Consider the following 66,241-nt stretch of genomic DNA (forward strand, 5'->3'; position numbering starts at 1 on the left):
TCTGATCATCCCAAGGAAGTGAAAAGAAGAACCTGTTGTCCAACAGAAGTAGAAGGTTGATCAACCTATGGCCAACACCTTCATAGACTGCAACAAGGTTGGCAGGTCCAAGTATCAAGCAACTTGGAAAATCAAGCATGAAAAAGATATGGAAGCAATGTCTTCCAAGGTTATTTTGATGATGCTAAAGAATCAAGAGTTAAGGAAATTCCAAAGATTTAAGAATCAAGTTCTCAAGAATCAAGATTTAAGATTCAAGAATCAAGTTTCAAGAATCAAGATTCAAGGATAATCAAGATCAAGATTCAAGAATCAAGAGAAGAATCAATCAAAATAAGTATTAAAAACGTTTTTCAAAACATTGAGTAGCACAAGAAGTTTTCACAAAATCATTACCAAAGAGTTTTTCTCTCTGATAATCGATTACCAGAAGATAGTAATCGATTACCAGTGTTTTAAAATGTTAAGATTTCAAATTTCAAGAGTTACAACTTATGTTTAAATAGTTTTAAATCATTTTAAACTCGTGTAATCGATTACACAATACTTGTAATCGATTACCAGAGCTTCTAAAGGTTTTAATTTTAAAAATTCAAAATGAAGAGTCACATCTGTTGATGTGTAATCGATTACACCTTAATGGTAAACAATTACTAGTGACTGATTTCAAAAAATACGTTTCCAAAAGCCACAATTCTTCAAGTGACTTGTTTCTAAAGATTTTTTCAAAAGTCATAACTTTTTAAGTGACTAGTTTTAAAGAAATTGCCAAGAGTCACAAGCTTTGACTTGAGTCATCAAGAGATTATAAATATGTGACCATGTCATGAGTTTCAAGAATCATCAATCATCTTTGAATCATCTATCTTTCAATCTTTTTCAACATCATCTCTCAAACATCTTTCAATCAATCTTTCAATATCTTTCTACAGAATTTTCTGATTCATTTCTCTTCATCTTTCTAAAAGTTTTTGATCAACACTTTCTCTTCCATGAAAAGTTCTTTGTTCAAAAACTTGTGCTATTCATCTTTTTCATTCTCTTCTTCCTTTGCCAAAAGAACAAAGGACTAATCGCCTGAATTCTTTTATGTCTCTCTTCTCCCTTACAAAAGATTCAAAGGACTAACCACCAGAGAATTCTTTTGATTCTTCCCTTCCCCTTAAGCAAAAGATTTCAAAGGACTAACTGCCTGAGATATCTTTTGTTTCTCCTTACAAAGATTCAAAGGACTAACCGCCAGAGAATTCTTTGTCCCAACACATTGGAGGGTACATCCTTTGTGGTACAAGTAGAGGGTACATCTACTTGGGGATTGTTATACTGAGAACAAGAGAGGGTACATCTCTTGTGGATCAGTTCAAGTGAAGGGTACATCCACTTGGTTATTCAAAGAGAACAAGGAAGGGTACATCCCTTGTGGATCTTTGGCTTGTACAGGATTTTACAAGGTTGAAAGAAATCTCAAGAACTGTTGGTTGCTTGGGGACTGGATGTAGGCATAGTTTGTGGCCGAACCAGTATAAATGTTCTGTTTGTCTTCTTCTTCCCTAAACTCTTTAATTTCCACTGTGTACTTTTAATTATCGCTTTTACTTTTAGTTAAGTTTCTATTTCTGTTCTCTACTTTCTTAACTTAGTAGTAAAAGCCTATTTGAATCTAGTAAGATTAAGAAGGATAGATTTTTAATTAGTCAAGACACGTTCATAATTAATTCAACCCCCCCCCCTTCTTAATTATTCCGAGGCCACTTGATCCAACAAAAGAAGCCAAGCACAGAGCTGATATAGAAGCTAGACGTACAGCTGCTATCAAGAGAAAAGCCGAAGTAGAAGCTTAGATAACAAGACCCAGCAAGATGGTTTCCAAACCAACTACTATAACTGTTGAAGCACCCAAAATGGATGAGTCCACTTCAATCAAAGTCACTATGGAACCAAATGCTAAGGCGGATGAGGCTCTCACTGAATCAACCTCACATGAAGCCATATCTAAAGATGCAACTAATGTCATTGTGGAAGCAATGACTTCCAAGATTATTTTGATGATGCCAAAGAATCAAGAGTTAAGCAAGTTCCAAAGAATTAGCAGTCAAAAAGCTTCAAGAATCAAGATTTAAGAATAATCAAGATCAAGATTCAAGAATCAAGAGAAGACTCAATCAAGATAAATACTAAAAAAGTTTTTCAAAACATTGAGTAGCACAAGAATTTTTCACAAAATCTTTTACCAAAGAGTTTTACTCTCTGGTAATCGATTACTGGAAGGTAGTAATTGATTACCAATAGCCAGCATTGTTTTCAAAATTGATTTACAAAGATGTAATCGATTACCATAATCATGTAATCGATTACCAATGTTTTAAAATGTTAGATTTCAAATTTCAAGTGTCACAACTAGGGATAAAACATTTTCAAATCATTTTAAACTTGTGTAATCGATTACACAATACTTGTAATCGATTACCAGTGTTTCTAAATGTTTTGATTTTCAAATTTAAACATGAAGAGTCACATCTTTTGATGTGTAATCGATTACACTATAATGGTAATCGATTACCAGTGACTGATTTTGAAATTTTTTTTTCAAAAGTCTCAATTCTTAAAGTGACTTGTTTCTGAAGAGTTTTTCAAAAGTCACAACTTTTTAAGTGACTAGTTTTCAAAAGAGTCACAATTTTTAAAAGGTGACTAGTTTTAAAGAAATTGCCAAGAGTCACAAACTTTAACTTGAGTCATCAAATGATTATAAATATGTGACCATGGCATGAATTCAAAAACAACTAAGACTGATTTCTTTCATTCAAAAAGACTGATTTCTTTCATTCATTTCTCTTCATCTTTCTAAGAGTTTTTGTTCAATACTTTCTCTTTCAAGAAAAGTTCATTGACCAAAAACTTGTGCTATTCTTTTTCTTCATTCCCTTCTCTCTCTTGTCAAAAGATTCAAAGGACTAACTGCCTGAGAATTCTTTTGTTTCTTCCCTTCTCCCTCTTGACAAAAGATTTCAAAGGACTAATCGCCTGAGATATCATTTGTATCCCCATCACAAAGAATTCAAGGGACTAACCGCCTAAGAATTATTTATCCTAACACATTGGAGGGTACATCCTTTGTGGCACAAGTAGAGGGTACATCTACTTGGGTTGTTATACTGAGAACAAGAGAGGGTATATCTCTTTGTTGGACCTTGTGGCCTCAGATATCTTAAGAAGGGGGGGTTGAATTAAGATAACAAGAACTATTCCCCAATTTAAATCTTGCTCTCTCTCTTTAGATTAACAATGCATCCTTAACATGAATTACTCAAAAGATAATTCAGAATAAACTTCTTTAAAGGCAAAAGATAAATAGCAATAAATAAAAGAAGTTTAAGGGAAGAGAGAAAAGCAAACTTGATTTATACTGGTTCGGTCACTTCTTGTGCCTACGTCCAGTACTCAAGCAACCCACTTGAGATTTTCCACTCTCTTTGTAAAATCCTTTTACAAAGTCTGAATCACACAGGGACAACCCTTCCCTTGTGTTCAGGAATCCTTTACAACAAGAGACCCTCGGTCTCTTAACCCCTTTTCAGAAGTAAAAGAAAAGAAGAAGAAATCTCTCTTGAAAGAGACAGATTGTACAATGAAGATCAATCATAATTCCTTATTTGAATATGCAAGCGTTTGACCAAGGAATCTTTGAGAGGATAAGATATTTCAATTTAGAAAAACTCTCTTAATCTTTTGAGAGGATAAAACTTTTTGGGCAATCAAAAACTCTCTCACTATTCGTGTTTCCAAGTCACATATAAATAGACCTTTGATGGCCATTCATAAAAACATTTGAATAGATGTGACCCTTGAAAGTTATTTTCTGAAAATCTCCTCTGGTAATCGATTACAATAGTTGTGTAATCGATTACAGGCTTTAATATTTGAATTAAAACGTTTATTAACTGCTGGTAATCGATTACCAATATGGTGTAATCGATTACACAGTCTAAAATTTGAATTCAAATATTTAGTAGCTGTTGTAAAGCATTTTTGGCCACTGGTAATCGATTACATCCTCTGGTAATCGATTACCAGAGAGTAAATCTCTTGAAAAACACTTTTTAACATGCATTACTTGGCCAAACCTTTTGCTATATCAATTAGGAATTTCCTTCCTAATGTACTAGTGATCATCTTGATGTTGTGGCTTGTATTCTTGAATCATTTGCATCAATTGCTTTTCTTCATCATGATCATCATCAAAACACCAAAGACATTTGCATCTACAATCTCCCCCTTTTTGATGATGACAATACAATACCTGAGATCAAGATTCAAGCAAGCAACAACCAATTGTGTATAGATAAAATGTGCGTTTACTCCCCCTATATTTCGGAATTTATGATCACTTTTATCACTTGATTTCTAAGCTCTTTGATCATCATCAAAACACCAAAGATCTTCTACAATCTCCCCCTTTTTGATGATGACAATCCCTGAAATCAAGACAAACCATATACAAGATGATAGCATGTTCAAACAGCCCTTACTCCCCCTATCTTTTGGCATGTATGCCTATGCCTAACTTTAATGAGTAGTTTAATTGATTTCTAACCCAAGTTCTCTCCCCCTTTGGCAACATCAAAAAGCCAAAGATCTCGGAAATCATCATAGTTATAACAATGGAGTAGCAAGATATAAGTATCAGAGTATTAAATCCAATAACCCAAACTCACAAACAAGAAATAATCAAACCAGAATCCAAATAACTGAAAATGTCAACAACCACAAAACATCCAAGACTGAAATTTAAAATCCACAAGATAAATAAGCAAAGTACTTAGCATAATAATGTAAATTCTAAGAAACTAAAAGCCAAAATACACGGCTTATAAAAGATAAATAATCAGAATCTAAAGCTAAGAAGACGGAGGAGGTGGTGGAAGATCGAAACTCTGACGAATGTATCCGACATCCTCTTCAAGCTGTGTAAGACGAATGTCCATACCGGCAAAGCGTGAATCTAACGAGTCAAAGCGGTCACCAACATACGAACGAAGACCCCGTAATTCGGAGAGGACTTCATTCATGAGTGCGGAATCTTCACGTTGAGGAGGAGGTGAAGGAGTACGTTCATCTTGAGGAGGGAGTGCATCCTTCTTCAGCCATTGTCCATTCCGATCTTTACGATACCCAAAGGAGGTCACTGCACCAGCACCAATTGCAAAGGAACGCTTGACTTGAACAAAGGGTTCATCATCAAGCGGAATTTGAAAATGACGCAAAAACAGAGTAATCAAGTGTGGATAAGGAAGAGGTGCATTGGCCCGTAATGCCTTATGCATTCGGTACCGAACCAAATGGGCCCAGTCGATCTGACGACCGGTTAGAAAAGCCCACATAAGAATCAAATCCTCCTCAGAGGCTTGTGCTAAATTTGAAGACCGAGGAAGCAAAATCCTAACAATGATATAATGCATGATGCGATTATCAAAAGTTAATGACCCGGCCAACAATCTACCGGTCATGTCAGCTTGATCATTGCAGACCATGCGACGAGCATCATGACTCGAATAATCGAATTTCCAGTCATCAACAATGGTGCCCTCAAAAGGTGCACCTTGACTGGGTAAATGAGTCAAAGAAAAGAAAAGTGACTGATCAATGACCATAGAAGTACCATGCACCTCAGACATAATAATACCATCCTGAATTTTTAAATTGCAGTAGAAGACCTTTACAAGTTCAGGATAATATGGCAATTTAAATGACATGAAATCAACAAGACCAGAGTTTTGAAACACTTGATAGCAATCAAACGTTTCATCATTAAAGAACTCTACGTCTAGGTACTTAGGGTCTAAGATTATTCTAGAAGAAAACTGAGAAAGGTACCGTAGACGTTGATCATCGGATGAAAACAATGTTGATGATCTTGGAGATGACAAAGAAGGAGGAATAGGTGCTGTGGGTGCTCCGGATGGGCCGTGACGGCGATGGGCAGCAGCGGTGGCGGTGGAAGATGATCCCTTTCTCTTCTTTGATGGCTCTGCCATTTGATGAAGTTTTTCTGGATTTTGATCGGTGGAAGTGAAAGAGGAGTGAAAAAGAGGAAGATTAGGCTTTACGGGACGTGATTTGGTGAAGAATCGAGTGAGAATCGAAGGTTTGAAGTTCTAGGTATGGAGGAAAACGTGGAGGAAGCTTTGGCTGCGCACGAGCTCCGATTTCGTGAGTATTTATAGAAGATGACGCATTGTAATCGATTACAGGTATTGGTAATCGATTACAGGCCCAATAAGCCTTCTGGTAATCGATTACAGGATGTTGTAATCGATTACAGGCGGCCTGTTCATGTGTAATCGATTACACTGATTGGTAATCGATTACCAGAGCCTATCCTAGGCTAGTTTCTCTAAAATAACCTATGTTTATGCTAAATACATCTAACACTATCAATCATCATCACTAATATGTATTTAATTCATTCAACCAAGTATTAATCAAACAATTAACACACACCAATCAAATATAATCAAATATTTACAATTAAACACAGTCAAACAAAAGCAATCATCAAAACATAATCAAAGACAACAATCCACATAACTATCAATCAAAAACATTAATGACAATCAAATACTTAAGGAGTAAACAAGCATAAAAAAAAACTCAATCAAAAGTTAACAATTATGGACAAGAATCATCAAAGTAATCAATCAATGACAAGTGACCTCACGTGGCCTTTGTTTGTTGAATAAACTTTGATGTATGCCATTCCCAAGTGATCTATGCTTTCTTTTCTTTCTTTTCTTTGAGATTCCTCTTGTCGGATTTTTCAATTCTTCTTTCAAAGACAAGATAATCGGATCTCATGTGCCAAGGTTGATTACTTTCATAGCATGATGGGGCTAAGGAGGAGTCTTCTTCTTTCTTCTTTGTATTCATGTTTGATTTCCTTTTATTTCTTTTGTTTCTCAGAAATTTATTGAATCTTTTCACAAAGAGTCTGAAATCATCATCATCTTCTTCTGTTTCAGTCAAGTCCTCTTTGTCACTTTCTTCTTGAATAAAAGATGATGAGGTTCTGAGTGTTATTCCTTTTCTCTTTATATCATTCTCTTCATGGTGATGAAGTCTCATAAGTTCCATTTCATGTTGTTGAAGTTTTCCAAAGAGAGTGGCAAGAGACATATTAGTGAGATTTCTTGATTCTGCAATTGCTGTTACTTTTGGTTGCCATTGCCTGCTTAAACATCTCAACACTTTGTTAATCAGATCTTCATTAGGAAATATTTTTCCCAAAGATGCAAGATGATTAACTATACAAGTAAATCTCTTCTGCATATCTTCTATGGTCTCATATTGAAACATTCTGAACATTTCATATTCATGTATAAGAATGTTTATTCTAGATCTCTTGACATCGGTTGTGCCTTCATAGGTTACTTGCAAAGTATCCCACATTTCTTTTGCATTTTTACAATTTGAGACTCTAAAAAATTCATCCATGCCTAATGCAGAAGTGATTATATTTTTGGCCTTTAAATTGTATTGAACCTTTCTTCTTTCATCATCATTCCATTCTTCTCTTGGTTTTTCTATAATTACATTTCCCACTACCTTTGTAGGAATAAAAGGACCAACTTCAATGGCATCCCATATATTTAAATCTATGGCTTCAATAAGAATCTGCATTCGGGTTTTCCAATAGTGATAACCCTCGCCATTGAACATAAGAGGCCTATTAATAAAATTTCCTTCAAGAAATGAAAATTTGGTTGAGGCCATATCTATTCTTGAAGTTTTTAAACTTTATACAAGAATCCTGCTCTGATACCACTTGTTGGACCTTGTGGCCTCAGATATCTTAAGAAGGGGGGGATTGAATTAAGATAACAAGAACTATTCCCCAATTTAAATCTTGCTCTCTCTCTTTAGATTAACAATGCATCCTTAACATGAATTACTCAAAAGATAATTCAGAATAAACTTCTTTAAAGGCAAAAGATAAATAGCAATAAATAAAAGAAGTTTAAGGGAAGAGAGAAAAGCAAACTTGATTTATACTGGTTCGGTCACTTCTTGTGCCTACGTCCAGTACTCAAGCAACCCACTTGAGATTTTCCACTCTCTTTGTGAAATCCTTTTACAAAGTCTGAATCACACAGGGACAACCCTTCCCTTGTGTTCAGGAATCCTTTACAACAAGAGACCCTCGGTCTCTTAACCCCTTTTCAGAAGTAAAAGAAAAGAAGAAGAAATCTCTCTTGAAAGAGACAGATTGTACAATGAAGATCAATCATAATTCCTTATTTGAATATGCAAGCGTTTGACCAAGGAATCTTTGAGAGGATAAGATATTTCAATTTAGAAAAACTCTCTTAATCTTTTGAGAGGATAAAACTTTTTGGGCAATCAAAAACTCTCTCACTATTCGTGTTTCCAAGTCACATATAAATAGACCTTTGATGGCCATTCATAAAAACATTTGAATAGATGTGACCCTTGAAAGTTATTTTCTGAAAATCTCCTCTGGTAATCGATTACAATAGTTGTGTAATCGATTACAGGCTTTAATATTTGAATTAAAACGTTTATTAACTGCTGGTAATCGATTACCAATATGGTGTAATCGATTACACAGTCTAAAATTTGAATTCAAATATTTAGTAGCTGTTGTAAAGCATTTTTGGCCACTGGTAATCGATTACATCCTCTGGTAATCGATTACCAGAGAGTAAATCTCTTGAAAAACACTTTTTAACATGCATTACTTGGCCAAACCTTTTGCTATATCAATTAGGAATTTCCTTCCTAATGTACTAGTGATCATCTTGATGTTGTGGCTTGTATTCTTGAATCATTTGCATCAATTGCTTTTCTTCATCATGATCATCATCAAAACACCAAAGACATTTGCATCTACACTCTTGTGGATCAGTTCAAGTGGAGGGTACATCCACTTGGTTGTTCAAAGAGAACAAGGGAGGGTGCATCCCTTGTGGATCTTTGGCTTGTAAAGGATTTTACAAGGTTGAAAGAAATCTCAATAACTATTGGTTGCCTGGGGACTGAATGTAGGCACGGGTTGTGGTCGAACCAATATAAATCTTATGTTTGTCATCTTCTTCCCTACACTCTTTTATTTCCAATGTGTACTTTTAATTGCCGCTTTTACTTTTGGTTAAGTTATTGTTTCTATTCTTTACTTTCTTAACTTATTAGTAAAAGCCTAGTTGAATCTAGTAACATTAAGAAGGATAATTTTTTAATTAGTCAAGACACATTAATAATTAATTCAACCCCCCCCCCTTCTTAATTATTCCGAGGCCACTTGATCCAATAGTCATCATCCACATTACCAGCTTTGGACCTACTCCAAATAACTTTGCTCTTTCAGAAGTAGTGACCAAAGGTAAAGTCAAGGAGATATTCCACCACCACCAAACCATCCACTACCATCCTAACCACCACCACCCCCACTCAGGGTTCGCAATGATGTCCTTCATCACTTCTTTCACCTTCAAACCCACTGTCTTTTTGCTAATGACAAAAGAGGGAGAATTTTATGAATTTTTTTTTAAGGTGCATTTAAAGATATATCTGTGTTTAATATTGCATCCACTCGTGTACATATATATTAGACTTACAAGGAGATGAAAGCTACCAAACCTAACATCTAATGTATTGTCATTCATACTACAACTATTTTGATGTATACTTGTTATACTCACGATCAAAATTTATATAGTTTGTCATCATCAAAAAGAGAGAGATTGTTAGACATTGGACGACCTTGACATCTCTTACAGTTTTGATGAAAACAAAGATATAAATTTATGTTAACCACTTTATTACATTAGTCAATAGGTTTAATGCCTGGAGACAGCACCAGATAACTAGTATATTGGAAACACGAAGTACTCGTCAAATGCATCTAAACAGAGTGGAATAAGAATTTACTTGAATTATCTATTTATTTCAGTTTATATGATTCTATTTTAAGAGGAACATATCTACGAAACTATCCTTCATTTTCTTTTATATGATTAACAGTCATACTGAGTTATGAATGACAGAAATGGAAAGTCCTAATCCTATTAGGAAGAAACATGCTATATTTGCATAATTCAGGAAACAAGGATCAATCTGGACAACGATCATAACATTCAATTCCGAAGATAATCTCTATAATTACAAGTGTCTCTCCACCTATAAATATGACATCAAAGATTGAAGAAAATTGACAAACATACATAGAAAGACAAAGAGTCGTGAATCAAGAAATGATAGAAAAGAAGAACAACTACTAAGAAACACACTGAGCCTTAGAGATTCCATCCTTTATTGTATACAAAGTATTAGTGAGAGATAAAAACTTTATTGTAAATCCACTCTCTAAGTGTTATAAAAAATTTCTGATTCTATATCAAACCTTTGATTATGAAAGCTAGGTGTTGCTTAAAGACAAAATAATACTTGAGTGTTCTTACATTCAAGGGGAGTCTAAGGGGTGTGCCAAGAGTAGCCTTAAGAATACTTGTAAGCTAGAAGTGGCAGGGAAGAATAATTGTTGTAATCAAAGTTGATTAGTGGAACTCTTTATTGGTTGGTAAATGAGAATAAGACGTAGCTTAGGTTGAGTGAACCAGTATAAAATAAAATATTTTTACTATTCTTCATTAGCTTATTAAAGTATTTCATGGTCCATTACCGTCACACTTTGTACACAAGGTTTTTTTTTCTTCTAATAGACAAGCTTTACATTTCACTGGACAACAATCCATCTTTTGTCACTGGGTGAGAGCTTTATAAACTTGTTTATTATAACATCTTCCATTTTGAAAAGGTTTTATATTTTGATTAACACACTATTCAACCCCTCTTCTAGTGTAATTTATTGTATTTCAATAAACTTCCTCATTATTTTTTATTCCTATGGATAAAAAAAATGATCCCAAACAAGATCTAATTTTTTTTGTTTGATGTTCAAATGGATCCAATCTACCGGGAATTACATTACTTTAAGCATGGGTCCCAACCATTTTTTTCTCCATATGATGTTGAAACTAAATAGGGGAAGAACTGAAAGTAAGGTTGTTTCCATTCCTGCATAACAAACATAGTGTATAAGAGAATTACTTACATTTATTTCATCTTAAAGAGATGAGTGTGAACTTGAATTTACTTCCTGAGATGCGAATTAGGGTGGGAATAGGCTAGGCCGACCTACAGGGGCCTACGACCTGACCTACATAAAACCTGGCTTGGCCTGACCTATTTAATTAAAAGGCTAGACTCAGGATTTTTTAAAAGCCTATTAAATTAAATAGACCAGGCTTATTAAAAAGCCTTATAAGCCTGATAGACCGACCTATATATATATATATATATATATATATATATATATATATATATATATACTTATATTATTTTTTGGATACAATTAATATTATTTTTTAAAAAACTAGCCGATTTCATCCCTATAATTAAATAAAATTTTAATTACAAGGTGTGAGTCATGTGTTCCTTTATATTTCTCATTATTTTTATTAGTTTTCCTATTTCTGTTAACAGTTCCTTTTTCTATTCCTATTAGGTCTCCTTTTTCTTTTATTACGTTCCTGTATTCTAGAGCAAATAAAAATCATATCCTATTACGTTCCTATACAAAAATCATATCCTTTTTCTATTAGGTTTCCTTCTTTTTTTTTTTTAATTTTCTTATTACGTTCCTAACCAAACAAAAATCATATCCTATCATATGCTATTACGTTCCTATACAAAAATCATATCCTATCATATCCTATTAAGTTCCTATACAAAAATCATATCCTTTTTCTATCAGGTTTACTTTTTTTCCTATTATGTTCTTAACCAAACAAAAATCATATCATTTTCACTTCAAGCTTTTTGATAGAGGTAATTAACATTCTATGTTTATCCTATTATAGAAGGTGCGTTATTTTTTTTTTTTTGTAAAAGCAACTAGGAATATTAAAGATTTAATGTGAAGAAAACTTTTAAATAGACTTTTAAATATGCTACTAGGCCAGGCTAGGCTTTTAAAAAGGCCAGATTGAACCAAAATAAAAGTCTTTGATAGGCTATAGGTCAGGCTCAGACCTCAAAAATTAATCGTAGGCTAGACTCAAACCTTTTAAAGCTTGGCCTGGCCTATTCCCACCCTTAGAGGCGAAATCCTACCTTGTTTGTCTCAATTAGTCCTTTGAAGTTTACAATTTGTGGTTTAAATAAATAAAAAATAAATTCAAAAAAGTTTTTTATGAGAAAAAAATGTTTTTAAAGGTTAATTATTTTAGTTTAATACGACTTTGAGATACTCATTAAATTGGGTTTTCTTCGGCTACACAGAAACTACTAGTAAGAAGATATATTTTTAAAGTTGAACCAATTGTGCTAACCCGCCCATCGAGGAAAACAAGAGATATGTTAGGAATATATAGAGCATTAAATTAGGTCAAAATTATATCCCAAAATTATTCGATTGATTTTTCTGTTAGAGAAATTTTTTAATGCCTAAGTAATATTACTTCATCAACAAGTAGTTTTGAAGCATGAAGAAGTTACTAACTTCGCTACTCGATTTTACATCAAATTTAAGGACGGAAATCTCCTGTCCCACCAATGAAAATGTGCCAAGTTATTTAAAATTGACACGTCAGTTTACATTAGGTTTCAAGAAGAAATTAACGTGTTATGTATTTTTGCTTCTTCCTTTTTGATTCACGTTTGATGTTCCCTAGCCTGAGCACCACCATCGGGACAGTGCTTATGAACCTCCATCCCCCTTCTCTGATTCCTCCTCTCCCCCACCCACACCCCTCTCCTCCATCAGCATTCGTTCCTTTATCTCTAACCATCGCGGAGACACACTTAGGCAATGATATGGTGGCACCACTTGGGCACCACAAAGGAAGACGAAGGAGATGTCAAATGCGTAGTGGCACGGCCACAAAGGGTTTCCTACAAGGTGTTCTGACCGACAAATATATGGAGGGAATCATCGGTGCCAGAGGTGGACATTATTGTTGTTGAGTCGGATGGTTAGGTGCATAGGGGATTTTTTGTACGAGAAATTGCAGGGGTTGAAGACAACGGAGAAATGATAGGTGGCTCTTTCTTGATCGGCAAAACATTCTAATCGGAGAAGATCTAATTCTTTGCCCCACTGTGATTTTGTGAGATGAGTGTGCAGAAGACAAAACGAAATAGGTAAAGGAGAATGGAACAAAGATGTATCCCGGCAGAAAAAGAAAAATTGAGCACGACACTGGAACACGAGACGAGACGATTCTGGGGTCAACATTGGTTAGCAGCAAAGGTTTTCTCATGGGATGGGATGTCTCAAAGGTTGTAATGGAGAGGGAGAAAGATCGTGGCTGAGACTTGATTACACTGTTATTTATCTGTGATCAGTGAGTTGTAATCATTAAATGACATGACCAATTTTTATTGGATGAGACAAGAAATGAAGCAGGGAGGTGAGACAGGTGATTTTGATCCAAAATTTAAACTACATAGAAGTTGTGATGTATTATTTGAGTAATTAGCCACATGCTGATCATGGAAAGCTTTGAATTATTTAAGTAATTAGACAAATTAGAGCGTGTAGTTAAAATCATTTTAGGAATATCTTCCTTATTCAAAGATCTTGCACAAATCGGTGCAATTTCTTGCAGGCTTGCTATTAATTGAAAAATAATATATGCAAAATGCATGGGATCTTTTCCTTATTCGTGAAAGATATTTGAATTAATTCAAATTTCTAAACAAATAGTCATGGTCATCAAGTTGGTTATGAGATTTTAGAAACTCTAGCAAAATAATAGATAAGGATCCTAATATATATAATATTGCTGATTAATTATGTTATTTGTATGAAATATTTTTTCATTGATAAAAAAAAATAAAAAATTTGGATGACTCCCTTTAATAGAGTATTTTCTCATAATCATATATTTTTTTTTATCTAAGTGTCGAACCTAGTTCAACTCATATACACCTATTTAAAAATGTAAACATATTTTGCATAACAAATAAACGAGTGATTTAATTATAAAAAGATATACTTGATTACATTCAAGGAATGATATGTTTTTAATAAATCTCAACAAGTAAAATGCATTATAATTTTGATTAAATTTAAATCACTCAAAAAATTACATGCACATAAACATTTATATATAAGGTTAGGCCTTAAAGAAAAAAGATATACACAATATGTATACATACAATTTTTCTGTATACAATTTTATTTGTTAAAAATCATCTTCATTTTCTTTTTCTCTCTATTTCTCTTTTCTATTTCTTGTTCTTTTATTATTATGCTAACTTTTATTTTTAATTTTTTTATAATTTGAGTTATTGTATGTGTCTATTATCTTGTTAAAAAAACAAACACTTTAAGTTATTATAATAGGTTTATTACATATTAATCCCTCACACTTGAAAATTCATTTAAAATGAATTTATGAGTATAACATATTAGAGAAAAAAAACTATTTTTTTGAACTTTTTACTTATATGCCATATTTTAATTTGAATAAAAAAGACATAAAACAAGAAAACAATTTCAAGTTATTTATGAAAATAATGTATAATTTTTTTACCACACAATTATATATATGTATATATACATATATATTATTTTTTGGTTTCCTTTTAGCTATGGGCCGTGGGTGGTCATTTCCCCTTATCCTACACTCTCACAAACGGTGAAGCATGAGAATTTATATTGGTCCCTTTAAAATTGCATTTGGCCCCTACCACCAATGTGTTTTTACCAAAATACCCTTTTGCTCCTTTCCTTCCATATTGGCACCCACCCCATCCTTTCTTCCTTTTTCCTACCTTCTTTTCTCTTTCCCTCTCTTCCTTCCTTTCTTTTTTCCTTCTTTTCTCTCCTTCCCTCATGAATCCCTCCCTTTTCTAGGTATTTTTTTTCGTTTTTGGCAAAACTACCAAATCACAATTTTGTTGTGCAATTGGTACAACAAAATTATGATTCCATTTTTTTTTTGTTTTCTAGCAACCCATCCGTTGTGTTACAAATTCTCCCCGCAATGGAATCATGATGTCGTTAAGTTACAAAATTTGTAACACAATTGAATCATGATTTTATTAAGTTACAGAAATTGTAACACAATGAATTCATGATTTCGTTGTGCATCAAATTGTGAAACAAATATTTTTTTAAATAACCAATATTTTTGTCTTGATTTTGTAGGTCAATGGATTGGAATACTTTTATATCTGATAAGGTTATAAGTCCAACTAGATGGGAAATATGGATGATGCAAGCCAAGGTTTCTTTTACCAACCTGACCTTTTATATGGAGCCAAGTCTAATGATATTGGTTTGGGGAATGATAATGATGAAAATGTGGGTGGTGATGACACTGATTTGCAAGCACAACCTAGTTATCCCGACTTTTCTAGTTATTTCATGACTGATGAGGTATATTTCATGACTTTTATATGTTTGTGTTTTGTGAAGCCTTGTGTTTTGTTATTGAATAATTTTTTTATGCTTTTAGCTTTTTCAAGAGTGTGGTGATTTGTTAAGTTGGCACAACATGTTGGAAATGAGCATGGGTTTGTGGTTGTGATTCAAAGTTAGAAGTAAGTAAAAAAATGTTATATTGGGTTACGAAAGGGGGGAAAGAAGTATAGACATTACAAAGACAAGTTAGTGCGCAAGACCACTAGAACTAGATGAAAAAGGATGATGGAATTCATAAACCAAGAGGGAGGGCGGGGGGGGGGGGGGGGGGGGGGGTGAATTGGTTCTAAATCAAATCAAACAAAAAAGACAGCTTTTTGAAAAACTTTCTTTTCCAAGGATCATATCAAAATTCTTTTTGTTATAACCAGCATTTAATCAGTCAACCTTAACACAAAATCCTTTTGTTATATTTCTTATTCAAAAATATATTTTCTTTAAACTTTAGCAAATTGATCAAGAATACAATGAGAAAGAAAGATAAGATCAAGAGAAGATGTACGCCAATTTTTATACCGATTCACTCTTTATCTCTAGAGAAGCTACTTCAGTTATTTAATCCAAACCAAATTAGATTTTCACTATGCATATAGAATTGTTACAAGCAATCACAATCAATCTCAATTCCTACCCCCAAAAAAAGAGTCTAAGGTACCCAACCCTAGAATCCTTTGTGAATAAAAGCCTAAGAGAAACCTACCTTTAGCCCAAATTAGAAAAATCTATTCTTGCATGCCTTCAGAAATTCATGGATATGCTAACATGTAAAACACACGAAAAACTGAGTCAAAGAGAGACATAACCTGATCGATCACATGCAAGAACCTTTGCTTGAGTGAATGAGTCTCTACTTGATCTCACAAGTAATTCACAACTCACTTTTTACCATGAGAACTTTAGAAAAAATGAACTCTAGAAGTTGAGTGTCACACATATTCTAAGCATTTTTTCTTCTCTTTTCTTCTTTCTTAAAAGTGAGAACACAAGGTGATTATTTATAGAGAAAACAATGATAACCTCCTGTAATCGATTAAATATCCAATGTAATTGATTATTTCAAAGAAGTAATCGATTATATTATCATTTTAATCGATTAAAGTGTTCTTCCCAACATCTAGAAAACTTTCAAGAACAATGTAATCGATTAGATTCTTGATGTAATCAATTAAAGTGTTCTTGATCACTTATGGGAACACCTTTAAGAATGAAGCAATCGATTATGATCACCTGGTAATCGATTAACATAGAGACTCATGAAAAATTAGATGTGGTCTAAACTAAAATATGTAATCAATTACGGTTAACTTATAATCGAATAAACTAAAACTAGAATCTCTTTGCAAGCTACAAATACTTGTGTAACCGATTACGATAATCTTTTAATCGATTAAAATAGAGAGTTTTATGCACTGAAGAAGTTCAAACTTTAGAAACAATCATCCTACCTCTCCATGGTGATCCATGATGTACATATGAAAAGATGGAGACTAAGATGGAATAATCAATACAAATGCCACTCAAAGAGTTAGGCATGTAAAAAGGCAAAACTTCTTCAAGCTCCAAAACTTAGTCTTCATGTTGCTCCCCCTATCTCTAACAATCTCCCCCTCTTTTGCTTTGATGATTCTAAAATTGAATTGCCAATTGAGTGCATTTGGAGAGTCTTTAGAGTAAAAAATTTTCTTAAAAAACCTGAAAGTTTTTTAGCAGTAAGAGAAGTGTCAAAAAGCCACAACTACTCTTAGAGTAAATAGACAAATATATGATGTGAATAGGAAAAAAATCATAGCATTTCATTCATAGAAAAACATCACTACTTAATCATTACAACTATTAAAAGAAAGTATAACTGTTTAATCAAACATCACAAAACAAATGATCAAAGACATAAAAACTGAATTAAACATAATCAGAAAGGAAAATCAAACCACAAAAGCAAGCACTTAAAACACAACTAAGCTTCATCCTCATCAAGGTTAAGGAGGTTGCTAAGGGTCAGCCTAATCTCAATGTTTTCTAGCTGGTTAGCTATATTCTCCAACAAACTATGAACTTCAGCTGAGTGCTCTTGATGGAGGTGAAGCATAGCGTCCATCTTCTGAATCATAAGTGACTCAAAAGGACTCCATTGAAGTGCAGGCTCTTGTGAAGCTTCAACTTCAACATCTTCTTTCAAGTGGTCAAAGTTTCCAACTTTCGGTTCTCTAACCATTATCCATTCATGATTAATAAACCTCATTCCAAGCTTCTTGAGATGCCTTATGGTAATCTGATGATGCTTTGGTAAAGTCCACAATCTAATTAGAGACATCAACATTGAAGTAGTCAATGAATCTTGAGGCAAGCACAACATTAGGAAATTCATAATCCACCAGGCAATGACTCTTCAGCATAATGTCTTCAATCAGCAGTACCCAGTTAATCTTGACCTTAGAGTGAGAATGTAAGTAATGAGGTAAACCAACATTCTATCTTCTAAAGTCAGTCCACCAAGGCCTAAGAGATTCCTCAAGTTCCTAGCTGGATCAAGAAGTATTCCCCTATAGTCTACATCTTGTTGTACCCATCAAGCATTTCATCGAACTTACAGACTCCACCCATGTCCAAACCAGCTAATTCCTTCCATACAGCAACATCAATGACCATATATACTCCATTTATAGTAGAGAAGAGGTTACCTTTAAGGTCAACATGTGCACAGGTGTAGAAAACCTTGACTAGCTCTGGATAAAAATTTCTTTTCATCTACACCAGCTTTGACAATCCTTGTGATTCCAACAAATTCTGAAAGTTGAACTCTTTCTGAGAGAACCATTCCAAGTCCAAATACTTGGGGATCCTCATGTTTTTGACAACATATATCATCTTGTAGTTATTCTTCATGCTTTCATCTATGAACCATGTGACCAAACAGTTGAGAGCAGCCTGTGAGCATTCACCTTACTTCATCTTGAAAGATTTTGCTTTCTTCTCTGCTCTTGAAGAATTGGTCACCATCTTGAAGAGGAGACAGAGGGTCTGAGAGCAGAAGATGTTTGGGTTTAAAGTGGGGTGGTAACAGGAGGTTTTAGAGGAGGTGTTGGTGTGATTTGTGGATAGGCTTGGGTTGGCTTATAAAGAGAGGCTGAGGCGGGAGTAAATGCAGTAATGATGGTGGTTGATGAGGTGAAGACAAAGAAATGGAATAGATTACACACAAAAAACATGCAAGTAATCAATTAAAGTTACATAGTAATCGATTAAGTTGTCCCTTGTTTTCACCCAAAACCAAAAATTGATATAAGTAATCGATTAAAACATAGGTGTAATCGATTAAATATGCTAGAAATACTCCCCCCGAGGCCTTTTTAATCAATTAAAATGTAAGGCAATCAATTAAAACAAAACACAAAGCCAAAAGAAGCCATAAGCCACAACATGCAATCGAGTAAAACAACGTAGTAATCGATTACAACAGAACGCAACGCCAAAAAAAGCTTTAAGCTAAACATGTAATCGATTAAAATGAAGTAGTAGTTGATTACAGTAGAGAACTTTAAATCATAACACCATAAAAGCAAGTAAGGTAATCGATTAAACCATGGGGTAATCGATTAAAATAGAAGGTTTCAAAAACTGATAACCACTCAGCAACACAATGTAATTGATTAACACAAGAGAGTGATAATTTAAAATAGTGAAAAACATGAAATGACAAATCAACATACTAAGATATTGAAGAAAATAACAAATAGAGAGTATATATAACAAGCTACATGTACTAAAGCATAACATCATTCAATACTAGATCCATCTAAGATACTTAGTTCATTCCTAATTTCATTCGGGGACTATCGTTTGTTGATATTTTGATCCTTGCTAGTCGACTTATGGTGTTGAATGCCAGTTATAGTGTGAAACAAATGACCATTTAGTGTTTTGATCAAGAATACGAAAAATACCAAAAAAAGGGGGGCAAAAAGGTCTTTTCCTTGGTTTTCCTGGACCCTAGCTCACCCAGGCTAGCCTTTGACTCGCCTGGGCCACCAAATAACTTCATGGTCAAGAAAACAACTCTCTTGGGTGAGCTCATTGCTTTAGCATTAAGTTTCATCTCGCCTGGGAGAGCTCCAACTCGCCTGAGAGAGCTCCCTTTGCCCCAAGTGCTCATTTTCCTATAAATAGGCATGCTAGGGAGGCTGAGGAAGGGTTCCAAGGTTCAAAAGGTGAGGGAATTAAGAGAAGAGAGAAAGAAGAGGAAACGAAGCCAAGGCTCTGTTGAATTACGACCGCGATCATTCCCTATGTCATTTTCTTGTTTTGTGTTCTTCGTGCAACCGTCGGTTAGTTTTGTTTTTAAGATTTGAATGTCATATGTGTACCTTTTGTTGGATCGAGTGGCCTCGGAGTAATTAAGAAGGGCGGTTGAATTAATTATGAACGTGTCTTGACTAATTAAAAATTTATCCTTCTTAATGTTACTAGATTCAATTAGGCTTTACTACTAAGTTATGAAAAAGTAAAGAACAGAAACAATAACTTAGACAAAAGTAAAGTGGAAATAAAAAGTGCACAGCGGAAAGATAAAGAGTGTAGGGAAGAAGAAGACAAACACAAGATTTATACTGGTTCGGCAACAACCCGTGCCTACATCCAGTCCCCAAACAACCACCGATTCTTGAGATTTCCAATAACCTTGTAAAATCCTTTACAAGCAAAGATCCACAAGGGATGTACCCTCCCTTGCTTTCTTTGAACAACCAACTGGATGTACGCTCCACTTGAATTGATCCACAAGAGATGTACCCTCTATTGTTCTCAGTATCACAACCCAAGTAGATGTATGCTCTACTTGTACCACAAAGGATGTATGCTCCAATGTGTTAAGACAAAAAATTCTTAGGCGGTTAGTCCCTTGAATCTTTGTAAGGGGAAACAAAAGATATCTCAGGCGGTTAGTCCTTTGAAATCTTTTGTTTAAAGGGAAAGAAGATATCTCAGGCGATAGTCCTTTGAAATCTTTTGTAAGAAACAGAAGATATCTCAGGCGATTAGTCCTTTGAAATCTTTTGTCAAGAGGGAGAAGGGAATGAAGAAGAAGAATAGCACAAGTTTTTGGTCAATGAACTTTTCTTGAAAGAGAAAGTATTGAACAAAAACTCTATGAAAGAAATCTGTTATGCATGAAAGGAATCAGTTTTTTTAAATTCATGACATGGTCACATATTTATAATCATTTGATGATTTCTTTAAAACTAGTCACTTTAAAAATTGTGACTCTTTTGAAAAACTCTTCAGAAACAAGTCACTTTAAGAATTGTGACTTTTGGAAATTTATTTTTTGAAATCAGTCACTGGTAATCGATTACCATCATAGTGTAATCGATTACACATCAATAGATGTGACTTTTCATGTTTAAATTTGAAAATCAAAACATTTAGAAACACTGGTAATCAATTACAAGTATTGTGTAATCGATTACACAAGTTTGAAATGATTTGAAAAAGTTTTATCACAAGTTGTGACTCTTGAAATTTCAAATCTAACGTTTTAAAACATTGGTAATCGATTACATGATTATGGTAATTGATTACAACTTTGTAAATCAGTTTTGAAAACAAAGTTGGCTACTGGTAATCGATTACTACCTTCGGGTAATCGATTACCAGAGAGTAAAAATCTTTGGTAAAAGATTTTTCTTTTTGAAAAATTCTTGTACTATTCAATGTTTTGAAAAACTCTTTTAATACTTATCTTGGTTGAGTCTTCTCTTGATTCTTGAATCTTGAGTCTTAATTCTTTACTTGAACCTTGATCTTGATTATTCTTGAATCTTGCTTGACTCTTGATTCTTTGGCATCATCAAAATAATCTTGGAAGACATTGCTTGCACAATGAAGAAGAAGAAGAAGAATCTGATGATGAAGAGGACTTCTCACTCTTTGTGAAGAAGTTTCATAAATTTGTCAAAAATAGAAGAATGGAGAGATGCCATAACTTCGACAATGGGAAGAGATCTCAAGAAGGTTCCTCAACACTTAAATGCTATAAGTGTAATCGACCCGGTCACATAAAGGCACACTTCCCCACAAATGAATGATGACCAGAAAAGAATGAGAAGAAAAGCCATGAAGAAAGAAGATCCAAGAAGGCGTATATTGCTTGGAATGACAATGACTCATCCGATGGTTCGGTGAAGGAGATCAACCTTTTGTCCAAGGACTACGAGAGCGATGAGAAAATCTCTCAAGAAGATTAAGCAAAAAGAAAAAATCTGACTTCCATCTTTAAAGATCTAGGCACTTAAATCATGAAAAAGTTAACATCAAAACCATTCTCTTTTAAATTAAGTTGGTTGAAACTTTCCTTCAATTAACTTGTTATAAGACGACTAACAAAATTTTATTTGTTTGTCTTGGTTAATTGATATTGTGAGTATATGCTTATATGTTTGATTGAGTTATTTTTCCTTTCTCAAAGCACGAAGTTTATTCTTAAAACAAATATTTGATGATGCCTATGATTCTTGCATAATTTTTAATATGATATGTGAATTACTTGCTTAAGGTTCATTCATAAAGTTTTTCAAAAATCCATTATGTTATATATATTTATTTATATATAAGATTTTTCATATATAAAGTATTTTTTGATTTTGAAAAATGTGTCATCAAGCATGAGCATGATAAAGATATTGAGCATATAGGTTTCAAAAAAAATAATGTTTACATGATTGATTGAGTTCTTTGAACTTTCCAAGTTTTTAAATTACCTTTAACAAATCTGAATGTTTGATGATGCCTGTGATCTATATCCTTCAATCCTTGTGTGATTCTTGTTTGAAATGTTTGAATTACTTGATAGATTGCTTCAATCTTCCACCACCATCTTCATAGATTTAGATTATTATATTTTGTTTTTGAAGCCTTTTATTTGGCTATATTTTTTTTATGACATATGAACAATTAGTATTTCTTTTAATATTTGTTTTTAAACTTAATTATTTTTTATGATATATATGTCTAGTTGTATGTACTTACATTTGGTATTGTGTTGAATGTATGTTTTAGAATTATTCATGTATGTTTTTGATATGCCAATATTTTCTCCTATTTCTTAACCCTTTTTGCACCATTTTAAGTACTGATTAATCTTAATTGTCAAATTAATTAGGCAGTTTTATTATTTGGGCCCATTCAGCTAATTTAATGTTTTTAATCTAATTTCAGGAATTAATGAAGCATTGGACTTGAATTCAGAATTGGGCTTGGACTTGAAGAGGGCAGACTATTTTATTCTACAAAATTTTATCTTATCTAGACTTTATCTTATCTAGATATTGTCTAGATTTTATCTAATCTAGATATTATTTCATCTAGATCTTATCTTATCTTAATTAGATTTTATTTCATCTAGATTTTATTTTATCTTATCTTATCTTGTCTAGATTTTATTTTATTTATGGGCTTGGACTTAAAACAGATTTGTAAGCTTTGGGGCTGAAAACTATATAACAACACCAAGGTTATAGTTTAGGCTCTCTTCTCTCTCTACTCTCTCTCCTGTTTTCGTTTTTAGTTTTAGGCTTTTCTTCTTTTAGACACTTTTTCGTTTTGCAATTCTAGTTTTTACTTTTCATTTCAGCAATAAAATTTCATTCTTCAATCTATAATTTCGTTTTCTATTGATTAATGGAAGACTAAGTCTCCAGTGTTGTTTTCTCTTGAGGATCAAGCATAGTTCTCTTTGAGGTTCTATTATTACTATTAAATTTTGTTTAGTTTTTCCTCTTCACTAATTACTCTGAATTTTTTGCTATTAATTCATGCATTCTTAGTGCTTGATTAATTGTCTCTGTGCTTAATTTACGTTCATGCTTAATGATCGTTTATGATTAATTGGTGTATGTGTTGCTTAATCACATAATGAATGTCTTATGTTAAATTTTGCTTAGTAATTTAATTTAGGGTTGGATTAAGTGGTTGAACTGATAAAGGATAAACTCTCATAACCTAGGATAAGAGACTTGCTTGTGAATCAAGGGGAAGCAACGTGTTTTAATTATGATATTTTATAATTCACATCTATTCGCTATTTAATTTACAAAAGCAAACACCCCCCCCCCCCCCGCAATTCGTTAATGTTTTATTACTATCTGTTATGAACGTTTGGTTGATCATTGCTCGTTGGGAGACGACCTAGGATCACTTCCTAGATACTGCATTTTTAATGTTTATTTGATTCGGGTACGGCCTCGATCAAATTTGGCATCGTTGCCGGGGAGTAGTGTCCAAAGGTTCATAATAGCTAGTAATTCTTGTTTTATGTTTAGTTGTTTTATGCTTTCGTATGTTGTGTTAGTGTGTTTAGAGTCTTGTTATTTTCTTTAGTGTGGTGTTTTGTTTTAGTTTTTCTGTTCAGCGCTTCCCCTGTTTCAGTTTTTGTGTTTTGCTGTGAATAGTGATTTGCGACGGATTTAACGACCACTTTTGTTGAACTGGAAAACAGGGTAGTAGTGGAAATCCCTTAGCAACAAATTTTAGAGACCACCCTTGCTGAATTAATTGGGATTTTTTTTGTTTTGGTAGCTATAGTTGTTATTTTTGGCTGAATTTTTTTGTGGTCACTTTTGTTTATCCATATTTTGTGGGAAAAATAGCTGGAACCCTTAGTTTGGTCAGATTTGGAAGTTCCAAAAAAGTAGCAAATTCGATTTTTGTCAAAACTTCAAATGGCCATAACTTTTGCTCCGGTTATCAAAATCGCTATTATTATATATGTATTTGGGGTAGAAAAAAATTTCCCATGTCGTGGCAATCTTATTATCATTTTTAGCTTCTATAGTTAGACTTTGAATTTTTGTTTGAAATTTTTTGTGCTATCTTCTCACCGTTTTATAAGGTTTCTCACAAAATTTCAAGTCATTTGGATATCATTTAATGGTAGCTGTAGTTCAAACCTACATTGTTACTTGCATAAGAAGGCAACTAGTTGTGCATGCTGAATATAGTGTATGACTAGAGGCAATCCATTTGACTTACAAACCTTTGATCCTGAGGTAGATAGAACATTTCATAGATTAGTTAAACATCATTTATTACCTTTTGAGCATCCTGATTATTATGTTATTGGTGATTTTGAGCATTATTGTTTTGAACATTCTGAGAACATGGCACAACCTCCACCCCGTGAGAGGACTCTAAGGGAAATGGCTGCACCTGATTTCACCTAGGAAAGCTTGTCCATCCAATACCCTGATGAGGATGTCCCATATGTTCTTAAAACTGGACTGATCCATTTGCTTCCAAAGTTTCATGGCCTTGCAGGTGAAGACCCGCACAAACATATGAAAGAATTGCATATTGTCTGCTCCACCATGAAACCCCCAGATGTCAAGGAGGATCACATATTTCTGAAGGCTTTTCCTTATTCTTTAGAGGGAGTGGCAAAGGATTGATTATATTACCTTGCTCCAAGGTCCATCATGAGCTGGGATGACCTCAAGAGAGTATTCTTAGATAAAAATTTCCCTGCTTCCAAGACCACGACCATCAAAAAAGATATTTCAGGAATTAGGCAACTCAGTGGAGAGAGCTTATATGAATACTGGGAGAGATTTAAGAAACTATGTGCCAGTTGTCTTCACCACCAGATTTCTGAGCAGCTTCTCCTCCAATATTTTTATGAAGGACTCAGCAACATGGAGAGAAGTATGATAGATGCTGCCAGTGGTGGAGCCCTTGGAGACATTATCCCTGCTGAAGCTAGAAGTTTAATTGAGAAGATGGCTTCAAACTCCCAGCAATTTAGTGCCAGAAGTGATGCTATTGTCATTAGAGAAGTGCATGAAGTAGCCATGAATTCATCTTCATCAGCCGAGACTAAGAAGCTTGAAGGTAAACTAGATTCCTTGGTTAACCTGGTAACCCAACTGGCCATGAATCAAAAATCTGCACCTGTCGCCAGACTCTGTGGTTTATGCTCCTCTGCCGACCACCACACAAACCTTTGCCCTTCTGTACAACAATCTAAAGCAATTGAACAGCCTGAAGCTTATGCTGCAAACATCTACAACAGACATCCTCAACCTCAACAGCAAAATCAGCCACAACAGAACAATTATGACTTCTCCAGCAACAGGTACAACCCCGGGTGGAGGAATCATCCCAACCTTAGATGGTCGAGTCCTTCACAACAACAGCAACAACAATAGCCTTATTTTCAGAATGTTGCTGGCCCAAGCAGACCATACATTCCTCCACCAATCTAGCAGCAACAACAACAACAGCAACAGCCCCAGAAACAGCAAACAGTTGAGGCTCCTCCGCAACCTTCCCTTGAAGAACTTGTGAGGCAAATGACTATGCAAAACATGCAGTTTCAACAAGAGACCAGAGCCTCCATTCAGAGCTTAACTAATCAAATGGGATAATTGGCTACACAGTTAAATCAACAACAGTCCCAGAATTCTAACAGATTACCTTCTCCATCTGTCCAAAATCCCAAAAATGTGAGTGCCATTACATTGAGGTTGGGAAAACAGTGTCAAGGACCTCAACCAGCAACATCTTCCTCATCTGCAAATGAACCTGCCTAACTTCACTCTACTCCAGAAAAAGATGATGACAAAAATTTAAAGAGTAAGTTACCTAACAATTTCTATGCATGTGAATCTAAAGAGAAGCAGCATATCCCTCTTCCATTCCTTCCAAGAGCAATTTCCAACAAAAAATTGGAAGAGGTAGAGAAGGAGATATTGGAAAAATTTAGAAAAGTAGAGGTAAACATACCTCTGCTGGATGCAATAAAGCAAATTCCAAGATATGCTAAATTCTTGAAGGAGCTGTGCATTAATAAGCGGAAGCTTAAAGGAAGTGAAGGAATTAGTATGGGCATAAATGTCTCCGCATTGATTGGTAAATCTGTTCCCCAAATCCCTGAAAAATGTAAAGATCCAGGTACATTTAGCATACCTTGTATTATAGGGAACAATAAGTTTGACAATGCCATGCTAGATTTAGGAGCTTCTGTTAGTGTGATGACTCTGTCTCTTTTTAATTCTCTATCTCTTGGTCCCTTGCAATCAACTGATGTGGTAATTCATTTAGCTAATAGAAGTGTTGCCTATCTTGCTGGTTTCATAGAAGATGTCTTAGTTAGAGTTGGTGAACTGATTTTCCTTGTTGATTTTTATATTTTGAATATGGAGGAGGGATTTTCTAAAGGATCAGTTCCCATCATTCAAGGCAGACCTTTTATGAAAACTGCTAGAACTAAGATAGATGTATATGCAGGCACACTATCTATGGAGTTTGGTGATATAACTGTTCATTTTAATATTCTTGATGCTATGAAACACCCATCTGAAGATCTTTCTGTATTTCGTGTTGAAATAATTGACCATATTGTTGATGAATACATGACTGATCTTCATTCTAATCTACATGCCTGTCACTCTTCATGCATTGAATCTGAATTTGTACTTGATCATATGTCTGAATTTGATGCTGAGAGTGAATCTGAATTTGATATTGATTACATGTCTGATGTTTTACCTCTTGAGATTGATTTTATAAAGTCAGATAGAACTAACCATATTTCAGGAAGTACACATACTTCTGACTTTCTTTATGAGGTACAGGCTGAGAAACCATCTCTTTCTACCACTATCCAGCCGGCCACACCAGAATTGAAGCCTCTGCCATCAAATTTAAAATATGCTTACTTAGATGAGAGCAAAAGTTTTCCAGTAATTATATCTGCCTCCCTTGCTGATGAGCAAGAGGAGAAGCTATTATCAGTTCTCAAGAAGCATAAGAAGGCTATAGGCTGGACCCTGGCGGACATTCCTAGTATTAGCCCATCCAAATGTATGCATCGGATAAATTTAGAGGATGAGGCTAAACCAGTAAGACAGCCACAGAGAAGACTCAACCCGGTAATTCTTGATGTAGTGAAGAAGGAGGTAACCAAGCTTTTGCAAGCTGGAATCATTTGTCCTATCTCCGACAGCCAATGGGTGAGTCCCGTCCAGGTAGTCCCGAAGAAAACCGGCTTCACCGTGATAAAAAATGAGAAGGAGGAGCTGATTCCTACTCGGGTGTAGAACAGTTGGAGAGTCTGCATCGACTATAGGAGGCTAAACCAGGTTACCAAAAAGGACCATTTTCCACTGCCATTCATTGACCAGATGCTTGAACACCTGGCAGGTAAATCCCGCTACTGTTTCCTTGATGGTTTTTCTGGTTATATGCAAATCACTATTGCTCTTGAGGATCAGGAAAAGACCATATTCACCTGCCCCTTCGACACTTTTGCTTATAGGAGGATGCCTTTCGGCCTGTGCAATGCCCTTGGTACCTTCCAACGGTGCATAATTAGTATTTTTAGTCATTTTTTAGAAAATTGCATAGAGGTGTTTATGGATGATTTCACTGTATATAGATCCTTTTTTATGTTTGTTTGGATAGTCTGGAAAAGGTTTTGAATAGATGCACTGAAACTAACCTTGTTCTAAATTTTGAAAAATGTCATTTTATGGTTGAGCGAGGTATAGTTTTAGGCCACATTATTTCCAATAAGGGCATTGAAGTAGATCCTGCAAAAATTTATGTTATTTCACAATTGCCTTACCCCTCTTGTGTGCGAGAGGTGCGATCTTTTCTTGGTCATGCAGGATTCTACAGGCGCTTTATAAGAGATTTTAGCAAAGTAGCCCTTCCACTATCCAACTTGTTACAAAAGGAGGTGGAGTTTGACTTTAATGATAAATGCAAAAAGGCTTTTGATTGCCTCAAAAGAGCACTGACTACCACCCCCATCATCCAGGCACCCGACTGGACAGTCCCTTTTGAGCTTATGTGTGATGGATCCAATTATGCATTGGGGGCTGTCCTTGCTCAGAAAATTGATAAATTGCCTAGGGTGATATATTTTACTTCTAGGACTTTAGATGCTGCCCAAGCGAATTATACTACTACTGAGAAAGAGCTACTAGCCATAGTTTTTGCTCTTGAAAAATTTCGTTCTTATTTGCTTGGTACTCGCATTATTGTTTATACTAACCATGCAGTTTTAAAGTACTTGTTGAAGAAGGCTGATTCAAAGCCTAGGTTGATCTGATGGATGCTCTGGCTCCAAGAATTTGACTTGGAGATCTGTGATAGGAGCGGAGCACAAAATTTGATTGCTGATCATTTGAGTCGGATCGAACATGTGTCTGATGAGGACTCACCAATTCGGGATGATTTCCCGGATCATCATTTATATATACTGTATAGTATTTCTGATTCTCTTTCTACTCCCTGGTTTGCTAACATTGTCAATTATTTAGTTGCTTTTATTTTTCCTCCCTTAGCATCTAAGGCTCAAAAAGATAAAATTAAAAGTGATGCTAAGCATTTTATTTGCGATGACCCCTACTTGTGGAAATTGTGCAGTGATAAAGTCATTAAATGATGCATTCCAGATCATGAGACTGACTCAGTCCTGCGGTTCTGTCATTCTTCCACATCGGGAGGTCATCTGGGTGTTCAAAGGATAGCTCGCAAAGTGCTTGAATGTGGCTTTTATTGGCCCACCATCTTTAAAGATGTGTGGAAGATTTGTAGCACTTGTGAGCAATGTCAGAGAGCAGGAAGTGCACTTACATGGCGACAACCATTGCCTCAGCAACCTATGCTATTTTGTGAGGTGTTTGATGTCTGGGGTATAGATTTCATGGGCCCTTTTCCTGTATCTTTTGGTTATATTTACATTCTCCTTGCAGTTGATTATGTTTCAAAATAGGTGGAAGCCAAGCCCACTAGAACTAATGATGCTAAGGTTGTTGTAGATTTTGTCAGATCTAATTTGTTTTGCAGGTTTGGAGTACCTAAAGCAATTATTAGTGATCAAGGAACCCATTTTTGCAACAAATCAATGCATGTCTTGCTCAAAAAGTACAGGGTTGTACACAGGGTATCCACACCATACCACCCCCAAACCAATGGACAGGCAGAAATTTCTAACAGGGAGATCAAGAGAATCTTAGAGAAGATTGTGCAGCCAAGCAGGAAAAAATGGAGTACCAGGCTTGATGATGCTCTTTGGGCACATAGGACTGCCTACAAAGAACCCATAGGAATGTCTCCTTATCGGGTTGTCTTTCGAAAGGTATGTCATCTTCCAGTTGAGATTGAGCACAAAGCATACTGGGCAGTGAAGACCTGCAACTTCTCTATGGATCAAGCTGGTGAGGAAAGAAAGTTGCAACTGAGTGAGTTAGATGAGATCCGCCTAGAAGCGTATGAGAATGCCAAGTTCTACAAAGAAAAGACCAAGAAGTTCCATGATGGCATGATAATTAAGAAGGACTTCATGGTTGGGCAAAAAGTGTTATTGTATAATTCTAAGCTTGGACTCATGTGTGGTAAGTTGAGGTCTAAGTGGATTGGTCCTTTTGTTGTTACTAATGTTTTTCCTTATGGCATTGTTGAGATCAAAAGCGACTCCACAAACAAGAGCTTCAAGGTCAATGAACACCGACTTAAGCCATTCCTCACGAACCCTTCTTTAGTGGACGTAGTGGTGGAAGAGACTTCCTTACTCCACCCTACTCTTCCTCCACCATGACTTAGGGAGTTCTTCTTTTCCTATCTCCTTCTTTGCTTTTATTACACTTGTCCGATTCTATTTGATGGTTTAATTGCTTTTAATCTTTTAATTGTGGTACATTGAGGACAATGTGTTGTTTAAGTATGGGGGGGGGGGGGGAGTGTTCTTTGGTTTTGGTTTTGCTAGTTTTGTTTGTGTTAAATTTGTTAGTTTTGTTGGGTTTCTAGTTTAATATTTTAGGTCAATTCTGTTTGCATGTACAACTTTGCATATTTTTCTTTGAATTATAGGATATGTTCAAGAAATGGTTAATTGTTCAGAAAATAAAAGTCTCTTGACATTTTGTGATTTGAATTCCTTGTTTTTCCTCTACATGTCATGATAATTTTGAAAGCTCAATTTGAAAGTGATAAGTTTACCTTTGTGAGAATTTGAGCCATCCATCATCATAATCTTTTGGTGTTTTTTGCCCCATTGATTGCTTGCACAATAGCCTTGGCTTGATTCTTGTTGATGCTTCCTAATTCACATGCATATTTGGAAATGATTTAGGCAATTTTGTTCTTATAAGCTTCTAGCCAAATGGACTTACCTTGAATTAATTCCTTTGATAGCCCCTTTGAGCTTATGTTCCCCTTTCTTTGTTTTGAAGTTCATTACAAGCCTTAAGTGAAAAACCATGATATCACTTTATCCTTAAGGAATTTTGGAGCTTTGGAATTGTTTTAGGAATAAGTTGGGAATAAGTGTGGGGGGGTATGTTTCATTGGAAGATATGATTTTTGGCCATGCTTAATGTTTTATTTTGGCCATGCTGGATGTATATATATATATTGACTAGTTCTTGCTTTAATCTTCAAATTCGTACTTTTTAAAAAAAATGAAAAAAAAATTCAATTACTGCAAATTCTGCAAATTCGTACTGTTCAAAAAAAAAAAGTCAAGTTGAATAAATGAGGTCTTGTTATGAGGACTTGATTTGGGAGCCTTGGTTGATTTTTGTTGATATTAGAGGGTTTGGGTTTACTACTTATGCTTAATTTCCACTTGTTCCCTATTGCTCCTCTATTCCTTTGGGATTTAGCTACTTATTCCATATTTTTTCCCCTACCTTGTCCTTGGCCCCATTACAACCTTTAAAGACCTTTTGATCCTCATGTGCATGTGTTTGTCAAGTTTTTTTTGTCAATTTTAGAATTTTGCCAAGTCTATGTGGTGTTTGTTTTCATGGGTGCTTCGAGAGTAAACAGTAGCCTAGACACTTGAGAGATAGAGTGTATATCTTGTGAGGCTTTATCACTTTTCATTCTTGAGCTGATTAACTATTTTACCATGATTGGGTTGCTTGGATGATTTTCACGAATGTCTTGACTCTTTGGATCTCTTCATGTTAGATGTTACCCATTCCTTTCATTCCTTGATGTTCATTGAGAAATATGTAAATGTTTTTGTTTGTCTCTCTTTGATATCCTTGGATTTTGTTGTTTATTTCATTTTGCCCAGGAGAGCAAAAGGCTAAGTATGGGGGATTTTGATGTGCCATTATTTTCTCCTATTTCTTAACCCTTTTTGCACCATTTTAAGTACTAATTAATCTTAATTGTCAAATTAATTAGGCAGTTTTATTATTTGGGCCCATTCAGCTAATTTGATGTTTTTAATCTAATTTCAGAAATTAATGAAGCATTGGACTTGAATCCAGAATTGGGCTTGGACTTGAAGAAGGTAGACTATTTTATTCTACAAAATTTTATCTTATCTAGACTTTATCTTATCTAGATATTATCTAGATTTTATCTAATCTAGATATTATTACATCTAGATCTTATCTTATCTTATTTAAATTTTATTTCATGTAGATTTTATTTTATTTATGTGCTTGGACTTAAAACAGATTTGTAAGCTTTGGGGCTGAAAACTATATAACAGCACCAAGGTTCTAGTTTAGGCTCTCTCCTCTCTCTCTCCTCTCTCTCTTGTTTTCATTTTTAGTTTTAGGCTTTTCTTCTTTTAGACACTTTTTCGTTTTACAATTCCAGTTTTTACTTTTCGTTTCAGCAATAAAATTTCGTTCTTCAATCTATAATTTCGTTCCTTATTGATTAATGGAAAGCTAAGTCTCCAGTGTTGTTTTCTCTTGAGGATCAAGCACAGTTCTCTTTGAGGTTCTATTATTACTATTAAATTCTGTTCAATTTTTCCTCTTCACTAATTACTCTGAATTTGTTGCTATTAATTCATGCATGCTTAGTGCTTGATTAATTGTCTCTGCGCTTAATTTACGTTCATGCTTAATGATCATTTATGATTAATTGGTGTATGTGTTGCTTAATCACATAATGAATTCCTTATGTTAAATTTCGCTTAGTAATTTAATTTAGGGTTGGATTAAGTGGTTGAACTGATAAAGGATAAACTCTCGTAACCTAGGATAAGAGACTTGCTTGTTAATCAAGGGGAAGCAACGTGTTTTAATTCTGATATTTTATGATTCACATCTATTTGGTGTTTAATTTACAAAAGCAAACAACCCCCCCCCCCCCCAATTCGTTACTGTTTTTTTACTATCTGTTATGAACGTTTGGTTGATCATTGCTCGTTGGGAGACGACCTAGGATCACTTCCTAGATACTGCATTTTTAATGTTTATTTGATTTGGGTACGACCTCGATCAGTTTTATTTTACGCACTTTGGCCTTTTTGATGTTGCCAAAAGGGGAGAGAAAAGGGTATTTCAGAAATCAATATATTATATTTTCAAAGCTTTAAAATTAAGCATAAATTCAAAAAGAAAGGGGGAGAAAGAGATGAGTGAATGGTAGAACAAAACTTGTATGTATCCTCTTGATTTCAGGATTGTCATCATCAAAAAGGGGGAGATTGTAGAAGCAATGCCTTCCAAGATTATTTTGATGATGCCAAAGAATCAAGAGTCAAACAAGATTCAAGAATAATCAAGATCAAGATTCAAGATTCAAGATCAAGATTCAATATTCAAGTAAAGAATCAAGACTCAAGATTTAAGAATCAAGAGAAGAATCAACAAAGATAAGTATTAAAAGAGTTTTTCAAAACATTGAATAGCACAAGAATTTTTCAAAAAGAAAAATCTTTTACCAAAGAGTGTTACTCTCTGGTAATCGATTACCTGAAGGTAGTAATCGATTACCAATAGCCAACTTTGCTTCCAAAACTGATTTACAACGTTGTAATCAATTACCAATGTTTTAAAACGTTAGATTTCAAATTTCAAGAGTCACAACTTGTGATAAAAACTTTTTCAAATCATTTCAAACTTGTGTAATCGATTACATAATACTTGTATTCGATTACCAGTGTTTCTAAACGTTTTGATTTTCAAATTTAAACATGAAGAGTCACATCTGTTGATGTATAATCGATTACACTATGATGGTAATCGATTACCAGTGACTGATTTTGAAAAATAAATTTCCAAAAGTCACAATTCTTAAAGCGACTTATTTCTGAAGAGTTTTTCAAAAGAGTCACAACTTTTAAAGTAACTATTTTTCAAAAGAGTCACAATTTTTAAAAAGTGACTAGTTTTAAAGAAATTGCCAAGAGTCATAAACTTTAACTTGAGTCATCAAATGATTATAAATATGTGACCACGACACGAATTTAAAAAGACTGATTTCCTTTCATGCATAACAAATTTCTTTCATAGAGTTTTTGTTCAATACTTTCTATTTTAAGAAAAGTTCATTGTCCAAAAACTTGTTCAATTCTTCTTCTTTATTCCCTTCATTCTCTTGTCAAAAGATTCAAAGGACTAACCGCTTGAGATTGATGTAAGCTCCATTGGAGCTTCTAGGCCTAGGATCTCCTTCATCAATGGATTCCTTTGCTTCTTGGAAGATGAATGGTAGCGGAAGGGAGAAGGAAGCGAGAGAGGAGACGCCGCTTCAAGGAGAACATGAGTCTAGAAGAAGCTCACCACCATAGGAGGCCATGAATAAGAGCTTGGAGGAAGAAGGAGATGAATGAAGGGAGAGGAAGAGAAGAGCATGAAATTTTGTGCTCTAAAAGAGCTATGAAATCTGAAGTTTAATATTCAAATGATCAAAGTTCAAAAAAAAGCACACACATGACCTCTATTTATAGCCTAAGTGTCACACAAAATTAGAGGGAAATTTGAATTTCAATTCAAATTTCACTTGAATTTGAAATTGAATTTGTGGAGCCAAACTTTGGATCCAAAATTTCACTGATTATGATTAGTGAATTTTGGTTATGGTTCAGCCCACTAATCAAGGATCAATTCCAAGATTCTCCACTAAGTGTGCTTAGGTGTCATGAGGCATGTAAAGCATGAAGGACATGCACAAAGTGTGACTATATGATGTAACAATAGGGTGTAGTAAGCAAATGCTCACCTCCCCCTCTAAAATTTAATTGGATTGGACTTCTACCAATTCAATTAAATTTATTTCCAACCACACACATCAAATATTCACTTAGTGTATGTGAAATTACAAAACTACCCCTAATACAAAAACTAGTGTAGGTGCCCTAAAATACAAGGGATGAAAAATCCTATATTTCTAGGGTACCCTACCTACATTATGGAGCCCTAAATTCAAGGACCAAATATAATGACATCCTAGTCTAATATGTACAAAGATAATTGGACCCAATCTTGGCCCATGGGTTCAAAGTTCTACCTTGAGGTTCATGAGAACCCTAGGGCCTTCTTCAACAGCTCTTGCCCAATCCTCTTGGAGCCTCTTGCTCATGGCTATAGTGACTGGTCCCTTCCTAGGGAGGATTGCATCATCCCCTTCCCCTTGAAGAGGATTTGACCTCAAATATGTTAGTTCCTCCTCCTCAATATCAGCTCCACCTGCAAAAGGAATTAAATCAGAAATGTTAAAAGTGGTGCTGACTCCATACTCTTTTGGGAGGTCCAATCTATAGGCATTGTTATTGATCCTCTCCAAAACTTGAAAAGGTCCATCCCCTTTAGGTCTAAGCTTGGATTTCCTTTTAGTAGGGAATCTATCCTTCCTAAGATGGAGCCAAACCCAGTCACACTCATTAAGAATTAGCTCTTTTCTTCCTCTATTGCCTTTAGTTGAATACACCTTTGTTTGGTTCTCTATTTGGTTATTAACCCTCTCATGCAACTTCTTTACAAACTCTAACCTAGATTCCCCTTTTTTATGTATAAAAGAAGTGTCCAGTGGGAGGGGAATATGGTCTAACGGTGTTAGGGGATTGAACCCATAGACAACCTCAAAAGGGGACTACTTGGTGGTTCTATGAACCCCCCTGTTGTAGGCAAATTCTACATGAGGAAGATACTTATCCCAAGACTTATGGTTGCCTTTCAGAAGAGCCCTTAAAAGGGTGGATAAAGACCTATTCACTACCTCTGTTTGCCCATCAGTTTGTGGATGACAAGTGGTAGAGAAAAGAAGTTTAGTTCCTAGCTTAGCCCATAAGGTTTTCCAGAAGTGGATAAGGAACTTAGCATCTCTATCTGACACAATGGTCCTAGGCAAATCATGGAGTCTCACAACTTCCCTAAAAAAGAGTTTTGAGATGTGGGAAGCATCATCCACCTTGTGGTAGGGTATAAAGTGCGCCATGTTGCTAAACCTATCCACGACCACAAAGATAGAGTCTACACCTCTTTAGGTTCTAGGAAGCCCAAGGACAAAGTCGATACTAATGTCTACCCAAGGTGCAGAGGGGATGGGTAAGGGTGTGTATAGCCCATGAGGCATCACCCTAGACTTGGCTTGTAAACAAGCCACACACCTAGTGCAATGCTTATGGACATCTTTCTTCATATGGGTCCAATAAAACTTTTCTTTGAGTAAGACAAGGGTCTTGTCTATCCCAAAGTGGCCCATGAGCCCACCCTCATGGCTCTCTTTTACAAGTAATTTCCTAATGGATCCTTGGGATATGCAAAGCTTTCCCTCGTTGAACAAATACCCCTTAGCCAAATAGAATCCATCTTGGGCCTTTTTCCCACAACTTTCGTAAATGGGAGAGAAATGTTCATCTAAAGCATACAAGTCCCTAATATTATCAAATCCTAAAATTTGAGCTCCTAGGAAGCAAAACAATGTGTGTCTCCTAGAGAGGGCATCAACTACGACATTTGTTTTTCCCTTTTTGTATTTGATAATATATGGAAATTGCTCTAGGTACTCTACCCATTTTGCATGCCTTTTGTTTAACTTGCTTTGCCCTCTAATGTACTTAAGTGATTGATGATCACTCTGAACGGCAAATTCCTTGGAAACAAGGTAATGTTCCCAAGTTTGGAGGGCTCTTATTAAGGCATAAAGCTTTTTATCATAGGTGGGGTAGTTGAGGGTGGCACTATGAATTTTTTCACTAAAATAAGCAATAGGGTGCCCAGCTTGTAACAATACAGCTCCAACTCCCACTCCAGAGGCATCATATTCTAGCTCAAAAGTTTTAGAAAATTCAGGAAGAGCTAGAACAGGTGCCTTAGTAAGCTTTTCTTTGAGCAAAGCAAAGGCTTGCTTTTGTTTTTCACCCCAGGAAAATGCCACATTCTTCTTCACCAGCTCATTGAGAGGTGATGCAATTGTAGAGAAATTAGGAACGAACCTTCTATAGAAGCTTGCTAACCCCTGGAAGCTCCTAATATCTCCCACACTTTTTGGGGTGGGCCATTCTTGGATGGCCTTGATTTTCTTAGCTTCCACTTGGACCCCATTTCTACCAACTACAAAACCTAAGAAGACTATATTATCTACACAAAATGTACATTTCTCTATATTTGCATAGAGGTTGTTTTTCCTAAGGACTGAAAGAACTTGCCTGAGATGTCCTAAGTGATCATCTAGGCTCCTACTGTACACTAAAATATCATCAAAATAAACAACTACAAATCTACCTATGAAATCCCTTAAGACATGATGCATAAGCCTCATAAAGGTGCTTGGTGCATTAGTGAGCCCAAAAGGCATCACTAGCCATTCATACAAACCAAACTTGGTCTTGAAAGCGGTTTTCCACTCATCATCCTTTTTCATCCTGATTTGGTAATAACCACTTTTAAGATCAATTTGAAAAGATATTGGCACCATGCAACTCATCAAGAAAATCATCAAGTCTAGGAATGGGGTGCCTATACTTTACAGTGATGTTGTTGATGGCCCTGCAATCTGTACACATTCTCCATGTACCATCCTTTTTGGGCACCAACAACACTGGCACAACACATGGGCTTAGGCTCTCTTGGACCCAGCCCTTATCCAACAATTCTTTAACCTGAGACTCTATCTCCTTAGTTTCTTGAGGGTTAGTCCTATAGGCTGGCCTATTAGGAAGGCTTGCTCCTGGGACTAAATCTATTTGGTGTTCTATTCCCCTTAAAGGAGGTAGCCCAGGGGGTATCTCTTTGGGAAATATATCACCAAATTCATGTAAGAGTTCTTGGACCTTTGGGGGTAAGGTCTCAAATGTAGGAATTGTGGCAGTGCTAAGGGATATTTCCCTTGATAGGAGAAGGTAGAAAGATTGTTTAAGAAGGAGTGTTATTTTAATATCACCTTTTGTTGCAAAATGATTTTCCTTCTTAACAATCTTCTTGGAGGAATCCTTTCCCTCTTTTTCCTTCTCCTTGGCCTTTGAAGACAAGGCCTTACTATCTTTCTTTTTCTTTTGTTTTTCTACTTTTTCTTCCTCATCCCTCTTATCTTTCATAGTTAGTTGATCTTTGGCCACCTGTGAAGGTGTTTGAGGATGCAACATAAATTTAGTGCCAAGATAGGTGAGGGTAATCTCATTAGTTAGGCCATTATAAATGATCTTCCTATCAAATCGCCATGGCCTTCCTAAAAGAATATGTCCTGCCTCCATGGGAACTATATCACAATTAACTTCATCATTATATGTCCCAATGGAGAAAGGTACCTTCACTTGTTGGTTAACTATCATTTCCCCTTGCTCATTGAGCCATTGAAGTTTATAAGGTTTTGGGTGGGGAATGATAGTGAGGTTCAACTTGGAAACTAATCTTGTGCTACAACAATTGCAACAAGATCCATTATCCATAATGAGAGAACAAGTTTTATCTAAACTTTTTCATCTTGTATGAAAGATGTTCTCTCTTTGGAATTGAGATAGATCACAAGATTGACCTCCAAGGAGCCTTCTAACCATTAAGAGGTCACCTTCTTCGTGGGGGTAGACTTCCTCACTAGACTCTTCACCCCTTACATCATCTTCACTTCCACTAGAGGAAGGGCAAGAAGTAGTCTCCTCTTGACTACTATAAATGTCTTGACCCCTCATGATCATGATTTTCTTTGTGGGGCATTGAGAGGCAATGTGACCTCTCCCAAGACATTTGAAGCATTTAATGTTGCTAGTCCTTTCTAGGGAACTAGTCTTAATGGTGTATTTCTCTATGGTCTTACCCTTATCTTCCTTGGGTTTTGAAGGTGTAGCCCCTAAAATTCCATGGGCTTGGTCCTTCCTTGGATAAGAGTGAGAGCCATAAGATTTTGAAGAAGACTTTCTTTTAAGTTGTTGCTCCACTCTTATACAAAGTTGGACTTGTTCATCTAGGTCCCTATATGGAAGGAGTTCAACCTTGTCCCTCACTTCCATATTAAGCCCACTAAGGAACCTAGCTATGCTTGTTCTTTCCTCCTCCCTAAGTCCAGCTCTTAAAAAGAGTAGTTCCATTTGTTGTCTATATTCTTCAACACTCATACTCCCTTGTCTAAGCCTTTAAAGCTTGTCTATAAGCTCCCTTTCATAGTAAGAGGGAATGTGCCTCTTCCTAAGGGCACTCTTAAGATCATTCCAATACTCTACTAGAGGATCCCCATGAATCCTTCGTTCCCTAACAAGGGAAGTCCACCAATAGAGGGCATACCCCTGATAACTAAGGGTAGCCAATGGAACTTTTCTCTCTTCGCTAATATGATGGCAAGCAAAGAGTTGTTCAACCTTCATTTCCCAATCTATGTAGGCCTCAACATTATCTTTTCCATGGAAATATGGGAGGCTAATGTTAACCTCTTGAGGCCTTATATCCTTTTCTCTTCTTTGGGAGTGATGTTTAGTATGTGAACTATGGCGCCCTCTATAATAGTCGCTAAGTTCTTCACTTAAACTTTTGCAAGAGTCATGACTACTATAGGAGACATGTTTTTCTCTTTTCATTTCTTTCATTATTTTTCTTCTTTCTTCCTCTCTTATTTTCTCTCTTTCATCTTGACTTATTTCTTTCACTCTTTTTTTACCTTTTTCTTTTCTCTCTTGTTTTTCTTTCCACAACTTAAGGGATCTCAACTCATCGAATATCTTATACAAGGAGTCCTTAGGAGTAGAACCCTCACCATTAACACTAGATGAAGAATGAAGACTCATGTTGGTTCCTAAGTTATGGTTCTTTCTTGTTAGGGGTTTGAAAACAAAAGGTAAAAGAAACTATGATTGAAACTAGCCAAAATAAACACTACAAGAGGTGTGAAATATAAGGTAAAAACTAATTGGTAAAAGGCAAGCTACCTAGGCGGTTTGACGATGGAGAGTAAAGGAAATAAGCTATGAAAGTAAGCAAGAAATTAAAGTGCAAGAAATGCAAACTAGGCAGATCCTAAGAGTGTTTGGATGACCTCATTTAAGGTTCCCAACAAAACACTCACTATCCTAAGGGAAAATTGCCTAAAATTATTACATACAAATGGAAGTAGGGTGACCTATTGGAGGCTCCCAACTTACTTCCAATGAAAGGCCTTTTTGTTAAAAAATTTGAAAGAAAAGCAAATTGCCAATTACAAAATTACAAAAAAAAGTCCTTAATTGTGGTGGCTATTCTCTCTTTGGTGTTTCACTCAATTTGGAGTGCTTCTTAGTCCAATAGCTCTTAAGGTGGTTGGCCCCTTGCTTCTTGACTCAAATTCTTCAAGGTGTGGCACCAATCCTCCTTTCCAATTCCCTATATGGCAACTCACAAGCAAGGAAACAAAGAGACAAGCAATAACCAAAGACCAAAAAAAATGAAATGAAAGCTAAACCAATAGAGTTTTAACAAGAAAAATTTTCAAGGATTATTCAACAATTAAAGCAATGAAAAGCACACAAAAGCAGGCTAGGACTCTAAGAGAAACCTAGAATGGCTCTAGAGTAGAGTAGAAAAACTAAAAAGAAAAAAAGACTCAAGAAACCTCTAGTTTTGGCACTTGTTTTCACAATAATTTTCAATTGAAGTTTCAGAATTAGGATTGGTATAAAATAGGCACCAATTATAGAACAAATTTTGAGCCAAAACAACAAGCACACTCCCCTTTCACTTTTTTTTCCTGGACACTGATTTTTCAGCCAACTTGTGTGATTTTTCTTTTTTTTCCTTTAATTCAAATCGCTTGTTTCTTTTTTCTTCATTTTGGTCCAGATGTCTAGAAAATTCAGTAAACATTTCAGCTCAAAACACGTAGTTACCAATTCCCAGTAATTTATACAAGTTCGTATGTTCAAGCTGCCAGCACCAGCAATTTCAACCTAGAAATCAAGAGTAGTGTTTATGTTGTTTAAGGCTTGGATAGTTACAATTTGTGTTTTCTTATGCTCAATTATCTTGAATAAAAAAATTCAAGAGAGCTCAAGACTTATTTTGATTCACAACTCAGCACCACAACTCAACTTCATCATAGGCATCATGTAGGAAACTTAGAAAACAAAAAAAAGAGTTCAACAACAAGACTACTTCTAGGAATTGATTTAGAACATGTTATGAACTAAATAACATGCATGAAAAAATGTATCTAGAATTCAATAAACAAAATGTATCTAAAATTCAATAAACAAAATAAAAATTCAACACAAACTTAGAACATAATGTGACAATTACTATGACTAAACATGACTTTAAGACAACATGGATTAAGTGATTTACACTTAGATTTTTGTGTTTTTTTTAATTAATATTTTGGAACAAAATTTATATCTAAAGGTTCAGCACAAGAATATTATGAATAAAAAATGATAGAACCTAAAATAAACATAAAAACATGATTCAAGAGTAGATCTACAAAATTTGAACCATAGAAATGCAAGAACAAGTGTAGATCTAAGATTTAATCGGTTTATTTATTTTTTGAATCTACTCTAAACAGCACCAAACCACAAGACAATGGAGGAGATACATGGAGAATAAGATGAAGAACAAGGAATTAAAGAGAATTCACCGAACAAAAAGATAGAGGAAGCAAAAGAACATCACCTAGATGAAGATGCTCTTGATACCACATGATGTAAGCTCCATTGGAGGTTGTAGGCCTAGGATCATCTTCATCAATGGATTCCTTTTCTTCTTGGAAGATGAATGGCAGTGGAATGGAGAAGGAAGAGAGAGAGGAGATGCCACTTCAAGGAGAAGATGAGTCTAGAAGAAGCTCACCACCATAGGAGGCCATGGATAAGAGCTTGGAGGAAGAAGGAGATGAATGAAGGGAGAGGAATAGAAGAGCACGGAATTTTGTGGTCTAAAAGAGCTTTGAAATCTGAAGTTTAATATTCAAATGATCAAAGTTGAAAAAAATGCACACACATGACCTCTATTTATAGCCTAAGTGTCACACAAAATTGGAGGAAAATTCAAATTTCACTTGAATTTGAAATTGAATTTGTGGAGCCAAACTTTGGAGCCAAAATTTCACTAATTATGATTAGTGAATTTTAGTTATAGTTGAGCCCACTAATCCAAGATCAATTCCAAGATTCTCCACTAAGTGTGCTTAGGTTTCATGAGGCATGTAAAGCATGAAGCACATGCACAAAGTGTGACTATATGATGTGGCAATGGGGTGTAGTAAGCAAATGCTTACCTCCCCCTCTAAAATTTAATTGGATTAGGCTTCTACCAATTCAATTAAATTTATTTCCCAACACACACATCAAATATTCACTTCATGGTTATGTCATATTTTTTGGCCCGCCCCGCTTAACCCGCGGACTATGCGGGTTTGGCCCACGGGGTCCGCGGGTTGCCCGCAGCCCGCATTATGTTTAATTTGTGTGATCCTGACCCAATTATATCAGGTTTGATTTTCTCTTTTTCACTTTGAACTTTTTTTTTAAAATAACAGATAAAGAAATATATTAGATAAGATAAAGATATAAAGATAAAAATAAAAGATTTAAATTAAAAGATGATAAAGATAAAAAAGGATAAGATAAGAAAAATAAAATATTAAGATAAAAAAGATAAGTGATAACCTATTAAAAATCTTCTTTTTTGATATTTTCTCAATCTTTTTCTCTTTTAATCTATCATTTTCATATCTTAAAGTAATAAATAATAAAAATATAAATTCTTATCATTTAAGCCAAAAATAATTGTTAAATAAATATTTTTAAAGATATTTCAATATATTTTTATTATAAAAAAATAGCTCATATCATATTTAGTAGTTGTAACAGGCTAAGAACATTTTTTTCTCCTCACGTGTGCTTAACAAATATCGAACTAGACTTCTTGTTGACAATATATACTAAAAATTGGTTACTAGTATTTGATATGCAAAGTAAATAATATGTAATAATTATTGTCTTTTAATCACTTAACTTGATTTTATTCTAATATTTATTATTATTTCGAGTTTTAGAAAAAGAAGATGAAGATATGGAGATGAAGAAGACTCAAGCTACATCAAATATGAAATCATTTGTTGTTGGAGATGTTTAAATTTCATATTTTAGATTTATTGCTTGGATTTTCTTTTGTTAAGACATTATTTATTTTATTGATGTAATTGACTAATTATTGATATTTTATTTACATTTGTATTGAACTTAATTTGATTGTATTATATTTTTATTAAAATCAAAATTCTTTTAAAACTAGGTTCGCGGACCAGCCCGTTTGACCCGCGGGATCCGCGGGGCAGGGGCGGACCAATTTATTTGGTCCGTGTAAGAAGCGGGGCGGATTGGACCGATTCGCTACCAATGCGGGCTTATGTGGGCGGGCCTTATACGGGACGGGCCGGCCCGCTTACCCACCCCTATTTAACATCGGTGCTGATGTTAGGAACGATGTAGAAATATGGAGTTTCTAAGACGGTGTTAACGTCAGCACCGTCTTAGAAACTCCATATTTCTACATCGTTCCTGACGTCAGCACCGATATGGAAACAGACATATTCTACATTGTTTACCAAGGGACGACTGACTTAGAAGATGTAATTTCTTCATCGATGGCCTGGATAGCACCGATGTAAAAATGCGACCTTCAACAACATGCGCAAATTTCACAACGATGTAGATTAAACACTTTCTAAGTCATTTTGAATCTATCAACGTCTTCAATAAATACTTTTCAAAGACGATGGTGGGCTTAGGACCGATGTAGAAAACATTGTATTTCTACAACGGTGGATTTTGGAACGATGTTGAAACATAACACTAACAACGACGTCATATTCTACAACGGTTGACCACCGATGTAGAATGTCATTTTTGACCGATGTAAAAAGCGCGCTTTGCAGTAGTGGAGAGTGCGTGACATTTTAATCATGCATTATATTTAATTTAGTTAAACGAACATGAAAGAGAAAAATAACTTTTTTCAACAGATCAAACAAACCATAATTAAAGAGCTCATTGAGTCTGCTTGATCTCTTGACTCGTATTTAAAAGTTGGCTTGCATAATTATATATGAGGAAACATTGACAACAAAATATTTATGAGCCAGGATGACTTGACCTTAGCTTAGCTTAAACCTTTCTTAATCATGATCACATCAAAGGTAGTGAATGATACATTAAATATTAATAAAACAAGAGTGCTTCACCATCTTAATTTTAATAGGTATCAAAAGTTTGTATGGAAAATAAAAAACTCTACTAATGAGTTAATAAACTCAAATATCACATGACCCATCTACAATTGAAAAGGGAAAAAGAAAAATGAAACAAAACACAATTTGCACTATTAATTGCTTTTAAAATATATAATTTGACACCTGAAATTTCGTAGTGCCCCAGATAACTCAAACAAGAACATTGATAATTATCCAAATTAAAAACAAGATCAAAACCTAAAGCTTAAGTGATAAATCAATCTCATCAGAAGAATCAGGACTAGAGCATGCTTCTTGCTTGAGATGATCACCACCCACGGTACTCAATGGGGCTGGGTTTGATTTGGTAGCAACATTTGTAGAAGATTCTCCAAGGAATGGAATGTTGTGTCCAATAGTACCACAATCATCTTTTGTCCTCAAACTAGTGTCACTCCCTAGGATCCTAATTCCACTATTTGCATGCAAACCCTCAATCCTCAATCTATCAAGAGAAGGGTTTAGCATCTCTTGTGATCTTGACCACCCTTGACCAAACCTAAAACCTAGTGATGATGAAGGATATGAAGGCTTGTGAATCATAGACTCCATTCTAACCCCAAGTGCCCTATTATATGTTCCATAAAAGGAGTGTGCGGGGTGATAAGGGTAATAAAGAAAATGAGGGTTTCTAAAAGCACCAACATCAATCCCTTGGCGCCGCTTTGCGAGAGCACGCTCTTGCTTGTGAGCATTTTGGTGCCCTCCCAAGGCTTGTGATGAAGAAAACTCTTTCTTGCAAAAATTGCAAGAAAAAGTCTTAGCCTCTGATGATTTCTCTTCATTGTTGTTCTCATCTCTTCCTTCGGTGTTTTTAACCCTAGAAGAAGGTGAACCCCCCAAGTTCATTGGATTGAAAAAATCCAATTCCACTTTCGACCCTCGAATTGATTCATCTTGGGAGAGCTTAACAAAATCCAACACCATGCGGGAATTGGAATTGGAAGCTTGATATTGTTCAGATTTGACACCCTTCTCCTTCATTTTTGCCACCTCATCATGATTATTCTCTTCTTCAGCACTTGGTTTATGAGAAATGCCTTCCGAGGTGGCAGAGATGCTAGAGGCTTCGGAGGGACAACCTTCCAAAACGTGTGATGATGCCATTGTACAAAGGAGAAATGTTTCACTATTTTGGATTTGTGTGAGAGGGATTGAATAGAGGGCACGACCATGCTTATTTATTTTAAGATTTGAATTAATGCAAATATCTTTATTGAATAAGAAACGTGATATCATGCATTTTGGAGTTATTATTTTGCACTATGCTACCAAAAGTTTGAAGAGGTATGAGCAAGCTGTCACCGATTTGTGCATGATCTTAGCATAAAAAAAGATTCCTAAAATGATTTTAACTACACGATCAGACGTGCCTAATTACTAAGTAGTTCATGTCATTCCATAACCAGCTTGAGGCTAATTACTCAAATAGCTTCTATGTGGTTCAAATTTTATGTCAAACCGAGTAGCCAAAAATTGGTAACCTCGAAATTACTTGTTGAAGTAAAATTACTTGGGCGTTTCTGTTGTAGAAAAATCAATATTTGGAAGTAATTTTGGGATATAATTTTGGCTTCATTAATGCTCTATATTTTTATTAATCTAAAATGATTATAACTACACGGTCTAATTTGTGGAGAATAATTACTCAAATAATTCAAATCTTTCCTGAGCGGGCATGTGACTAATTACTCAAATATATAATACCATCACAACTTCTATGTAGTTCAAATTTGATGTCAACGGTAACTAGGAAATTACTTGTTGAAGTAATTACTTAGGCGTTCAAGAGCTTCTGATGTGGAAAAATCAATGGAAGTAATTTTGTGATATAATTTGGGCTTCATTAATGCTCGATATTGTCCTAACAAATCCCTTGTTTTCCTATTAGGTTCAAAATTTCAAATATCTTTTCACCTGTCGTTTCTGTGAGGAAAAACTTAGTTGATTGAGTACATCTATAAGCCATATTAAACAAAATAACTTATTCTAACAACAAATTTTCTCATAAAAAGCATGCTTTCAATTTAGTTTTATTCAAGCTTGTTTTCAATTTAGTTTTATTCAAACCACAAATCTGTAACACTGTTCTAATGGCTTAGGTTTTGGAATTTTAGTGGCCCTAATTTGAAATTTTTAGTTCCGAGGACTAGCCCACATTACTTTTTTAATTTCAGTAACATTCTTGCCATACTTGAGGATGATCAATTTTCCATGAAGGACTTTAAGATACACAGAACTTCAGAATCCTAGTTTGTAAATTTTAGTTCCGAGGACTCACCCACATTCCTTTTTTTAATTTCAGTAACATTTTTGCCATACTTGTGGAAGTTCATTTTCAATGAAGGATATACGATACGCAGTGGCCCTAATTTGTAAATTTTAGTTACAAGGACTCACACCCACATTCCATTTTTAATTTCAATAACACTCTTGCCATACTTGTGGAACTTCATATTTCATTAAGAACTTACGATACACAAAATTTCAGTGGCCCAAATTTGCAAAATTTAGTTCCAAGGACTCACTCACATTCCTTTTCTAAATTACAGTAACATTCTTGCCGTACTTGAGGAAGTTGATTTTTCATTAAGGACTTACGATGCACAAAAATTTTGTAACACCGAAAAAGAAATTGATACTCTAGAAGTTTGTATAATCTTGAATAATTAATGAAGTTGATCGCATTAGTGAATAATGCTACAACTTGTGGGATGTTTCTATAATATATAGTAAGGTATTAAGGAGTATAATCTTGTTATCCAGTGTCCTTAGGACATCATCAGTTAGTATTTTTAAGGTACTATAAAATGAAAAATTATTTATTGTGAAAATTATAAAAAAATATAAAAATATATTTATAAAAATAAGAGGAAAACGCAAAACAAATAATGATGATATAATTTTATGCATCTTAATTAAAAAATTATTCTTTTTAGTTTTTAATTAATGAGTATTCTTGGGACACCAATTATCATTTGCTTAAAAAATAATAAGATGATTTATGAGAAAATACTTAGGGAGCTCATGTTGGAATTTTAGGGGATCCTTATAAAATACCAATAACCACTAGGAACACATTACGTTAGATTATCAAGAAGAGTTTTAGGAATACCTGGATCCATAATGATTGATCAAACAAACGCAGTGAAATCTGAATCCATAGGTGATTTCTGATTTATGTGCTCTTCTTAGGATCTGTTACATAATGTTGTAGAGACAATGGATAACCGACTAACAGCGTGACCATTTGATGTAGCTCCATGTGGAGCTTGTAGGCCTTGGATCTTCTACATCAATTGAGTCTTTTGCTTCTTGAAGATCAATGGTAGCGGAATGGAGAAGGAGGAAAAGTGATTGGAGACGCCACTTCAAGGAGAAGATGAGTCAAGAATAAGCTCACCACCATAGGAAGCCATGGATAAGAGCTTGAAGGTAGGAGAAGATGAATGAAGGGAGAGGGAGAGAAGGGGCACAAAATTTATGCCTAAAACGAGGTCTGAACTTCGAAGTATAATTTCTCACATGATCAAAGTTGAAAAAATGCACATATAAGGTCTCTATTTATAGCCTAAGTGTCACACAAAATTGGAGGGAAATTTGAATTTCTATTCAAATTTCACTTGAATTTGTATTTGAATTTGTGAAGCCAAAATTTCACTAATTATGATTAATGAATTTCACCTATGGTTCATCCCACTAATCCAAGATCAAGTCCAAGATTCTTCACTAAGTGTACTTAGGTGTCATGAGACATGTAAAGCATGAAGGACATGCACAAAGTGTGACTATATGATGTGGCAATGGTGTGTAGCTAGCAAATGCTCACCTCCCCCTTAGGCAGGACCAAAATTTAATTGGATTGGGCTTCTCCCAATTCAATTAAATTTCTATCCCAACACACACATCAAATAGTGCATTTAATGCATGTGAAATTACAAAACTACCCTTAATACAAAAACTAGTCTAGGTGCCATAAAATACAAAGGCTGAAAAATCCTACATTACTAGGATACCCTCCCTACACTATGGAGCCCTAAATAAAAGGCCCTAAAACAATGAAATCCTAATCTCATATGTACAAAGATAAGTGAGCTCATACTTAGCCCATGGGCCCAAAATCTATCCTAAGGCCCATGAGAACCCTAGGGCCTTCTCCTGCAACTCTGGTCCAATCTTCTTGGAGTCTTCTATCCAATACCCTTGGGGGGGTAGGATTGCATCATCCCCTCCCCCTTGAAAAGGATTTGACCTCAAATCTAGAGGTTCTTGAAACTCTGGGCTTCTTCCCTCAATACTTGTAAAAAGAATAAAAACATTTATATTAGTAGTTTTGGGTATGTTAGAGTAGGGTAAGGTCTGAAAATCCCTTTCCTAGGCATCTTCCCATAAGAGAACATGGTTCCTCACCAACTCAATGAGTGGTGCTACAAGTATAGAAAAATATGGGACAAACCTTTTGTAAAAGTTTGTTAAGTCAAGGAAGCGCCAAATTTCCCTTATACTTGGTGGAGTGGGCCACTTAGGAATGACCTTTATTCTCTTAGGGTCCGTGGGAACCCCTTGATCACTATTTAAAAAATTAAGGAAAGTAATGCAATAAAACATACCTTTTTCTGTATTTTCATGTTGATTACTTCTACCAAAAAGTACGACAAACTAAAGGTGTCCCATATAAGCACCTAGGTTTGAATTGAAACCAAAAATAACAACTAACCTACCTAATGAGTCCCTATGTATGTGAATCATGAAGATGTTGGATGCATGGGTGATTTTACAAAAGAGGGTTGCACCACTCAACACATTCATCATACCACCTAACATGGGGATTCAGTGCCTCATAATACCTATTTTGGGCACCAACAAAGCACAAGGATTTAAGTTCTTACTAACCAAACCCCCATCCAACAACTCCTTTACTTGAGGAATAACCTCAAGCTCAAGAGGTATGACAGTGCTAACAAGTGTTCTTTTACAAAGGAGAAGATGTGGAGGTTGTTTAAGAATGAAAGTTTCTTTAATGTTTGTCTTTATTGTTGTCGCAACCTACCATACGACGGGCGTGCGGGTGAGAAATTATTTATTTATTTTTCCCTTTTTATATTTTTTTATTTTTTGGGGTCGACAAGGGGGCTGCGATGAGGAATTTAGACCTACGTAGTTTTTTAAAGTGAGAAAATTTGTGTGTTGAGTTGGTTTTATGCTTTTGAGAAATTCATTTTTATTATGAACAAGAAGGTCGTTAAGGTGTTGGACCTTGAAACGATCTCAAATGATATTTTATGGAGAGAAGTTTAGTTATGAGTTGGTTTTTATTTTGGTTTTGTTTATTAACTTTCAGTCTCTTTAAAGAAAATTTTAAGGCACTAGTGATCGATTAGGATTAAACTTTACAAATAAAAATGAGATCACCGACGATAAATAGAGAAGATGAATATGCACATAATAATAGAAAGGACCCCTAAGGGTACATAGATTACATTCAACTCTAGGAAAAAACTAATCGATTGTTGCATGAGGGACACAAAACAAGAGAACGATGTGGGGAATGATCATGGTCGTGATTTGGTAGCGCCTCAGCTTCGCTTTCCTTCCTTCTTCCTCTTCTTTCCTTCTTTTTCTTTCTTTTTCCAACTTCTGAAACCTTCAACCCCTCCCTCAGCATGGCTATTTATAGGAAAAAACCATTTTGGGGAAGGCGAAGCTCACCCAGGTAAGCTGGTTGCTTAGGCACGAAGCAATTTCATGGCCCAGGCGAGCCAGATGCTAGCCTGGGCGAGCTAGGGTCAAGAAAATCCAAAAAAGACCCTTTTGCCCCCTTCCTTGGTATCTTTTTGTTTTCTTGATCAAAACCGAGTGGTTTCTTGCTTCGCACTGTAACTGGTGCCAAATATCATAATTTGACTAGTAAGAATCAAAATATCATATCGAACGATATTCCCCGGACGAAATTAGGGTCTGACAATTGCAAAATGACTTTCCTTCTTAGCTAACCTCTTGGAGGAGACACTTACCTCCTTACACTTCTCATCAACCATTAAAGGTTGTTTTTCTTTTCTTTTTCTATTATTTTCCTCATCCCATTTGAGTTTTATTTGTACTTGATCCTTAGCTACCTATTTAGGTGTTTGAGGATGCAACACAAATTTAGTGCCAAGATGGGTGAGGCTAATTTCATTAGTTAGGACATTGTAAATGATCTTCCTATCAAATTGCCATAGCCTTCCTAAGAGAATATGCCCTGCCTCCATGGGAACTATATCACAATTAACTTCATCCTTATATGTCCCAATGGAGAAAGGTACCTTCACTTGTTGGTTAACTATCATTTCCCCTTGCTCATTGAGCCATTGAAGTTTACAAGGTTTTGGGTGGGGAATGATAGTAAGGTTCAACTTGGAAACTAATCTTGTGCTACAACAATTGCAACAAGATCCACTATCCACAATGAGAGAACAAGTTTTATCTAAAATTTTTCATCTTGTATGAAAGATGTTCTCTCTTTGGGATTGAGATAGATCACGAGATTGACCTCCAAGGAGCCTTTTAACCATTAGGAGGTCACCTTCTTCATGGAGGTAGACTTCCTTACAAGACTCTTCACCCCTTACTTGATGAGAATCCTAAAATTACCCTAATACAGGGACCTATGACCAGGAGTAGGACCAAACATTTAGTGGATACTCTCCAACAAACGGTATCAGACATACTTAACAAGGCCCAAGTGGAGAAGGATGAAGGCCCAGAGGCAGAGGCACTACCAAGAATTTTAATTGTTGCCGAAGGCCCAGACTAATTTGAAGGCCCATGCCAAATATGTCTTTTTTATTTATTTCTATTTTTTTTCATTGTCATTTTGGCCCAAAACTAATTTGAAGGCCTATGCCATTTCTTTTCTATTTTTCGTTTTTAATTTTAAATTCAATAAAATTGGTGCCTTTCCAGCTGCACCTCAGATACACTATATGTATTGAACTCGTTTTCAATAAAGGGACTTTTGGCATTTTACGAATATTTTGTGAGAGCTACTCTTTGGGTTCCTTGTTGAACCAATCACAGACTTATCAAGGTAATCCTTATGGCATTTACCCTAACATATCTTCCCTTTCTAGAAGTGGCGTCACTCAAAGCCTGTGGCCTGTATCAAGTGATCCGCTCCTAGTAAGGATCACATCATCTAGTATCAGAGCTTCGGCTCTTGATACAGGTTCTATCCTATCCAATTCTTTTTCTTTGTAATTTGTATTAGGTTCGTGTTTTATTCTATTATTTGAGTTCTTGGTTGCATTCTTGTTTGTGTTCTTGGTTGCCTTATTTGTTGTGTTCTTGTTGCATTCTTGTTTCAATCTTGTTTCAATGTTGCTTCGTTCTATTTCAAAATTCTATTTCAATTCTGTTTCAAATTCTCTTTGGGGACAATTTGGCTTACGGGAACAATTTAGGGGTTTAGGGTTTAGTAGGCTGTTGAATTTCCTGTTTGCCTATTTGCCTATTAAACAATTGTCTATTGAATTTGGACCAGTGGAATTGGTTGATTGAAGAATGGTCTAGTATCCTAAATGAATTTTTAAAAAAAGAAAGCATTATAAAAAAAAAAGTGCAGAAAGTTTTAAAAAAATAGAGTAGGTGTTTGATCTTTGAATGCGAATTTGAGGCAGTTAAAGGAATTTTTTTGGCAAAAATCACTGACCAAATCCTCTTTGATATTTGCACAGAGATTCTCTTGTGAATTCTAAACGTTTTGATATATAATGGGCCTCAAACGGACAACCGTAGCGAAAGTTATGACCATTTGAAAAATTACATGTCATCTTCGCTATTCTATTCTTCTTTTCTGTGATTGAGAAGTTTTTTTGTTTCTTCTACCTATTATTGAGTATCTGCTATCTATTATTGAGTTTTTGGTATCTGTTAATGAGTTTCCATTATTGAGTATGTGATAAATAAGTTGTTTTTTTCTGTTCTATTACCTTCTAAGTCCAATTTGATTCATCCAAGAACTTAAGAGAAAGTGAGGGGTAAAAGGCAAGAGTGACAAACATCACACAAAAGCCTATATTGAGAGCATCAAACATGAGTGAACTTCCATCAAAGAGAGAAACACGTGAGTAGAGTGTGGTGAGGTCCTGTAACCTTTGTTTAAATTAATGTAGAATTTTTTGTTCCTTAATTATGGCAGGAGTTGGTGACGGTGGTAGTGGATATCATCAACTAGACGAATCTCAGTGCTTGTTACTGGACATGATGACTACACAAATGCAATGTTTGTTGAACAGTAACAATGAAGAGCTCTATGGACGAATGGAAGGACTAGAGCACTGATTGAATCAGAATGTTGGAAGACCTTATGGTGGGAACAGAGGGGGGGAATGATGGACCGAGGCAAAACAGAATGTCGGGGCAAAACAAAATTGAGGGAGTAAAACTCAATGTACCTCATTTCAAAGGTAGGAGTGACCCAAACGCCTACCTTGACTGGGAGATGAAGATTGAGCATGTATTCTTCTGCAATGATTATATTGAAGAGCAGAAAGTGAAGTTAGCAGCAGCTGAATTCTTAGACTATGCCCTTGTTTGATGGAATAAGAATCAAAGAGAGATGCTGAGAGAGGAAGAGCGAGAGATAGATACATGGACTGAGATGAGAAGTGTTATGCGAAAGAGGTATGTTCTCACTAGCTATAGCAGAACCATGCGATAGAAACTCCAAAGGCTATCCTAGGGAAGTCTGACTGTGGAGGAGTACTACAATGAGATGGAGATGGAACTAATGAGGGCCAACATTTAAGAGGAAACTGAGGACACAATGACTCATTTTTGAGTGGCCTAAATCCTGACATTAGAGATGTTGTTGAATTATAGGAGTATGTGGAATTGGATGACTTGCTCCATAAGGCAGTCTGGGCTGAACAACAGCTGAAGAGGAAAATTGTAGTAAGAAGGAACTCATCCAACACTTTCAACCAGAATTGGATCAACAGATCCAAGAAGGAGGGAGACAGCTTGTCTGGTCCATCAACACAGTCTCCACATGGAAAGTCAGCAGTGTCTAATGCTGGAACCAAGCATAATTCTACCTCATCATCCAACACTGGTACCAGAAACATAAAATGCTTCAAATGCTTAGGCAGAAGACATATTGCTTTTGACTGTCCAACCAAGAGGACCATGATCATGAAGGCAGATGGAGAAATCACTAGTGAATCTGAAATCAGTGAAGAAGAAGAAGTGGAAGAAGAGCTTGAGGAGGAAGCTATGCAGGGTGATATGCTAATGGTGAGAAGGCTCTTGGTAAGTCAGATGCAGCCACTAGACGACACCCAAAGAGAAAATATTTTCCACACCAGATGTACAATTAATGGTAAACTTTGCTCTTTAATTGTTGATGGAGGAAGTTGTACCAATGTTGCAAGTTCCAGGTTAGTGTCCAAACTGAATTTGGATAATAAGCCCATCCTAGGCCATATAGACTTCAGTGGCTTAGTGAAGATGAAGAGGTAAAAGTGACTCAGCAGGTTGAGGTGTGTCTCACCATTGGAAGATACAATGATAGGGTGTTGTGTGATGTGGTTCCAATGGAGGCGACTCATATACTGTTAGGAAGACCATGGAAGTTTGACACCAAAGCAGTGCATGATGGCTTCACCAACAAGGTTTCTTTCCAACACCATGACCAGAAAACTATTCTTAAACCTCTATCCCCTAGAGAAGTGTGTGATGACCAAATTAGAATGAGAGAAAAGAGAGAACAAGAGAAAGAAAAGAGTGAAACACCAAAGAGGAATAGGAAAAAGAAGAGTGATACATGTGAGGGAAAAAGTGATACACATGAGAGAAAGAGCAATACACATGAGAGAAAATTTAATTGTTTAGCAAAGGTGAGTGAAGTGAGGAAAGTGTTACTTGCTCGTGAGCCGCTCTAACTATTGTACTGCAAAGATAGTAGAGTTAATGCTGATAATTCTAATGAGATAACTATTTCTGCTTCTCCTAGTGTTGAACCCTAATTGCAGGAATTTAAAGATGTCTTTCCTAAGGAGATTCCTCATGGATTGCCACCTTCAAGAGGCATAGAACATCAAATTGACCTCCTTCCAGGAGCTTCATTGCCTAACAGACCAGCTTACAAAAGCAATCCCCAAGAGACTGAGGAGATTAAGAAGCAAGTGCAAGACCTCATACAGAAGGGGTGGGTGCAAGAAAGTTTGAGTCCGGATGCCATCCCAGTTATTCTAGTGTCGAAGAAAGACCAAACTTGGAGGATGTGCACAGATTGTAGAGCCATCAACAACATCATAGTAAAGTATAGACATCCCATTCCTAGGCTAGACGATATGTTGGACGAATTGCATGGAGCTTGTGTTTTCTCTAAAATTGATTTGAAAAGTGGGTACCATCAAATTAGGATTAAAGAGGGGGATTAATGGAAAACAACTTTCAAGACTAAGTATAGGCTGTATGAATGGTTGGTTATGCCCTTTAGGCTGACCAATGCCCCTAGCACTTTCATGAGATTAATGAACCATGTGTTAAGGGAATTTCTAAGAAAATTTGTTGTGGTTTATTTTGATGATATCTTGATTTACAACAAATCCCATGATGAACATCTTGTGCATCTGAGGAGAGTTTTAAAGGCCCTTAGGCGTGAGAGCTTGTATGCTAACATGGATAAATGTGTGTTCTGTATGGATCATGTAGTTTTCCTTGGTTATTTTGTTAGTTCACATGGAGTACATGTTGATCAAGAAAAGGTGAAAGCCATTCAAGAATGGCCAACCCCCAAAATTGTTGGTGAGGTAAAAAGCTTTCATGGTTTGGCAAGTTTCTACAGGAGATTTGTTAGGGATTTTACTAATGTGGCAGCACCTCTTACTGAGATTTCCATGAAAAATGTAGGATATAAATGGGGGGAAAAACAAGACCATGCATTCACTGCACTTAAAGAAAAATTGATGCATGCACCAATTCTTGCATTAATTAATTTTGACAAATCCTTTGAAATTGAGTGTGATGCGTTTGGGGTTGGGATAGGGGCTGTTTTAATGCAAGAGGGACATCCCATTGCCTACTTTAGTGAAAAACTGAATGGGGCTATCCTTAATTATTCCACATATGACAAGGACTTGTATGCGTTAGTAAGGGTATTACAAAATTGGCAATATTACCTTCTACCCAAATAATTTGTCATACATAGTGACCATGAATCCTTGAAGCATCTTAAGGGTCAAGGCAAACTAAGCAAGAGACATTCCAGGTGGGTGGAATTTCTTGAACAATTCCAATATGTAATCAAGTAAAGAAAGGTAAGTCCAATGTAGTTGTTGATGCACTTTCAAGAAGGTATGCCTTATTCTCTACTCTTGAAACTAAATTCATTGGGTTTGAGCACATTAAGAAATTGTATGACCATGATCCAGAGTTTGCTTCTAAATATTCTGCATGTGTGCATACTGCTCAAAATGGGTTCTTTCGGCATAATGACTATTTGTTCAAAGAAAAATGATTATGTGTGCCTAAAGGATCCATGAGAAGATTGCTTGTGAAAGAAGCCCATGCGGGGGGATTAATGGGGCACTTTAGGGTTCAAAAGACTTTAGACATGTTACAGGAGCATTTCTATTGGCCTCATATGAAACATGATGTGCATAAGTTTTGTGAATAGTGCATTGTTTGTAAGCACTCAAAGTCTAGGGTCATGCCTCATGGTCTTTATTCTCCTTTGCCTGTTCCAGAATATCCTTGGACTGATTTATCTATGGATTTTTTTTAGGTTTTCCTCGAACAAGGAATAGTATGGACTCTATATTTGTTGTGGTTGACAGGTTCTAAAAAATGGCACATTTCATACCATGTAAGAAAAATGATGATGCGTGACATGTTGCTGATTTATTTTTCAAGGAAGTGGTGTGTCACCACGGACTACCAAGAAGCATCATTTTAGACCAAGATTCCAAGTTCCTTGGTCACTTTTGGAGAACATTGTGGGGTAAAGTTCTAGAAGCAAGCTTCATGATGATGAATCAAGTTGATTCAAGTAGTTTTGATGATGACAAAGATGATGACAAAAATCCCAAAGAATGATTTCAAGATTGAGTCAACAAGTTCAAGATCAAGATTAATTTCAAGTTTCATGAGAAGAAATCAAGAAGATTCAAGAATCAAGAGAAGTTTGATTTCAAGATTTAAGAGAAGATGAATTCAAGATTCAAGAGAAGAAATCAAGAAGACTTCACAAGGGAAGTATTGAAAAGATTTTTCAAAAAACAAACATAACACAGTTTTGTTTTTCAAAAGAATTTTTCTCAAAATTTTCTAAGTTACCAGAGTTTTTACTCTCTGGTAATCGATTACCTGTTTCCTGTAATCAATTACCAGTGGAAAAGTTTGATTTCAAAAGCTTTTAACTGAATTTGCAACGTTCCAATTGTTTTTTAAATGGTGTAATCGATTACAATATATTGGTAATCGATTACTAGTGTATCTGAACGTTGAAATTCAAATTCAATTGTGAAGAGTCACATCTTTTCATAAAATGCTTTGTGTAATCGATTACATGGTTTTGGTAATCGATTACCAGTGACAAGTTTTGAATAAAAACCAAGAGATGTAACTCTTCCAATGGTTTTCTCAAGATTTTCTCAAGGTTATAACTCTTCCAATGGTTTTCTTAACCAGACATGAAGAGTCTATAAAAGCAAGACCTTGACTTGCATTTTATGTACTTGATATAACTCTTTACACAACTTTTTGAACATCTTCTTCTTCTTCTTTTGCCAAAAGCTTTCTAAGTTTTCTGGTTTCCAAACCTTGTTCTTTCACAGAAAACAAAAGTGTGTTATTCATCTTTTTCATTCTCTTCTCCCTTTGCCAAAAAGAATTCAACAAGGACTAACCACCTGAATTCTTTTTGTGTCTCTCTTCTCCCTTTTCCATAAGAACAAAGAACTAACCGCCTGAATTCTTTTGTGTCTCCCTTCTCTATTTTCAAAGAATTCAAAATGACACAGTCTGAGAAATCTTTTGATTCTTCCCTTTCCCTTAAACAAAAGATTTCAAAGGACTAACCGCCTGAGATATCTTTTGTTTCCCCTTCACAAAGTTTCAAAGGGCTAACCGCCTGAGAACTTTGTCTTAACACATTGGAGGGTACATCCTTTGTGGTACAAGTATAGGGTACATCTACTTGGGTTGTTGTAACTGAGAACAAGAGAGGGTACATCTCTTGTGGATCAGTTCAAGTGGAGGGTACATCCACTTGGTTGTTCAAAGAGAACAAGGGAGGGTACATCCCTTGTGGATCTTTGCTTGTAAAGGTTTTTACAAGGTTGAAAAGAAATCTCAAGGACTGCAGGTTGCTTGGGGACTGGATGTAGGCACGGGTTGTTGTCGAACCAGTATAAAATTCTTGTGTTTGTCTTCTTCTTCCCTACACTCTTTAATTTCCGTTGTGCACTTTAATTATCACTTTTACTTTTGGTCAAGTTTCTATTTTTGTTCTTTACTTTCTTAACATTATAGTAAAAGCCTAATTGAATCTAGTAACATTAAGAAGGATAGATTTTTAATTATTAAAGGTTTATTAATAATTAATTCACCCCCCTCTTCTTAATTATTTCGAGTCCACTTGATCCAACAAGTGGTATCAGAGCAGGTATCTTGTAGAAAGTTTAACCACTTCAAGATTCATGGCCTCTTCAAATTCTTTGTTTCCTGAAGGAAATTTCATCCATAGGCCACCTATCTTCAATGGTGAAGGTTACCAGTATTGGAAAACCCGTATGCAGATTTTCATTGAAGCCATAGATTTAAACATTTGGGAAGCAATAGAAATAGGACCTTACATACCCACCATAGTAGATGTAAGTACTAGCACCACAACACAAAAACCTAGAGATAAGTGGACTGAAGAAGATAGAAGAAGAATCCAGTATATCTTAAAGCCAGAAACATTATTACTTCAGCCCTAGGAATAGATAAGTATTTTAGAGTGTCAAATTGCACAAATGCCAAGGAGATGTGGGATACTCTCCAACTTACACATGAATACACTACTGATGTGAAAAGATCTAGAGTCAATACCATTACACATGAATATGAATTGTTTAGGATGAACCCTAATGAAAGCATCCAAAGTATGCTGAAAAGATTCACACACATAGTCAACCATCTTGCCTCTTTAGGAAAAATCTTCCCTAATGAAGATCTAATTAATAAAGTTTTAAGATGCTTAAGTAGGGAATGGCAGCCCAAGGTAACTGCTATTTCTGAAAGTAAAGATCTTTCCTCTATGTCTCTTGCTACTTTGTTTGGAAAATTACAGGAACATGAAATGGAACTTCAACGACTTAATCAAAATGAAGAAACCGACAAAAAGAAAAGAAGTATAGCACTTAAAGCCTCTTCATCAATGCAAGAAGAAAATGAAGAAGAAAAATCAGAAGACTTCTCACTCTTTGTGAAGAAGTTTAAAAAATTTGTCAAGAAGAGAAGAATCGAGAGGCGTCAAAACTTCAACAATGGAAGAAGATCTCAAGAAGACTCTCAAATTCTTAGATGCTACAAATGCAACCAACTTGGTCACATCAAATCAGATTGTCCCTCAAATGAGGAATGGCCTGAGAAGAGTGATAAAAAAAGGTATGAAGAAAGAAGGACCAAAAAGGCCTACATTGCATGGGATGATAATGACTCATCCGATGGTTCAGAGAAGGAGATCAACCTTCTAACCAAGGACTATGAGAGTGATGAGAAAATCTCTCAAGAAGATTAAGCAAAAAGTAAAAGTATGACTTCCATCTTTGATACTTTAATCATGAAAAAGGTAACATCAAAACCATTCTCTTTTAAAATTTTATTTTGGTTGAAATTTTCCTTTCAATTAATTTGATTATGATGACTAACAAAATTTTATTTGTTTGTCTTGATTGATTGAAATTGTGAGTATGTGTTTATATGTTTTGATTGAGTTAATTTTCTTTCTCAAAGCATGAAGTAACTTTTTAAATGTTTGATGATGTCTATGATCTTTATTCTTCAATATTAGTGTTTGATTATTTTAATATAATTGAATATATGCAATGACTATTTTTTTAAATGATTATGCATGATTTTGAATGTAATATGTGAATTACTTGCTTAAGGTTCTTTCATAAAGTGTTTTAAAAAATTTAATGTTATATAAAAAGTATTTTGATTTTCATTCAAATCCATTTCCCCTTAAGAGTTATTCAGCCTTTTGTTTTTGGCTGAAATGCTCTCTGGTAATCGATTACTACAATAGTGTAATTGATTACAGGCAGTTAAGAAGGGTGTAATCGATTACCAAATGCTATAATCGATTACAACGTGTCCCTGCTCCTATATATTCAGATTTCAAAATTTGAAAACTGCAACTCCTCATTTTCTCACGAACCCTCGTTCCCAATTCTTCTTTCTGCCTTATCTCACTCATTTCTTGTCCAAATCACTCCCCACAAAGCCCAAACTTCATCTTTTTTCATTCTCTTTCACTTCAACCAATTGAAATTTCAAATAACTCCCTCAAATGGCTGAACCATCAAAGAAGCGCAAGGGTTCTTCGAGTCGAAGCCAACGACATTCCAAGGCTCAAGAAACGGAGATTCCCTCCTCCATTTCCTCTTCCTCATTGTTCTCATCAGAAGAACAACGGATACGGTACACAAATCTTGTCTCTTCTTGTTCCATTATAGATCCTAAGTTCATAGACATGGACTTCTTCTCCAATGAGAATTTTGAATGCATTCAAGCATTTCAAAATTCAAATCTCATTCCTTTCATGTCTTTGAAATTTCCTGTTTACTCTGAATTAGTTAAAGTTTTCTACTCTAACCTCGAAATTCAAGAAAGCACTTTGATTTCTGAGGTTTATGGGATAAAAATGGTCATTGACCAATCCCTATTCTATGACTTGACCCAATTATCTAGTGAGGGTGTACCATTTGAAGGTGGACTAAATGATGATTGGAAATTTGATTTCTCTGTACATGATGCCCGCCGGTTGGTTTGCACCAACCAAGCGGATATGACCGAAAGGCTGCTTGCCGGTTCATTGGCTTTTGAAAGCCGCATCCTTCATTATCTCATTGTGCGTATTTTGCTTCCAAGATCTTCAAACCTTGCATAGGTTTCTGAAGAAGATCTTATTGTTATGTGGGCTTTTCATACTGGCCGACAAATTGATTGGGCACACTTAGTCCGATATCGCATGCATAAGGCATTGCGATTAAATGCTCCATTGCCATATCCACACCTAGTCACTCTTTTCCTTCAACACTTTAACATCCCTCTTGATTCTGAACCTAATGTTCCAATCAAGAGATCCTTTTTGATTGGTGCTGCTGTGATTGCATCTTTTGGTTACCGCAAAGAGCATGATGACTCTTGGGTAAAGAAGGGTGCTCAACCCATTGATGATGAAGGAAACTTACTAGTTGGAGAGGATTCCTCTCTCCTTCAGAAAATTTTGGACAGGTTTGATGGTCTTCAAACCTATGTTGGTGAAAGGTTTGATGCTTTGGAATTACAAGTGGACATGTGATTCGATGAGATGGACTCAAGGAACACCAAGGTTGAAGGCGATGTCACTTACATCCGCACATGCTTTGATCTACCACCACCACCACCACCACCATCGTCTTAGACTTTATAAATCTTTAGTATTATTAGTACTTTGATTTCCAGCCGTGTATTTGGCTATATTATTATGACATTTGAACATTTAGTATTCTTTTAATATTTGCTTAAGTATGACTGAACATTTAAGAATTATGTTATATGACTATGTGGTTTATATTTTAATTTGGTTTATTCATGTCTTGCTTCATGATTAGTTTAGAATCTTTTATGATTGATTTACAATGGATGTTATGTGGATGATTTTTTTAAAATCATGTATGTCTTACGCACTTTGGCTTTTTGTTGATGCCAAAGGGGGAGAGAAAACAAGGATTAAATCAAGAACTCATATAATTAAATAACTTCATTTCAAGTGAAGCTTAAACTCAAAAACAAAGGGGGAGAATATGGAGAATTAAGTGAGTGATCGACTAGGAAAAAGAATGTGTATGTGTTTCATGATTTCAGGTTTATCATCATCAAAAAAGGGGAGATTGTAGAAGCAAGCTTCATGATGATGAATCAGGTTGATTCAAGTAGTTTTGATGATGACAAAGATGATGACAAAAAGCCCAAAGAATGATTTCAAGATTAGGTCAACAAGTTCAAGATCAAGATTAATTTCAAGTTTCATGAGAAGAAATCAAGAAGATTCAAGAATCAAGAGAAGTTTGATTTCAAGATTTAAGAGAAGATGAATTCAAGATTCAAGAGAAGAAATCAAGAAGACTTCACAAGGGAAGTATTGAAAAGATTTTTCAAAAAACAAACATAGCACAATTTTGTTTTTCAAAAGAATTTTTCTCAAAATTTTCTAAGTTACCAGAGTTTTTACTCTCACGTAATCGATTACCAGTGACAAAGTTTGATTTCAAAAGCTTTTAACTGAATTTGCAACGTTCCAATTGTTTTTTAAATGGTGTAATCGATTACAATATATTGGTAATCGATTAATAGTGTATCTGAACGTTGAAAAATTGTGAAGAGTCACATCTTTTCATAAAATGCTTTGTGTAATCGATTACATGGTTTTGGTAATCGATTACCAGTGACAAGTTTTGAATAAAAACCAAGAGATGTAACTCTTCCAATGGTTTTCTCAAGATTTTCTCAAGGTTATAACTCTTCCAATGGTTTTCTTGACCAGACATGAAGAGTCTATAAAAGCAAGAACTTGGCTTGCATTTTGTGTACTTGATATAAATTTTTACACAACGTTTTGAACATCTTCTTAAACTTCTTCTTCTTCTTCTTTTGCCAAAAGCTTTCTAAGTTTTCTGGTTTCCAAACCTTGTTCTTTCACAGAAAACAAAACTGTGTTATTCATCTTTTCCATTCTCTTCTCCCTTTGCCAGAAAGAATTCGACAAGGACTAACCGCCTGAATTCTTTTTGTGTCTCTCTTCTCCCTTTTCCAAAGGAACAAAGGACTAACCGCCTGAAATCTCTTGTGTCTCCCTTCTCCCTTTTCAAAGAATTCAAAACGACACAGTCTGAGAATTCTTTTGATTCTTCCCTTTCCCTTAAACAAAAGATTTCAAAGGACTAACCGCCTGAGAACTTTGTCTTAACACATTGGAGGGTACATCCTTTGTGGTACAAGTAGAGGGTACATCTACTTGGGTTGTGGTAACTGAGAACAAGAGAGGGTACATCTTTTGTGGATCAGTTCAAGTGGAGGGTATATCCACTTGGTTTTTCAAAGAGAACAAGGGAGGGTACATCCCTTGTGGATCTTTGTTTGTAAAGGTTTTTACAAGGTTGAAAAGAAATCTCAAGGACCGCAAGTTGCTTGGGGACTGGATGTAGGCACAGGTTGTTGCCGAAGCAGTATAAAATTCTTGTGTTTGTCTTCTTCTTCCCTACACTCTTTAATTTCCGCTGTGCACTTTAATTATCGCTTTTACTTTTGGTTAAGTTTCTATTTCTGTTCTTTACTTTCTTAACATTATAGTAAAATCCTAATTGAATCTAGTTACATTAAGAAGGATAGATTTTTAATTAGTAAAGGTTCATTAATAATTAATTCAATCCCCCCTTCTAAATTATTCCGAGGCCACTTGATCCAACAAAGGTTGGAACAAAGCTTCTATTTTCCAGCACATGCCATCCTCAAACCGATGGCCAAACTAAGGTAGTAAACAGAACTTTGTCTTCTCTTCTTAGAGTTGTGATTAAAAAGAATATAAAAAGTTGGGAAGAATGTCTGCCTCATGCTGAATTTGCATATAATTGGGTTGTACATAGCACTACATAACACTTTCCATTCGAAGTAGTGTATGGTTTTAATCCCTTGACACCTCTTGATTTGTTACTATTGCCTAACATTTCTGATTTTAAGTATAAGGATGCCTAGGCTGAAGTTGAGTATATGAAAAGATTACATGGGCAAGTGAAGGCGCAAATTGCAAAGAAGAATGAAAGCTATGCCAAGCAAGCCAACAAGAATAGGAAGGACGTGGTACTTGAACCAGGTGATTGGGTTTGGGTAAACATGAGGAAGGAGAGGTTCCCTAAACAAAGGAAGTCCAAACCTCAACCTAGAGGAGATGGACCTTTCCAAGTACTAGAGAGGATCAATGACAATGCTTACAAGATCGATATTCCAGGTGAGTATGGAGTAAGTTTTTCATTTAATGTTACTGACTTGACTCCATTTGTTGTAGGGGATGATTCTGAAGATTTGAGGGCAAATGCTTTCCAAGAATGAGGGAATGATGAAAATCCTAAAACTGTCCAAATATAGGGACCTATGACCAAGAGTAGGACCAAACAATCAGTGGATACTCTCCAACAAATGGTATCAGGCATACTTAACAAGGCCCAAGTGGAGAAGGATGAAGACCCAGAGGCATAGACACTACCAAGAATTTTAATTGTTGCTGAAGGCCCAGACTAATTTGAAGGCCCATGCCAAATATGTCTTTTTTATTTATTTCTATTTTTTTGTTGTCATTTTGGCCCAAACTAATTTGAAGGCCCATGCCATTTCTTTTCTATTTTTCATTTTTTAATTTTAAATTCAATAAAATTTGTGCCTTTGCAGTTGTACCTCAGATACATTATATGTATTAAACTCGTTTTCAATAAAGGGACTGAAATTCTGATACCGATGACAGATGTCGTACCGGATGTCACGACATCACGCTTCAGAACATGCAGATTATATTTGAGAGTATGAACAGATTAAACAAGTAAATAACACAAGAGAATTGTTAACCCAGTTAGGTGCAACGTCACCTACATCTGGGGGCTACCAAGCCAGGGAGGAAATCCACTAAAATAGTGTTAGTTCGAAGATCTAACAGCCACTGTTTACAACCTTCTCACCTAACCACTACCCGTGCAACCTCTACCTAAGAGCCACTCTTAGATATGAGAACCCCTCTCACTCCCTCTCAACCACTCTCCCGTGTTTACAATTAAATCAAATACACACCAGAGATTGCTCTCTGAACAATAGAGATCAACTCTACACACTCAGGTCCAACACTTGATGTTAGGGTAACACCAAGGTGGCTCACAAAACACTCAAGTCCCAAAACTCACAAAATAACTCTTCAATCTCGGACTTGGTCAAGAAAACTCGTGCAGCCTTCATGTTTATATAGCAGTGTGCGTATCTGGGCTGTAACAACTTGTGCTGGATGAGATCTATCATTCTCCTGGAAAATCTGCACTTAAAGATCTAAAAGATAAAGTTTGATCTTTTAGTTTTTATCTTTAATCTCTAATCCCTGAACGAACTATTCAAGTTTGTAATTCGAACTTTAATTATCTTTTAATTCGTTCCCAAAGATAGATCGTCTAATCTGTTGCTAACTGCACAATAATCTGTTAAAGATATAACAGATTTATGTGTCCAGTATTTTCGGGCAGGATGTCCTGGACATTGTATCCGACATCGTGGATCCTGCAGCTTCAATTCTTCATTTGACCTTTTATCTTGCCTTGTGCCTTGTGGAGCCCAATCTGATTCCTTGACATAACGTTGGACATCATGTGCAGCAACTCCAGCTTTCCTTCATTGTCTAAGTGCTTATGTTTTAACAAAATCTTAGCCAATCTTTTAAAACTCAGTAGAGCTAAGCACTAACAATCTCCCCCTTTGGCAAATTTTGTCTAAAACATACTTAGACACTTCCTGAGCAGGTACGAGCAGTTATGCATGTGGGATCAGCAACTTTCATTATCAGAGTAATCAAGCACAGCGGTATCTGTAGTGGCGACAGCAAAATTCTGCAAGTTGCAAGTCGTTTCCAGGATGTCAAGACATCTCTCGTGACATCAGCTTTCTGCTCCCCCTGTCTCCATGCTCCTACTGCTGTGAAGCAGTCCACTGCAGCATCTTCTATCAGCTACCAGTCTTTTCCAGGATGTCAAGACATCTCATGTGACATCAGCTTTCTGCTCCCCCTGTCTCCATGCTCTTACTGCAGCATCTGCTATCAGCTACTAGTAGTTACAGTAGCTTACATCAGTCATCATCATACAACTCCCCCTCAAAATCATGAATCATGCATACATCGTATCCTACTACTCAAAATCATAAATCATGCATAATACTACTATTGCATACATAGTATCCTACTACTCAAAATCATGCATAATACTATTACTCCCCCTTTTTAGACAGAATTTGACAAAAGTAGAATGCATACAAATATTACAGACCAATAGCAATCAATTGTTCAAAGGGACATGCCCCTATAGCTAGTAAGAGTAAAAAGCAAAAATAAAGGTCTGATGGTCATGGGGTGGCTTCAGAATCATCATCATCTGATTCTGTATCCTCTGCTGCATCTTCCTGTTCCTCAGCTGCTTCTTCTTCTTCCTCAGCTGCTTCTTCTTCTTCCTCAGCTGCTTCACCATCATCAATGCCACTGTCTGAGAGTCTTTTGATCAGGCGTTCCAGCTCCATTTTCTTCTCTGTGGTGGCTTTGATGGTTGCTTCCAGCACCTTGCATGTGTCCTTGAGTTCAGCAATCAAATCATCCTTGGACACAGCACCTGAAGCAGCAGCTTTCCCTGATGTCGAGACAATGTCTGGGACATGTGTCCCCTCAAACAGTTTGTAATGCAGGGATAGAGCAGATTCTCTCTTCTTCACAGAGTCAGTGTAGTTTAAAATATTTGGATGTTGACTCAACATAATGCCACACAATACAGTTGGGAAGGCAATGGGTAATTTGACAGCAAAGGATTCTGAATGCTTAACAGTTTGATAAAAAATATAGTTTCCAAAATTAAATTTGGACTTGGTTCCAACAGCATACAGAAATTTACCCAAACCTGTGGCAACAGTGGAAGTATGATTGGTGGGTACCCAGTTTGCAGCGCCAATCCTGTGCAGGATTGCATACTTCACACTTAGCTTCCCTGCAGAAAGCTTCCCTTTCTTTGGCCAATGCTGGACTTGTTTGGCAGTGATTTCCTTGGCAATTTGATGCTCAGACACAGCAATATCCACCACTCCTTCAGTTGATCTGCCCAGGTATTTGTTGATTACAGCAGGGGAGAATCTAACACATTTTCCTCTGACAAACACTTTCTGATACTCATCACTCTTTCTGTTTGTTATGTCAGATGGAATGTTGACAATGAATTCCCTGACTAGACTTTCATAGCAATCTCCCAACTTGGTGACAGTTTTCAGCAG

At 35.7% G+C, this 66,241-nt stretch overlaps 1 protein-coding gene and 1 non-coding gene across 2 annotated transcripts; both read right to left on the minus strand.

The window, feature by feature from the left end:
* Nucleotides 1-25,035: 25,035 nt before the first annotated feature.
* Nucleotides 25,036-25,142, minus strand: LOC113001545 (small nucleolar RNA R71). Its single transcript, XR_003266939.1, has one exon. It is a non-coding gene; the product is annotated as a small nucleolar RNA R71 (small nucleolar RNA).
* A 19,004-nt stretch (nucleotides 25,143-44,146) lies between these two features.
* LOC102661483 (zinc finger protein 3) lies at nucleotides 44,147-45,055 on the minus strand. The gene has a single exon (XM_014775094.1). The coding sequence runs from the start codon at nucleotides 45,053-45,055 to the stop codon at nucleotides 44,147-44,149; it is 909 nt and encodes a 302-aa protein (XP_014630580.1).
* Between the last annotated feature and the right edge of the window lie 21,186 nt (nucleotides 45,056-66,241).

The sequence above is a fragment of the Glycine max genome, chromosome 4, assembly GCF_000004515.6.
Source record: "Glycine max cultivar Williams 82 chromosome 4, Glycine_max_v4.0, whole genome shotgun sequence".
Taxonomy (NCBI): domain Eukaryota; kingdom Viridiplantae; phylum Streptophyta; class Magnoliopsida; order Fabales; family Fabaceae; genus Glycine; species Glycine max.

Excerpts from the sequence above, each read along its gene's own strand:
- LOC102661483 (XM_014775094.1), bottom strand. The coding sequence starts at position 45,055 with ATGGCATCATCACACGTTTTGGAAGGTTGTCCCTCCGAAGCCTCTAGC.